This window comes from Prunus persica, chromosome G3 (genome assembly GCF_000346465.2).
Source record: "Prunus persica cultivar Lovell chromosome G3, Prunus_persica_NCBIv2, whole genome shotgun sequence".
Taxonomy (NCBI): Eukaryota; Viridiplantae; Streptophyta; class Magnoliopsida; order Rosales; family Rosaceae; genus Prunus; species Prunus persica.
Window position 1 is genome coordinate 18,668,384 of NC_034011.1, and position 65,377 is coordinate 18,733,760.

Below are 65,377 nucleotides of genomic sequence, written 5' to 3' on the forward strand. Positions count from 1 at the left end.
GGGCCAAGCCCACCCATTGCTTCAGGCTAAATAAACCCATAATTGAAAAAATAAAGTCAGGTTAAGGCCAGCCCATCGGGATTAATCCACACAAAAATATGCTTTGCCTTAATGCTTGTAGTTTTCCAACAAAAGTTTGTAAAGCAACCTAGAAATTAGGATTTTGATTGCCTCTTTTTGTGAGTGATGATGGGGTTCAATTTGTTAAGATAGATGTCAGATGATGGACCAAATAAACAATTTAATATAGATGGCCGCTAATGAGTTCCATTATAATAATTATTAATTTAAATAAAACTTAACTAATTAAAATCGGGCCATTATAATCATAATTAATTTAAATAAAATGTAACTAATTATAATCGGGCTAGGTCGGGCTTTTATAGGGCTTAAATGTATAGTCCAAGTTATAGGGCTTAAATGTATAGTCCAAGCCCTATCTATTAAACCTTGGGTCGGGCCAAGCCCACCCATTGCTTCAGGCCAAATAAACCCATAATTGAAAAAATAAAGTCAGGTTAAGGCCAGCCCATCGGGATTAATCCACACAAAAATATGCTTTGCCTTAATGCTTGTAGTTTTCCAACAAAAGTTCGTAAAGCAACCTAGAAATTAGGATTGTGATTGCCTCTTTTTTATGAGTGATGATGGGGTTCAGTTTGTTAAGATAGATGTCAGATGATGGACCAAAGAAACAAATTAATGTAGATGGCCGACAATGAGTTCCATTATAATCATTATTAATTTAAATAAGACTTAATTAATTATAATCGGGTCGGGCTTTTATAGGGCTTAAAAGTATAGCCCAAGCCCTACCCATTAGACCTCGAAGTGGGCCAAGCTAGCCCATTGTTATTGGCTGAGTAAGCCCATAATTACAAAAATCAGGCTGAGTTAGGGCCAACCCATCAGCTTTGGGCTTTATTTACAGGCCTAGCTGCTATGTCCATGTATGAAAGGGTAGGATTTTTTGCAAACTGTGGAAAAACCCCAATAAGGTTATTCTGGTACAGGCTCAACCTTGAAAGAGAAGAGCAAGTTCCAACATCAGAACTTATGGTGCATTGAAATCGATTGGATCCCAAAATCAACTTCCTTAACTACTTTCCTTGGCAAAGATTTGGACGGATTTTACATGTGAAAATATTATTGGTAAAATCTAACAGCGACAAGCTGATGTTAATCCCTAAACTTTGAGGTATAACTCCAAAAAATAGGTTGTTGAACAATCTTATAAATTTTAGCTGCTTCAGCTTAATCACCACTACAGGCAACTCCCCAATGATGCTATATATTATTGAACACAAGGATATGCTGAAGACTTTGAAGCTTCCATATGCTGACTGGATTTCACCAGTTAAATGATTTTGAGGAAAGTGCATAGCTCTGAGGTACTTCAGTTGGCCAAAGGAAGATGGAATACTCCATTCTAAATTGCTACCTTCAGCAAGAAAATGTGTTAAATTACTATAGTCCAATCCTTGATGGAAGACCTCCACTAAACTTATTGCTGGACAAATCCATTGAGTTTAACTTCTTGGAATTACCTGAACCCAAAGGAATGCTACCCTCAAGACTATTTATAGCTATATCTAGATCTACTAGGTTCTCAAGGTTGTTTATACTCTTAAGAAGCTCTTCTGTCAACTCGTTGTGACCCAAAACCAACTCCTCCAATTTACTACAGTTTCCAATGGATGAAGGAATCACTCCTGAAAACTGATTCTTATATAAAGACAGTTGCACAAGCTCGCTCAAATTCCCAATATTTCCAGGGATGGAACCATTCAGCCTGTTAATACCCAAAGTTTGAGGTATAACTCCAAAAAACAGGTTGTTGTGCAATGATATATATTTTAGCTACTTCATCTCGGTCATCTCTCAAGACAGCTCCCTAGTGAGGCTATTATTGAACACAAGGATCTGCTTAAGACTTCGAAGCTTCCATATGCTAATTGATATTTCACCAGTTAAATAATTTCGTTGTAGCTGCAGAGTTGTAAGGTACTTCAGATGGCCAAAGGAAGATGGAATACTCCCTTCTAAATTGCTACTCACAGCAGAAAATCGTGTTAACGTACTACAATTTCCAAGCCCTAATAGAAGAACTCCACTAAACTTATTGTATGACAAATCCAAGTAGTTGAACTATTCACATGTAGAAAGACCAGGTTCTCAAAGTTGTTCAAACTCTTAAGAAGCTCTGCTATCAACTAGTTCTAAGACAAATACAACTCCTGCAACTTACTACAGTTTCCAATAGTTGAAGGAATCTCTCTTGAAAACTGATTCTTATATAACGACAGATGCATAAGCTTACTCAAATTTCCAACATTTCTAGGGATGTAACCATTCAAACTGTTAATACCCAAATTTACATAGGTCTTGGAGTGTTTGCACACAACACCTTCCTTATTTATGGGTGGAAAGTGTCATCCTCTCACGTTGGTAGTGCATTTACCCTAAACCCTAAATCATTTCTCATGTCATTTCTCAAGGGATGAAAAATGGAGATTCATTTCCCATGTTTGGTAATATGAGGAAAATAACCAAGAAATACCACTTTATTTCCTTTTACATGTTTGGTTTTTGTAAGAATGCAAAACAAAGTTTGTTTAATTTTTCAATTATACCTATATGAAATCAAATAAAAAAAGAATGCATTTAATGCAATATTGTAATTCTAAATTGTTAATGGGGATAATATGGTCATGAAAAATGTGCATTTAATATTAACTCATTTTCCCAAACTTTTCCATGATGAGGAAAACAAAACCCAAGAGGGGAGGAGGGCTTCACTTTCCCCATACTTTCCCATGTGCAAGGTAATGATTTTTCATGCCCGGACTTACCAAACATAGGAAAACAATTAATTTTCCGTTCCCAAGCCTCCTTTCCCATGAACCAAACGGGGCCTAAATGATGACACATGTCCCATAGTTAGCCTTAATGAACTTTTATGTGAGAATAAATAAGGTTAATTATGGGACACGTGTCACCTTTTAAGGGTAGTGATGAGCATACACCTTTTGTTAATGTGGTGAGCCAAAATGCTCCCTCTCATAAGATGCATTTAGGGAATCACATGACAAGGACCCACCCAATCAACCACCTCATCAGCCTCCAGTCAAGCCCAACCAAGTTACAATCTTTTTCGGCCCTAGGGTTTGTCGGACCAGGCCAACCCTATCTTAAATATGATAAGCCTTAGGCCCAAACCAAGGGCCTAAAATTTTAGGGCTCATGGGCACGCCATGGGCCATGCCTATATGGCCCTATTCAATGAGTCACTTATAAAAATATTAAATGCAATCATAATTAATGAAATACAAAATCTTATGCATGAGATTATAATGTCAAGATTGTGCTTTGAAACACCAAAAAAAAACAATAAACCAACTTTTCTATCTCACCTACTATAATATCGGGTTGAGCCAGCCCATAACCAGGGGCGGCTCTGGGGTGGTGCAAGTGATGCCACCACACAGGGCCCCCGATTCTTAAGGGTCCCCAAAAAAAAATTCTTTATATTATATATATATATTAATATTATATGAATCGTAAGTGATAAAAGAAAGAAGAACTCATCTTCTTTCTTTTTTGATTACCTTCCTCGCGTATGTATAAGACCGAATCCATTCGATTTCCTGAAGAGGAGTTCCCTGTGTCAGTGTTGTTCAAAGTTTCCCTTTCTTTCCCTCGGGAAATCGACTAAGAGATACAGTCTTGGCTCAGTCAATCAATCACTACTATAAAAAAAAAATCTATATAGTATAGCGTCTGGATATTTGCACAACAGCGTGTTCAGGGGAGTTGGTTGAAGCGCAAATCTATTTCGCAAAAGGGTCAGAGTGGAAGCTTAACACCAAAATAAAAAAGGTTTTCTCCTCCAAGAAAAGAATTTTCTTCATTCAAAACAAAACGAAAAAAACTTCATGGCTTCTTCTTTATCTTAAACTCTGATTTTCTAGTAAGTAATCATCATTGTTCATCAATTTCTCTTTGGTTCTTTTTTTCAATCCTTTGACAATTTCTGTTATTATTTCAATTTCAGGAATTTGAACACCAAAAATAGAAAACCCTAATTCTTGAATTCATAAAGACCACTCAAAATCAAATAGTCAGAGTCAAATCTAAATTCAAATTCAGGTATGTATCTAAATTTCAATCTATTCTATATATTACATGACTTATTTTATTAAATTATTATCATGTTGATGATTGGTAATATGAGAATATAGTTTGTAGAAATATTTATCTATTTCTTGCTGGGGTTTTCTCCCAAGTTATAGGGTTTTGGAATTTTTCTTTGTAATCTAAACATGCCACATACTAGAAAATATGTTTCTGGATATACAAAACGGCTTAGAAAAAGAAAAATCGAGGAAATGACTCAATCTCAAAGAGGAGCTCTTGATAGATTCATTGTTAGAGAATCACATGCTACAATTGATGAAAATATTTTCAATGAACAAGAACAAGATGATGTTGAGGAATTGCAAGATATTGAAAACAATATGGATGAATGTGTGGGTAATGCTGAGCAGAATGAGAATGATGACAATGAAAATGTTGATATTGATGATCACAATGAAGATGTTGAAGATGTAGACATAGAAAATCATAACAATGAGAACGTCACTGATTTATTCAATGAAGAACCAAGCCAGTCCATTCCTTTGGATATTTATGATCCAAGAAATTGGGATAATATTGATCCCAATTCCGTGACCTATTAGTGGAAAAAGGTCATGTAAGAGATCTATTAATAGGAAAAGGTCCTAAAGATCATTTGCATAGTCGTTTCTCTTCAACATTTTACACTCGTTATTTGCCAAATGGAGAGCAAATTAAGTTATGACATATTTATTACATTAAGTTATAAAAAAATGATGAATTTTAGTTATAAAAAAAATTGTTTATAACATTAAGTTATGACAAATTTTTATAGTATTTTTGTATTAGATTATGTGAGTCCCTAATTTTAGTTTCGCATAGGACCCTCAAAATCTCAAGGACGGCCCTGCTCCTAACCCAAAAAATAGGGTCAGGCTCGGCCTAGCCCATTGTGCTAGAGCCTTTTTACAGGCCTAATAAAGGCCTTAGTAAAGTGGAAATAGCATTTACAATCTTCGGGTCTTCATTATTCGTTGTTTTGTGCTTTATGGACTGGTTTATATGTTCGTATTGCGCTAAAAGACCAAGAAGGAAGTAATGGAGTAATGGAAGCTACATAAAATCTTAGTGGTAAATATATCATTGGGAAAGCCCATGGAACTGTCTATAAGGCCTCTTTGGCTCCAAACAAAGATGCTTGTATTTGCAGGGCATGAAGGAAGGGGTTCGAGCATGGTTAAAGAAATTCAAGCCCATGCCCTATCTAGTTATGGGGCTTTTTCGCCCTAAGGTTTGAATGGGCCGAGCCGGGCCAACTTAATCTTAAATATGGTAAGCTCATGCCTACTCAACGGTCTAAGGCCCCATTAGGTTCATGGGAAATGAGGATTAGAATGGGAAATCAATTGTTGTCCCATGTTTGCTAAGTCCATGCATGGGAAATTGTTGCTTTGCACATAAGAAATTAAGGGGAAAATGAAACCTTTCCTCCCCCCTCTTCCTGGGTTTTGTTTTCCTCCCCATGGAAAAGTTTAAGAAAAGTAGCCAACATTAAATACGCATTTTTCATGACCATATTGTCCTTACTAACAATTTAGAATTACAATATAATATTAGACGCATTTTTTTATTTATTTGATTTTATATGGGTATAAATGAAAATTTAAACAAAATTTGTTTTACATTCCTACATAAACCAAACATGTGAAAGGAAATAAAGTGGTATTTCTTGATTACTTTCCTAGAATTACCAAACATGAGAAATGAATCTCCATTTCCCATCCTTTGGGAAATGACATGGAAAGTGATTTCCCCTCAAATCCGTTCCGTTAACCAAATGGGGCTTAAAAGTTTCGAACTCTTGGGCAGGCCAATGGGCCCATCCTATATGGCCCTATTAAATGAGTCACTTATAAAAAAAAAATTAAATGCAATCACAATGAATTAAATGTAATCATAATTAATACTAGTTTTCTTTTATAATAATACTAATTGATTATTAATATTCATATTGGATGAGTCATTAATTTCTTTTAAATCTTTTAGTTCAATGAAAGGGTAATTAACATTAATTATATATATATACAGTCCCGATCTCTTGGACCACAGGAGTCCAAGAGATTGTGGTCACCCGCCGTTGGATATTAATCTAATGGTTCAAGAAAGTTTTTTAAAATGAGTGCAAGAGTGAGTGAACCATTGAATTTACATCCAACGGTGAGTGACCACAAATCTCTTGAACCCCTGTAGTCTAATAGATCAGGACTATATATATATATATATATATATATTATCTATTAACTTAATTATCGGGTTTGGCCGGGCTGCCCATGGGCTTAAAACTTAAGGCCCATGCCCTACCCACTACACAACTGGTTGGATAACATCGGGCCAAGCTAGCCCATAGCCATAATAATTGGGCGGGGCTTGGGCTCGCCCATCGGACTTGGATCGTTTTTACAAGCCTAGTAAAGGGGAAATCGCATTTACACCCTTGGGGTCTTCAGGAACTCGAGGTCTTTGCTCAAGACGAGCTGTCTTCCTTACTGAATGAAATAATAAAGGCTACAAAAAATCTTAATGATCAATATATCATTGGGAAAGAAGCCCATGGAACTATCTATGAAGCCTCTTTGGCTCAAGACAAAGATTATACTATCAAAAAGCTTGTATTTGCAGGGCAATAAGAAGACTTATTGTTAAGAAATGACCACGATTTAATCTTGTATAGGTACATATAAAATGGGAGCCTTCAAGGTGTTGTACATGAAATTAAACTCCCACAATATGCTGAGTGGACTGTCAGCTACTACATGATAACACATAAAGGTGGTGGTCAGCATACTCTTTTGATTAATGTGGTGAGCAAAAATGCTCCCCTTACAGGATTACCTAAAATAAAGCTCGATTTAGATAAAAAGAGACATCACAAAAGATTTTCTTATCTATAAAATGACGAAACAAAACGTGTTTCATAAGGTTTTGTTTCTTCTTTAAAGATGGAAAGGAACTTTAGCACCAGTTGCGAACAAAGTTAACTTTAATTTTGAATTTTTTGTTTAAAAATAAAATATCGCATGTGACTAATTTTTTTAATTTATATTTTGTACCTTTGGTAGTTGAGAATTAGACTTCAAGTGAAAAATAAAAGAATAATGCTAAACGAATCCTAAAATTAACTGAGTATACTCTATTACAATACTATTTATTGAATTGCTAATTTATCCTAAGTGACAAAAAAAGACATATTGAATTGTAAAACAAATGTAACTTTAATAAGTGCCCTACATACCATGTTCAATCCTAATCAAACGAAAGCGAAAAGTCATACTTCCAAAAACCTTAGAATTAACTCCAACAATTTATTTCATCGTTATTTAGTAAATACAATGTGTATCTGATATGCAGACGAAAGCGCTAACCATGCAAATTTGTTACAGAATCAATTATATGTTCCATGTACTACTACCCAATTTTCATGCCAAGATATGAACACATGCTTATAAATTATAGTCTTTAGACACCCAAAGGAAAAATCTGTCCAAGTTTCATAGCACCCCATAAATACAAATCCTTACAGCAATGCAATTATATGATGAAAAGCACCTAGTGTATAATCATTCTTCATTAATTATCTGGTACATATCATTGTACGGATCAACATGAGTTATGAGTGACATGTGTCATGCAGGCTTATACTACTTCTGATCGCAGGTTTACCTATGTGAAGTAACTATGCAAAAACTAAATAAGTAAAATTACCAATGTTATTGTTGGAAGTCATATTTCCGTTTCCAGTGTATGCTTCTTAGCATCAACTACACAAAAATTGATCCACGGTTTGCAGGAATTTTCCTTACGAATCAGATAATTCACTGCAAATCACCAACCATCCGCAGAGCACCAATTGGTCACACTCAACGGAATTATTTGGAAAGAAAAGTAGTAAATTAAAGCTGAAATTTCATGCCAACATCAACATTCAAAATTTATGAGGCAAACAATCCAAAATTCAACAACAACAACAAAACAAAATTCAGAAAGGAAAATGAATTCATAAGCAGGGAAACGATGTATGGGTTTGTTATTGTGTGTGATAGAGTGTATTATGGTGTCCCAATGATATTTTTGGTAGTTAAATAGGGTCTAAACCCCGTTTTATTTTGAAAGAGGGATCAAAATTTAACACAAGGGATTGGCTTTTTGTGTGGGTGAGAAATCTTACATTCATGACTCTTTTGGCTTTGCTTTTGTGCTTTTGAGCATTTGCCCAAATAAAATGCGGAAGGGTTATTGAGATTTATTTTTATTTTTTTTTTTTGGGTACAATGGAGGACCAAAGCCCAAAAATCACTTTTTAATTTTGGTCCTTAAATCGGACAATAAAATTATCATTTGGGTCTCGGTTGTTTGCGAGAACTTATTATGAAGAAAGCATGCAAGCACTTGCAATTTCACATAAGTTTTGGCTTTGAAACATCCCGGAGCCCATCTTGTGAAACATGCCATGTTTACATATCACCAACGAAGTTTTGAACTTCCATCATTTTTAGATCGACCATTTTGGAAAGAATCTTGATGTAAGATGGAAGAGGGATAGGATAATTGGCTTGCACCACAACTCAACAACATCACCATCACAATCAATCTCATAATGTTTTCCTCCACACCTCTGTTCTCTTTGAATTTTTTTGTTATTTGGAAGTTGAAAATGAAGATGTAAGATCCGTTTCTTTAACTAAATATGATACTGTGTGCGTGTATCTCATAAATTCTCGACAAGCAAATGGTCCTCAGCAAGCTCGAAACATTTTGAGAAGGGCTTATCATCAAACAGCATTATAGATATGGTAACAGTTGAGATGATCTTCAGAGGCTTAAACTTGTAAATGTGTGTGAACAATTTAGGTTGATCAAACATTTAGTAGACAATACAAACCAGTAATCAGTAGGATCCTACCCAATTTAAAAATGTCTGCACTTCAGGAAAGCTTGAAAAGATCCTCATCATTCATGTCTTAATGTCTCTAAACATTTTAACATTTAACAAGTGATCGCCCTAACCTCATAGACCTCAAGAAGTTATCTTTCTGACTCAAATCACTAATATGGTTATTATAATAAACTAAGAAAGCTATACTGCTGGCAAGCGAGCTAACTAGTGTAGCAAAAACTGCACAGGCAGGGGATCTTATCAGGGGTCAATAACAGGCCAGTATACGGTATACCAATACATTAGTTGTATAAATATAGATGCGCCAGAAATAAAATGCATCAGCAAAGTGGAATGTGCATAAGAGACATGAACTATCATATAATGGTCATTCATGAATGACGTACAGATGTTACGTATAGAAGCAACAAGCAACAGGCTACAGAATGGGAATTTCCTATCTCAGCTCCCGAGCTGGGCAACTGACTTCAATGTTCCAGCAACTGTGTGTGTGAGAGATAGATAGGATGTTTTGAAGTCATTTCCCTCATAATTACATACGGATGCAACACTATCAAGTAGGACTAAACCTAGTGTACAGTAGAAAAAGCATACCAGTTAGAACAACCCATTCGGAAGATTCAAGAGCTAGCCTTTTATGCTTCTCACTTGGGGATTTGCATCTAATAATTGCTTCACAACATCTCTCATCGTCGGCCTCTTTCTAGGATCTTTATCAGTACATCTGAATGCCACCATAAGCACATCGACAACTTGGTCCATAATACATGAATCCAGAAATTCCTCCTTAAGGCTTGAATCAACAATTTGATGAATTTCTTCTGTGTTGCTCCACACTGACCTAACCCATCCTACAATGTCAGTTTGCTCCACAAATGATGGATCCAATGCCTTCTTTCTAGTTATCAGCTCAAGTAGAACAACCCCATAACTGTACACATCAGATTCCACGCTCTTTGCTGGTCTAAATGCATTTTCTGTCACAAAATATGCCAAATACTTTAGTTCATTGTACACCTGAATATAGAAACATTGTTGATGAAAATGAAACTAGAAGACTTACCTGGTGCAATATATCCAGTTGTTCCCACAACTGCAATGGACGTCGTTGATGCAGAAGACTGATCCAGAAGTTTAGCAATACCAAAATCAGCAATATGAGGCTCCATATCAGCGTCTAAGAGGATGTTCATTGGTTTGACATCTCGATGAACTATAGGGGGGTCACAATCATAATGGAGATACTCCAACCCGTATGCAGTTCCAAGTGCTATCCTATAGCGGACACTCCACTCAAGAGTTGGTGGGGGTTTAATTTCATGCAAAACATCATTAAGGCTCCCATTTTGCATGTACCTATACAAGATTAAACCGTGGTCCTTTCTTAACCAGAAGTCTTCCAATTTAACCAGATTCCGATGCCTAATAGTCCCGAGGGTTTGAATTTCTCTAACCATGCTCAAACGCGTTCCTTCATGCCCCGCAAACAGAAGCTTCTTGACAGCATAATCTTTGTCTGGAGCCAAAGAGGCCTTATAGACAGTTCCATGGGCTCCTTTCCCAATGATATACTGACCATTAAGGTTCGCTGTAGCCTCCAATACTTTGTTGAGTAAGCCAGATGGCCCCTCTTGAGCAGAGATCTCAAGTTCCTGCTTTGTCTTTTTGCGCAAGAGAAACATATAAACCAGTACATGAAGCACAAAAACAACAAATAATGAAGAACCTAGGGATATAAATGCAATTGCCACTTTACTAAGGCCTCTATGCTTGCTTGATTGACTGTTGCATGGCTTAAAACTGTTGTTTCTTCTTGCACAAGTTGAGCCACATGATGGAAGGTAATCGACACATAGGTAGGGATTGCCCAAAAATGATAATGGAGATGAGTTCAAAAGGTTCATCAATGTCTCTGGTACTGCACCTGTGAAGTTATTGTCTGAAACATCAACCTCAATCAATGAATTGATATAATCAAGAGCTTTTAAAGTCCCTGTCAAATTGTTATGAGATAGATCTAGTCGTTGTAGTCTTGCCAACTTCCCCAGCTCTGAAGGAATCGGACCTGTCAATGCATTATTGCTAAGATTCAATGCATAAAACATACTAACCAATGCTCCAATTGATGAGGGAATGGCACCTCCCAAAAAATTTCCACCAAGTTGTAGCTCTGAAAGCTTTTCAAACTCCGACAAGAAAGGTGGAACACCGCCAGTAAAACTGTTGTCACTTAAAATCAGCGTTGATAAACCTGTCCAACTTCTCAAACTCGATGGAATGGAGCCATTCAACAAATTTGATCCCACATCAAACTTATACATTTTGGTACAATTTGATAGGTGAGGAGGCAGAGGACCAACCAAATTGTTTTTGAAAAGAATCAAAGAACCAAGTTCTGCAAGACTCCCTAGTTCCTGGGGTATAACTCCTGTTAAATTGTTCATGGACAAATTGATGGCTGTGAGATTGCTACAGTTTCCCAAGCTTGATGGAATTTCTCCACTAATCTCATTGTTGCTGATGTCCATATATGAAAGGCTTGAATTTTTTGCAAACTGTGGAAGAGCCCCAATGAGTCTGTTCTGTTCCAGTTTCAACCTCCAAAGAGTAGAGCAATTTCCAACATCAGAAGGTATGGTGCCTTGAAATCGATTGAAACCCAGATTCAACACCCTTAACTGCTTTCCATGGCAAAGATTTGGAGGGATTTTACCAGTGAACTTGTTATTGATAAAATCTAACTGCCACAAACTGCTGTTAATCCCCAAACTTTGAGGTATAACTCCAAAAAATAGGTTGTTGTACAATGATATATTTTTTAGTTGCTTCAGCTCAGTCATCACTTCAGGCAGCTCCCCAGTGAGGCTATTATTGTACACAAGGATATGCTGAAGACTTTGAATCTTCCATATGCTAACTGGAATTTCACCAGTTAACCGGTTCTCAAATAATTCAAGGTCCTCTAATTGAGTCAGCATTCCCAATTCACTAGGAATTTCTCCCACTAGTTGGTTCTTATACAAGCGTAGTATCTTCAAGGATTCACACTTGCCAAGTTCAGGAGGTATTTTACCAGACAAATGATTTAGAGGAAGGTACAGGGTTGAAAGGTACTTGAGTTGGCCAAAGGAAGATGGAATAGTCCCCTCTAAATTACTACCCACAGCAGAAAATTGTGTTAAATTACTACAATTTCCAAGTCCTGGTGGAATACCTCCACTAAACTTATTGTATGACAAATCCAAGTAAATTAAATTCTTGCAAGTGCCTGAACCCAAAGGAATGCTACCCTCAAGACTATTTATAGCTACATCTAGATATACCAGGTTCTGAAGGTTGTTCAGGCTCATAGGAAGCTCTCCTGTCAACTGGTTCCGACCCAAAAACAACTCCTGCAATTTACTACAGTTTCCAATGGATGAAGGAATCACTCCTGAAAACTGATTCTCATACAAATACAGATGCACAAGCTCACTCAGATTCCCAACATTTCCAGGGATGGAACCATTCAAATTGTTAGTATACAGATGTACATAAGCTAAGGCAGGAATTGCAAACAAGGATTCAGGTATTGCACCAGAAAAGCCATTTTTATACAAGTCCAAGTTTTCAAGAAGACTACAATTGGCCAATTCTTTTGGGATTTTGCCAGAAAAATTGTTGACACTCAAATCAAGAGTCTGCAAGTGCCTAAAGCTGCCAACTTCAGGTCCCAATTGACCAGAAATTCCATAACCAGTGAGGTTCAAGGTAACCACATTGTGGGCATTGTCACATTCTATTCCAACCCATTGGCATGGAGTGGCATCAGAAGCACTCCAGCTTGAGGATATGGAAGCAGGGACAGACGTCCAATGCTTGGAGAGTGACAATAAAGCCAACCCATCAGAGCTCAAACTAGATACAGTAGATATGGACACAGAGAAGCACAGCAACAGCAACAACAAGAAGAAATTGAACAGATAAAGCTGCATGCTTTCTAGTTAGTTGAAGAAAATTACTTGGTAGAGGTATATGAGCTTTACTGTCAACAGTGCATAGCTAGCTGCTTTGAGCTCACAGGAAAACCCAGCCTGCAGATTGAACTTGCGTCTGTCTGAAATGAGTTGGAAACAGAGTTGAAAATGTTGGGAGGGAGAGAGAGAGAGAGAGAATGGATATGTTGGGTTGGCATGTCGGTTTAAGCTTAAATAAAAGATTTTCCGCAGCTAACGCATAGAAGCAGAAAAAGAATAAAATTAAATTAACACTACGCGGTCTGTGGTCCCTGAATGTCTGCCACGTTTTGGAGGACTTTCTCTATCCTAGAGGTGAGAGAGCGACTTGAGTCATATTTACACTGACAAAGCCAAGAACAGAAAAAGACTCTTTCTTGTTATGCTGTGTGAACAGAAGATTTCTTTCTTTCTTTCTTTTTTAAAATAAGTTCACAAAAGATAATAACTTAAACTGAAATTATATATTATATGGAAGATTGCAATTGTATCGTTTTTTATTGGATTATAATTGATATGTCCCCCAGCTGCAGCTACTTGGTCTAAATCAGTGGGCCGTTTCACACACAACATGCTGTATACAGAGCATGCTTTCCACAGCCTTTTGACCACAATATATTTATTGACACTCTTTCCACAGCCTTTTGACCACAATATATTTATTGACATTCCCTTCCCTTTGGTTTTGTTCCAAGGCAAGGCAGGAGGTTTGCATTGCATGCTTTGCCATGAACATCGCTATAAAAATAATCTCTTGGAATTGTTGTATAAATTATAGAAGCCTGTAATTCAATGTGAAAAGCGGGTATGGACTTCGTCCTGTCTACGCGTGGAGTGCCAAATTCCAAGTGACCATATATTATATGCTATACCAACAATGACTTTCCTTTGAAAAAAAAAAAACTTAGTGCGGTGGTCAAGAAGGTTATGTGCTCATTAAAAAAACCAAAAAAAAAACTATGTGCATGTAAGTTGATTTTTTCCGTTGATGTATTATGAATCATATATGTACAAACGGTGAAAATAAATTTACAGATAATAATTTCATTACTAAATTCATCTGGGCGTGAACAACTGATCATACTATTCTTCTTCCTACTTATAACAAGGCCCTACTTCAATTCTCTATTCTGACTTTACGGGGGAGTAAAAAAATTGGATCGGAGTAGTTAGGTGTGTATACATACAGCAGCTGGAGATTCAACCTTTTTTATCAAAGAAATACTGCGTGATGGAGCCTACGGACCATGACTACTCAATAACATAGATGGTGATACGGTGGGGTTTTTATAGCTAGAATTAATTTAGTGTGTGGTCCATACGGGTACACAGAGAAATATAGGAGGTCAACTATTTGTGTTATAAATTAAATAAGACGAAAGGGCTTACCTATAATTTTGATACTACGGAATATTTCAATTATAAGAAAAATTAATTATGAGACTGATCTTATATTATTGTATGTTGATAGCTGATGTTATCCTATTAAAGTATCTAGTAAAAGAATCATGTCTTAAATAATATTTTGTTACCCTCTTGTATCCTTCCAAGCAAAAGCTATGAAGTTTATGTTGTAAACTTGTACTATTGGAAACACCATGTATAATGGAAGTGTTTATGTTTAGTTCCTGGTAGTTCGAATTGAGTAAGTTAATGAGTATGACTTAATTGTTCTTTTAGTGAATTTGGTCTGATTTTGGGGTGTGATAATTTTATTCCGTGAACACATATAATGAGATTATTTAAAACAAAGCTAAAATTTAGATAGAAAGAGCTTATATGACATCATACGAAATTTCTTTATCTTTTACAATGATGAAACTGAATGGTTAAGGTTTTGTTTCCTTCTTTGAAGATGGAAAAGAACTTTCCCACTACTTGGGAACAAAATTATAACTTGAACTTTAAATTTTTTGTTTAAAAATAGCATGAGGTAGTTGGGTTCGTTTTGGTGAAAAGACAAAATGATAGTGGGTGAGATGGAAAAGTTTGCTTAAAAAATCTGTGCAGTGGAAGATCCTAAATTTGAGACTTCTACATCAAAAATATTCTCTTTAACGAAGGTATTTGTGCTTGGTGGCTCAAGATCAACCTCATGAAAGTCCATTGGTAGCTAGGGCTAAGAAGTGAGAAGACAAAATGATAGTAGGTAAGATGGAAAAGTTTGTTTTAAAATGGCAAAGTTGGTTTCTCGGATTCTCACCCGCAAGCAATTTTCTTTTTCTTTTTTTCTTGACTTCATACGTCTCATGCATAAAAATAAGATTGTATTTTTTTTTCCAACTTTTTATGGAATCTTAATTACTCAAACAAATTCCCATTATCTTTCCTTGAGTAAATATTACGTCTATTACAGTTTGGCACACAAGTCATCAAATAAGACCCGTTCAATCTTTTTTGTGCACATCTTAACAAACACATACAAAAGTGTAAAGGCAAATATCCAAATCAATGACTAGTGACAAGACCAAGAGCACCATATGAGGTCAACTAGGGCGTGCAGAAAGTGAACCAAGAATTGAAAAGTAGCACCATACGAAACGTTAAACTCACTTCTTTCTTTTTCTTTTCACTTTTCCATGTTAGTCTTCACAACCTATATTTCATTTACAATTAATCAGTGTCACCCCAAAGGACCAATGATATGTTGGGTTGGCTTGTCTGTCGGTTTGGGCTTAAATAAGCAAAAAATCTTACTTATAACCAACCGACCAATAATACAATGACACGCGAAAAAGTTATCTTACATGTCATTGCGTTATTGATCAGAGATAGCAAAAAGTGTTATTCCCGTTACATGAAAGTGTTTTAACATAGCTTAATAGCTTAATATTGTATTGATGAGGATAATATGGTTATTTGAAGCTTTCCACTACACGTGCGGACGGGACAAATTACAGGGCTTCTACTATACAAATTTTCTATATTTCTAAGAGATTATTTCTGCTTTATTTTATGGCGATGACCGCACAAGACCGTATCTCTCTTTTTTTTTCCCTCTTTTTTTTTTTTGGTAAGTAAAAAGAAGGAGATACAACATGAAGACTTTTCAGGAAGTCGCCTATCTTAATATTATTTTTGTCCAAACTAGCTTAACCTCTATTTTAATTTAGTCTTAGGTTTTGTTTCCTTCTTTGAAGATGGAAAACAACTTTCCCACTACTTGGGAACAAAGTTAGAACTTTAGATTTTTTGTTTAAAAATAGCATGTGGCTACCTTTTTATTTGGGTTTTTGTTTTGGTCAAGTCCATTGGTAGTTGGGTTCGTTTTGGTCAAGTCTATTGGTAGTTTGGGTTGAGAAGTGAAAAGACGAAATGATAGTAGGTGAGATGGAAAAGTTTGCTTAGGAATTTGCAGTGGAAGATCCTGAATTTTAAACTTTTTACACCAAAAATATTATCTTAAACGAAGGTATTCGTGCTTGACGGCTCAAGATCAGCCTCATAAAAACCTTATATTCCCTGAGGAGGTTCTTCCAATGGAACTTTAAATGGTAGTTGGGTTCCTTTTTTGGGTCAAGTCCATTGGTAGTTAGGGCTTAGAAGTGAGAAGACAAAATGATAGTACGTGAGATGGAAAAGTTTGTTTTAAAATGGCAAAGTTGGTTTCTCGAATTCTCACCTGCAAGCAATTTTCTTTTTCTTTTTTTCTTGACTTCATATGTCTCATGCATAAAAATAAGATTGTATTTTTTTTCCAACTTTTTATGGAATCTTAATTACGCAAAAAAAATTCCCATTATTTTTTCTTGAGAACATATTACGTCTATTATAGTTTGGCACACAAGTCATCAAATAAGACCCGTTCAATCTTTTTTGTGCACATCTTAACAAACACATACAAAAGTGTAAAGGCAAATATCCAAATCAATGACTAGTGACAAGATCAAGAGTACCATATGAGGTCAACTAGGGCATGCAGAAAGTGAACCAACAATTGAAAAGTAGCACCGTACCTAGCTAAGATGGGTCATCATAAGGATTTGGGTTATTATGAGCTCTCTTCTCCTCCTGATCACTTGCAGCCTATTTTAGATGATGATAAGAATGGTCTCTTGAGGCCTAGATTTGTTCCTGTGTAGTCTTTTTGGTTTGGGCTTTGCCCCCTATTTTACCAACCAAAAAAAAAAAAAAAAAGTAGCATCATACGGAATGTTAAATTCACTTCTTTGTTTTTCTTTCACTTTTCCATGTTAGTCTTCACAACCTATATTTCATTTACAATTAATCAATGTCACCCCCAAGGACCAATGATATGTTGGGTTGGCTTGTCTGTCGATTTGGGCTTAAATAAGCAAAAAAACCTTACCTATAACCAGCCGACCAATAATACAATAACACACAGAGAAGTTATCATACATGTCATTGCGTTATTGATCAGAGATAGCAAAAAATGTTATTCCCGTTACATGAAAGTGTTTTAACATAGCTTAATATTGTGTTGCTAAGGATAATATGGTTACTTGAAGCTTGCCACTACACGTGCGGACAGGACAAATTATAGGGCTTCTATTATACAAATTTTCTATATTTCTAAGAGATTATTTATGCTTTATTTTATGGCAATGACTACACATAGTAGTACCTCTTTCTTTTTCTTTTTCTTTTTTGTAAAGTAAAAAGAATGACATGCAACACGAGGACTTTTTAGAAAGTTACCTTAATATTAATTTTGTCCAAACTCGCTTAACCTCTTTTTTAATTTAGTATGAGGTTATATCAACATTATAAATACAAGAAATCCTTTAGTACTACAAGAAATCCTTTCGCCCTTCATAAATGTTCCATCAAGTCAACTTGACGTCGTTCATGAATATACGACGATTGCATCTCCGTGTATCAATCAATCATACGGGGCATGAAACTACTATCCCTAACCAACGGTTCATGCTGCACTGGTTCTCCATTTGGCCCTATGGGTTTTTCATAAATTTGTGTCAAGGTCGTGTTCATGGGATCCGGCTCGTACACGTTTGCAGCATCGTAATCATACTCATCCTCCACAATCATGTTATGGAGGATGATGTATGTCATCATTATGCTCCTCAGCACCTCCTCATCTAACAGACGCGTCGCGCCCCTAATAATAGCCCACCGGACTTGGAGGATACCAAAGCACATCTCCACATCTTTTCTGTAACCCTCTTGATAGGCAGCAAATAATTTTTGCTTCTGGGATCGGGTATGTGGAATTGATTTCACAAATGTGGTCCACCTCGGGTAGATGTCGTCAGCTAGATAATACGCATTCTGGTAGACCGTATTGTTGATTTCATAGGTGATATTCGGGGCTTCACCTCTCAAAACATCATTGAACACCAGGGATTGACCCAGGACGTTCAAGTCATTTTGAGATCTGGCAAATCCGAAGAAGGTGTGCCAAACCCATGTATCGAATCCAGCAAAGGCTTCAAGGATGATGCTTTTCTGCCCTTTCCTATTTCCATAATACCTTTGCCAAGTAGTTGGGCAATTCTTCCATTGCCAGTGCATGCAGTCAATGCAACCAATCATTTCAGGAAATCCTCGAGACTCAGCTTTTTGTAAAAGCCATTGCAGGTCCCTGAGCCTAGGTTTGCGTAGGTAGTCCCTGGTGTACAGAGTTCCCACTGCATCACAAAATCGCACCAAGCTCTCCAAAATAATGGACTTCCTCATCCGGCCAATCTCGTCCACCTAATCAGCAGATGACCCATACATCAACATTTGTATCACAGCTGTGAACTTTTGCTCGGGAAGAAGTCCCAAATTTCCAGCAGCATTTTTCTTTTGCACAAAGTATTCATCATAATTGCAAATATCATGCATGACTTTATTGAACAAATGAAGTTGCATTCTATATCTCGCTCGAAAATGAACATCAGAGTACAGAGAATGTGGGATAAAATAATCTTCCAGAAGATTCTTACTCCGAGAATGTCTATGTCTGTCCACATTCGGGCCACGGCCTTCTCGTGAACAACGACGGCTCTAGTTTTCTACATCAAGCAAAGCCACTGCTATGCCAAGTTGCTCATCTAGTTCTCTCTGAGCCCTTTTTGCTTGCAGCTCGTGTACGCATTCTTTCTCTAATTTCTCGCTTTTGTCTCTCCAAAACCTCTTGCATGTCTACCATTTGAGAATGGAGAATGAAATCTAAAATCTGAGAAATGAAAATGTAGAGAATATCTGGTGTGGGAGGTATATGAAAGTGAAAAAAATATTGAGTAGAAAGTGAATAATAGTAGAAGGAGAAGAAAATGTATGAGGATTTGACGTTAAAAGTAAAGAATATTGGTTAGTATTTATAGAAAAAGAAATAAAAAAATAAAGTTTCTTTTTAAAAAAAATTTCCCTTTTTTTTCTTTTTTTTTTAATTACACAAAAATTGGCTGCAGTTGGATTGCTGGAAAAAATTTGATTTTTTTTTAATGTTGGAGCATGGCTTACATCGTTGTGACGTCAGCACCAAAACTTGGGCTAGCGCTCGGGCCAGCCCAGGTTGCTGGGTCCCACCATCTGCTTGAGCCTTGTTTTGTTGCTGAAAATCGGGATTTTGGGCCAACCCCCCCACCCCCCCCCCCCCCCCCCCCCAAGCCCTCCCCTTGGTCCCCTTGCTGGAAATACTCTTAAGATCCGGCCCTACTTTATTGCCTTACTTGAATGCATGAGTTCTGACTTTGCGGGGAGTAAATAAATGAATCATAGTAGTTGGGTGTGTATACAGGCTACATCAACGCGAGATTCAGCCTTTTGTCAAAGAAATACTGAGTGGAGCCTCCCGACCATGACTACTCAATAACAAATTTGAGGGGTTTGTTTTTGTATCTAGAATTAAATTCTCTTGTGGTCCACTTGGGTCCATATTCCGTGTTATAAAAATTAAATAAGATGAAAGGGCTTACCAATAATTTGATATATTCTTCCTTTTTATGATAATTAGCCTTTTTGCATACGCTTCTACTCCTGCGAGAGGCTTTTTTTTTTTTTTAATTTTTAAATTTATTTTTGCATTAAAAAAGATCATGAATAGTTGTGTTCTATAAAGACAGGATCTATTATCTAATTTTTCTTTTAATTTTAATTTTTTTAATATGAAAAAATGTGAATTTACCATATTATCCTCATTTAATTAATAATTTCAATTCTAATGTTTGCATTAACTAAGGGCATTTTTTGGTATTTTGAATGTTTCACCATTCTCTGCCTTTTGCTTTATATATATAGATGAAGTAGATAAGCCCAGTAGGTGTGAGGTTTTATCACAAAAGGCCTAGGTATTATTAGTAGTAGAACCATTCATTATATTTTATATTTTATTTAGTCAAATTTCCGATGTGGGACTTATATTCTTCAACATGCCCCCTCACGTGGAACCACCACATAGTGGGTCACACGTTGAGCCAAATCCACATCGAAGTCAATCATTCAAGCCCAACACGTGAGCATCAGGTAAAGGGTATGGGTAAACATTCAAGCTCAACATGTGAACACCACATATTGGATAAGGGTAGAGGCCCAATCAATCAACCCGCTCTGATACCATGTTAAATTCAGAGAGATGGGCCAGCGGCCCACTACTAGCAACATTGATATTGTCCCCAACTTAACCATCTACAAAACCCAGTAGGTGTGAGATTTTATCATAAAAGGCCTCGGTATTATTAATAGTAGAACCATTCATTATATTTTGTATTTTATTTAGTCAAGTTTCCGATGTGGGACTTATATTCTTCAACAATTTTTATACTCAAGGTTTATGTTTGATTTTTTCTCCCTTAATATCGTTTGTATAAAAATATAGAAAATAAAAAGATAATGAAGTAGATGATATAGTAATTGCGGATCAATTACATGTGATTGAGTATTTTCTCCCAGGAAAGTACTATGTGGATTTGGGCCCGTTGATTTCAAGGAGACAGAGAGATTAGGAAGTGGGTGAGGGTGAGGGTTGCTAGGAGGTGTTTATGAATTTTTTAAAGGGTGGGCTAGCTAAAGTTATTAGCTTAAAATCTATTTTTTTACTTATAGTTTATATACTCTTTCTAGAAATAGAATATACATTGAATCATATGAATCATGTTAGTCATAACTTTATTGACTAATTTTCAATAACCTTCCTAATTCTACATTACATTGGAATGGTTGGGATATGACTAGATTTTAAGCAGTTGTTTGGTGCAGTACAAAACCAAAGTTGAGATTAGTATGGATTGCCGTTGTTTATTTTTTATTTTTTTCATTATTATATTCTCATTTCCAAACTAATTGCAACAAAATCGATTTTCAATCCAACCAAAAAAAAAAAAAAAGAATAAGTTGTCATCTTCAGACTTCTTCCACCATATGTCTGCCTATGGAATCAACAATAAAAAAAGAAACATAAACTTAATTGAAGAAATTTTTAATATCATAAATATTAAATAGCACAAGTATTCTATATAAGTGTATGTTGACAACTGATGTTATCTTAGACTATCTACAAAAGAGATTTTTTTTTTTCCCTAAACGCATCTCATGAGGCTTACGGGTATCTGAGCAATTCTTCATGTTGCTTTTTACAGAACTCCCCTCTTATATCATCAAACCGTCACCCATTAATACACACACCAATATTATTTGATTTCAAATTCAGAGCAATACCTATCGTACCTTCTTCAAATTCTACTAATTCACCTACCATTACTTCATCCAGACCATAAATACGAGCAATACCATTGCCTACTTGAAGTACAGTACCGGTATTTAAAATCTTTACTTCTCTATTATATTGCTCAATACGTTCGCGAATAATATTATGAATTTCATCATATAAAATCAATATGGGATTCATTTTTTAAAAAAAAGCTTATATGACATCATATATATACAAAGTTTCTTTTATATTTAAAATGATGAAACCGAGTAAACAAAACTTTTGTTTTCTTCTTTGAAGATAGAGAAGAAACTTCGCACAAGTTAGGAACAAATCAAAGCTACTTATAAAAATAAATAAATAAAACCTTTTGGGGTTGGGTTGAGGCTAGTGAAATAACAAAATGATAGTAGGTGAGATGGAAAAGTTTGCATTGAAAATGGCAAAGTTGGTTTGTTGGATTCTGACCCTAGGAGCAATTTCTTGTGTTTGAAAACACAATTTTGACTTCATACATCTCATGCATTCATAATTATGTGAAACAAAAGAGCAGCTGCAAACAGTGGCGGAGTCAGAATTTTATGTGTGGAAGGGCTAATATATTAGGATTTAAAGTTGATTTCTTTCCCAGTGTTAAGCTTGTAAATAAATAAATAACATATTATCTTTAATTTCCTATTTTCTTAAATATACTTGTGAAAGAAAGATTTGATTGACTGTTTCTTTTAATTTTTATTAATTATGTTAGTAGAATCTAGGAGTAAGTTTGCCATATTGCTAAGAAAAGAGTCCTTTAGTTGGAGGGGGAAATGTAAATCCCTCTTTTTCTTTATTGTGAGGGGCCACAAGCATTAATTATATATACATATATATATATATATAGTCCTAAGTTGTACAATACAAAGACAATATATATACTATTTCAGAATTTTGGGAGAGCCAAGGCCCTTGCAGGCCTAAGCACACCTCCGCCCCTGGCTGGCTGCAAAAACCTGATCCCTCCTCAAATAAATAGCTTTGTCATTTTGTATTGGAAAATCCTCAAATGAATAGATTTTCACGATTTTCAGGCTGACCATTTCGAAAAGATTCACGATGTAAGAGGGAGGAGGGATAAGATGATTACCTTGCACCACAAGCAACCTCATTATATTTTTCTCCACGGCTCTGTTCTATTTGAATGTTCTTGTTATTTGGAAGTTGAATATGAATTAAAGATTTGTAAGGTAAATGCCCCTTTATCCAAGAGAAAAAAAGAACCAAAGTATTGGATAATTTAGCATATGGGTAAAATGATTTGTAAGTTTAACATTTGAAGGACCAAAGGAAGATATTCTCAAAAAGATCTCGAGTATCTTTCAGTTTTCTCACGTTCATATCTCTTGGCATTGCTTTTAAGCTTTTTTTACTAAAACTTGACTCTATGTTTTTATAGTGATACAACGGAAGATCTGTTCCTTTGCTACATACACTAGGACTAAACTAGAGCAGAAAACAGATACCAATTAGGACAAACCATTACGAGGATTCAATATCCTTCTTTTTCTCACTTGGGGATTTGCATCTAATAATTGCTGGATAACATCTCTCATCGTCGGTCTCTTTCTAGGATTTTTATCAGTACATCTGAAAGCCACCATAAGCACATCCACAACTTGGTCGATTATATTTGAATGCGGGAGTTCCTCCTTAAGGCTTGAATCAACGATCTGATCAATGTCTTCTGTGTTGCTCCACGCTGACCTAGCCCATCCTACAATGTCAGTTTGCTCCCCAAATGCTGGATCCAATGCCTTCTTCCTAGTTATCAGCTCAAGTAAAACAACCCCATAACTGTACACATCAGATTCCACACTCGTTGATGGTCTAGATGCATTTTCTGTCACAAAACATGGCAGATACTTTAGTTCATTGTATACATGAATATAGAAACATTGCTGCTGAAAATGAAACTAGAACCAATACCTGGTGCAATATATCCAGTTGTACCCACAACTGCAGCGGACGCCGTTGATGCAGAAGACTGATCCAAAAGTTTAGCAATACCAAAATCAGCGACATGAGGCTCCATATCAGAGTCTAAGAGAATGTTCATTGGTTTTACATCTCGATGAACTATACGGGGGTCACAATCAAAATGGAGATACTCCAAACCGTATGCAGTTCCAAGTGCTATCCTGTAGCGGACAATCCACTCAAGAGTTGGTGGGGGTTTAATTTCATGTAGAGCATCATGAAGGCTCCCATTTTCCATGTACCTGTACAAGATTAAACCATGGTCCTTTCTCAACCAGAAGTCTTCCAATTTAACTAGATTTCGATGCCTTATCGTCCCCAGGGTTTGAATTTCTCTAACCATGCTTGAACGCGTTCCTTCATGCCCTGCAAATACAAGCTTCTTGACGGCATAATCTTTGTCTGGAGCCAAAAAGGCCTTATAGACAGTTCCATGGGCTCCTTTCCCAATGATATATTGATCATTAAGATTTTCTGTGGCCTCCATTACTTCCTTGAGTAGGGAAGACAGCCTGTCTTGAGCAGAGACCTCAAGTTCCTGCTTGGTCTTTTTGCGTAAGAGGAACATATAAACCAGTCCATAAAGCACAAAAACAACGAATAATGAAGACCCCAGGGCTGTAAATGCAATTTCTACTTTACTAAGGCCTTTATGATTGCTTAATTGACGGTTGCACAGCTTAAAACTGTTGTTTCTTCCACAAGTTGAGCCACATAATGGAAGGTAACTGACACATAGGTAGGGATTGCCCAAAAATGATAATGATGATGAGTTCAACAGCTTCATAAACGTCTCTGGTACTGAACCTGTGAAGTTATTGTCTGAAACATCCACCTCAGTCAATGAAATCATATGATCAAGAGCTTTTAAAGTCCCTGTCAAATTGTTATGAGATAGATCGAGTTGTTGTAGGCTTGTCAACTTCCCAAGCTCTGAAGGAATCCGACCTGTCAATGCATTATTGCTAAGATTCAATGCATATGATAGACTAACCAATGCTCCGATTGATGAGGGAATCGCACCTGCAAACAAATTTCCACCAAGTCGTAGCTCTATAAGTTTTTCAAACTCTGTGAAGAAACGTGGAATTTCTCCAGTAAAACTATTGTCACTTAAAATCAGTGTTGATAAATCTGTCCAACTTCTCAAACTCGATGGAATGGAACCATTCAACAAATTTGATCCCACGTCAAACTTATCCATTTTGGTACACTTTGAAAGCTGAGGAGGTAGAGGACCAACCAAATTGTTCTTGAAAAGAATCAAAGAACGAAGCTCTTCAAGATTCCCTAGCTCCTGGGGTATACCTCCTGTTAACTTGTTTATGGACAAATTGATGGTTGTGAGATTGCTACAATTTCCCAAGATAGATGGGATTTCTCCACTAATCTCATTGTTGCTGATGTCCATATATAAAAGTCTTGAATTTTTTGCAAACTGTGGTAGAACCCCAGTGAGGTTATTGTGTCCCAGTTTCAACCTGCTTAGACTAGAGCAATTTCCAACATCAGAAGGAATGGTACCTTGAATTCGATTGAAACCCATATTCAACTTCCATAACTGCTTTCCACGGCAAAGACTTGGAGGGATTTTACCAGTGAACTTATTATTGGTAAAATCTAACAGCCACAAACTGCTGTTAATCCCCAAAGTTTGAGGTATAACTCCAAAAAACAGGTTGTTGAACAATGATATATTTTTTAGCTGCTTCAACTCAGTCATCACTACAGGCAGTTCCCCGGTGAGGCTATTATTGTACACAAGGATATGCTGAAGACTTTGAATCTTCCATATGCTAACTGGAATTTCACCAGTTAACCGATTCTCAAATAATTTAAGGTCCTGTAATTGAGTCAGCATCCCCAATTCACCAGGAATTTCTCCCACTAGTTGGTTTGTATACAAGTGTAGTTCCTTCAAGGATTCACACTTGCCAAGTTCAGGAGGTATTTTACCAGACAAATGATTTAGAGGAAGGTACAGGATGGAAAGGTACTTGAGTTGGCCAAAGGAAGATGGAATAGTCCCCTCTAAATTGCTACCCACAGCAGAAAATTGTGTTAAATTACTACAATTTCCAAGTCCTGGTGGAATACCTCCACTAAACTTATTGTATGAAAAATCCAAGTAAATTAAATTCTTGCAAGTACCTGAACCCAAGGGAATGCTACCCTCAAGACTATTGTTAGCCACATCTAGATATACCAGGTTCTCAAGCTTGTTCAGACTCTTAGGAAGTTCTCCTATCAACTGGTTCTCAGCCAAATACAAGTCCTCCAATTTACTACAGTTTCCAACGGATGAAGGAATGACTCCTGAAAACTGATTCTCATATAAATCCAGATGCACAAGCTCACTCAGATTCCCAACATTTCCAGGGATGGAACCATTCAAACGGTTACTATACAGATGCACATAAGCTAAGGCAGGAATTGCAAAGAAGGATTCAGGAATTTCACCAGAAAAGCCATTTTCATACAAGTCCAAGTTTTCAAGAAGACTACAATTGGCCAATTCTGTTGGAATTTTGCCAGAAAATTTGTTAACACTCAAATCAAGAATCTTCAAGTACCTAAATCTGCTAATTTCAGGTCCCAATTGACCAGAAATTCCATAACCAGTGAGCTTCAGGGAAACCACATTGTGGTCATTGTCACATTCTATCCCAACCCATTGGCATGGAGTGGAATCAGAAGCATTCCAGCTTGAGGATATGGAAGCAGGGACAGAGGTCCAATGCTTGGAGAGTGACAACAAAGCCACCCCATCAGAGTTCAAACTAGATACAGTGGATATGGACACAGACAAGCACAACAACAACAAAAAATTGAACAGATAAAGCTGCATGCTTTCTAATGAGTTGAAGAAAATTACTCGGTAAAAATATGAGCTTTACTGTCAGCAATGCAAAGCCAGCTGCTGTAAGCTCTCAAGAAGACCCAGCATGCAGATTGAACTTGCCTTTGCAAAGCCTGAAATGAGTTGGAAGCAGAGTGGAAAATGTAGTGAGAGAGAGAGAATGGGTATGTTGGGTTGGCTTTTCAGTTTGTGCTTCAATAAGATATTGGAGCAGACTTTATTGTGTTGCTGAGGTTGAGAGCAGACTTTTATTGTGTTGCTGAGGTTGGGAGCAGACTTTATGTGTTGCTGAGGTTGGGAGCAGACTTTATGTGTTGCTGAGGTTGAGGGCGGACTTTTGTTGTGTTGCTGAGGTTGACCCCATGTAACTAAAATATTTCTATTGGATTATATGCCCCCAGCATCTACTTGGTGTGGGCCCTTATTTGTGGAGGGAAGCAAGCAACTCTCAAGAAAGGAGAAAACCAGGGTTATTTTTATTTTTATTTTTATTTTGGTGAATGGGTTGGGTAATCCAAAAAAAGGGTGGTTTAAAAGAAACATAAATTTCATTGAAGCAATTTTACATTTCATAGATAGCACAAGTATTCCATTTTAATAGAGTGCTGCTAAACAAATTCTAAAATTACCTGAGTAAACAAAAAATGGAATACTTTGTGTTGGAAGAAGCCAAATGAGCAAAAAGCCATCATAATTATTATATTTATGTTACAAAAAATGGAATACTTGTGCTATCTATGAAATTTGAAGCACTCTATTAATTTTAGGGTACTTAGTTAATGATTTTCGTTAATTTTAGAGTTCGTTTAGCAGCATTCTTTTAATATTGTATGTCGACAGCTAATGTTATCCTATTAAAGTATCTAGTAGAAGAATCATTTTTAAATTATATTTGGAAAATAAATAGAGCTTATTAAATCTAGGTCCAAAACGATTAGTTGTCATTGAGTTTAGTTCACGTGTTTTTTGTAAATGTAAGTCCTTTGACATTTATTACTTTTTTTGTTGTGTAGATTTTCTCCTTTGAGGTAAATAAGGAAAATGCATTGAAAATCTAAATTTAATGCATTATTTCCTTGCAATTGAATTCTCAATTTGTGCCTTTTTTTTTTCTTTTCTTTTTTGTTTTCTTTTTTTGTCATTCTCTAGGGAGGGGAGGGAGAGTATTATATTGGGTTGCCTCAAGATTGTCTCCTAGGTGAATCGAACCCGGGTACACTTGGATAGGAGAGGGAGAGTTTAACCCACTTTTCCACTAATGCTATGAAATAAATATTATATTCCCTAAACACATCTCATGAGATGAGATTATTTAAAATAAAGTTCCATTTAGATAAGAAGAGCTTATATGACATCAGAAAAGTTTTATTTTATCTGTAAAATGACAAAACAGCGAGCGTCTTTTGTTTATTCTTTGAAGATGGAAAGGAACTTCCGTACCAATTGTTTACTCTTTGAAGATGGAAAGTCGAGATTGACTTCAATTTTAAAATTTTTTGTTTAAAAATAAAATAGCAAGTGACTAATTTATTTTTATTTTTATTTTTTATACCATTGGTTGTTGAGATTAAGACTTCCAAGTGGAAAAACAAAAGTATAGTAGGTGAGATAGAGAAGTTTGTTTTCAATGGCAAAGGTGGTTTATTGGATTAAGCTTTTTTATTTTTTATTTTTTTGAAAACACAATCTTGACTTCGTGCATCTCATGCATAAGATAGGATTGTAATTTTGCAACTTTTTATGGAAACTTATGAACGTAAAAGAGTATCCTTATTTTTCCTTGACCAATGTTTCGTGTATTGCCGATTGAGCAACAATCCCACTGTTTTTTCAAGAAAAATAACACCCCTTCACTCTTTCGTGCACATCTAACAAGCACATACAGAAGTGCAAAAGCAAAGAGACAAATCAACGGCTATGGCCAAGATAAAGGGAACCATAGAGCATGCAGAAAGTGAACCAAGAAATGCAAAACTATTTCAAAATGTTTCCTCCTTTTTATTTTCACTCTCCAAATTAATTCTTATTCACAACCTACATTTCATTTCACTTACAAAGCAATTAATGTCATCTCAAGGAAGGACCCATGAATAGTTCAATCATATTTGCTTCAAACTTCTAATACCAAAGTATTGTCATGATCCGTTCCCAAATTCCTCTCGTTGATAAATGTCAAAAAGTCTTATTAATCTTTAGGCGGCTTGATGATCGTGAATCAAACCTCCATACATAAGGTGTGTCTGACAGTAACCTTGCCTAGTGAAGTAATATTACCTGAAAAAAAAGAGCCGCTGCAGACACCTGATCTCCTCATATGAATAGAGCTTTGTCATTTTGTATTGGAAAATCCTGTATATAAACCACACAGCATATAATACCCAACATCTTCTCAAGATTTATGCGTCCAACATCTTGAATGTTAAAAACAGCATTACTAGCACCTCGCTTAAACGATGACCTATGACTAATCTAAGATTATAGTATGTCGTGGTGATGGAAATGACAATGGTTATGGAAAGGAAAGCATGATAATGGTGTGATTTCCTAAGTTTCCACATCCTAAAAAAGTTATGTCATGATAGAGAACCGGGAACCACCTTCAGATGAACTGTTGATATAAGTCATCACTCAAACCTATGTAGAAAGAAAAAAAATGTAAGATAGAAAGATGCCTCTATAGATGGCCATTCCTAATTTTGATGTGCAGCAATTTAATATGAAGCAAAACAAACACAAATCCAACAGATCTGCAGACCCATGCACCACTCATCCTACAGATGATAACAATATTTATGCCCCTAATATCCAGGCATTAACACATACTTCTGAAAAATGCATGTCACAAAAACGTTATAACATGGACAAATGTTATGTTCATGATGCCACTATGTGCATTCATTCACATGAGGAGAGATGCTAATGCTGATGACGTGAGGATGAAATGGATGCATGCAACAGCTGCAAGATGCATCCTATCATGTGGTTGTATTTGTCGGTAGCATAAAAAACAGAGTACATCCCCTTCAAGCTACTGGTATGTCATAGCCGGTGGAGCTCCATTGGCAGCAGGGACAGCACCAGGGTGGTTCCCATCCTTCCTTTTCCCAAATGGGTTCTTCGAATATGTATTTATAGGTCAAGGAAAAACACATAAATTACGAATCATAAAAAGGAACATGGACAAGTCACAAGCAACATATATACATCATCCAGTGAACACATTCATATCTTAGCAAATTAGATATCTCTATGGTATACCAGAGAAAAAAGAAATATCACTGTGCTCTACATGCAAACCCTTTACATAAATATCTCTCTAAGGTTAACATTAAGAAATCGCACACACAACAAACAGCAAATGCAATTCACGAGACTATAAAGTAAGTGAGCACACATGATAACTTTTGCACGCCACTAAACCAGAAATACCATACATCTGGGAACCAAGATGAAAAATTAAAGCTACTTCTGTTCCAACAAATACCACATAAATGAAAAGCAAGAACCTGATGCATTGGACTCACCAACATTAGATTTAATAACCTACGATGGCAACTTTCTCGGTTTTGATGGGTTGAAAGGTAGGGTATTTGAGAATGTGATGGGAGTTATCTTTGTCTGTTATTTTGTAAGATTGGAAAGCATCTTGTACTTCTACTTTCCGAGGATTGAATTCTTCCTGTAGGTTGCATGTTTAGTTTTCTTCCAGTAGTGCACTCCTTATTCATTAATTTTGCACCACTTCACTTTTATTTCTAATGAATGGTTCTGTTTCTTACCCAAAAAAAAAAATTCATCCTAGATAACAATGTTCTGAAATGGTTGAAGGTCACTTGAGTGATTAGCATTTAGCAACTAGTCAGGGCGGTGCCTTCAAGAGAGTCTAGTACCCAGGTAGCACACATTGTAACTATGCTAACCAGTGCTTGCAGAGTGCAATTAATATATAAAAGTTCAAAAAGAAAAAACAAAAGATCAGCCAAAACAAAACTTTAAAAGGATATTGTATTCTCATGCCTACAGAGCCCGAACTGGGGATAACAGCACCCTGCAAACTGTGGTGTACATTGGAGGCACTGTTTACATCCTGCACGTATTATGCGGAAAATCCTTTTAGAAAATATAGAAAAAGGGCATGTACTCAAAATACATATCTCAACATGAAAGGTTAATGACCAATGCATAACTGCTGAATAACCATTACTCACTTCAAACTCAATGAAGCAAACAGTATGCCTTTCTTGTCTCAAGACCTTCATTTGCTTAAATCCAGGTTGTCTGCAAGACCAAAAATCATGAAATTAACAAAAGATTATCCAATTTAGTGGACATCTTTACTGTGAAACAAAGAGATGAAACACATTGCAAGATAAGCAGAGATGAGATGTTCATACGAGTTGAAAAGGCCCCTCAGTTCTTCCTCATTAATGCTCTCTCCAAGATTTCCAATAAATAAGGTATTGCACGGTGGGTTATCTTTTGTATTCTGCAGGAATCACAAGAAGCATCACAAAAAAAGAACAAATTATGGACATCACTCATCATGAAAAGCCAACATTCAGAAAAAATAAATAAATATAAATAAAAAAATTTGACAGATCTGAAACAACAAAATTACAGCAAACACGAAGAAAGAAATTGGGAAACACAAACAAAATAAGCTACATAACACTAACACTAACTAAGAAAAATTCTTTAAATTTTTAGTACAATAATATGAATAAACATATGGCACAGTGGATTACCAGAACAGGTACATAACTACTAGGTGCTGGTACAGGAGCAGAAGGGGGCATTGGTACTGGAGGAACAGGATAACCACCATATGGATCATATGGAGGAGGTGGTGGAGCCATATACCTGGGCCACATAAGCAACATTCACATGAGAAAATGAGATGTATCTGGAAAGGGAAATATATGATCCGTTGAGCAGCAGAAACGACTGATTTTTATTTTTTTTCAGAGTATATATTTTCCCTTCTAATATACACCGCTTTTTAAAAGAATAACAACAAATCAGGCAGGAAAATAGATGAGCAAATGTTCAATTACCCATGTGGCCCCCAAACAGGTGGTGGAGGAGGATGAAAAGGAGATGGACTGCTATAACCAGCCTGCGTGTAGTCACCACCAGTTCGCAATCGTTTACTTTGATCATAAGCATTTGCATCCGCTACGATTCCTACAGTTTCCAACTCATATTAGCGCATCATAACACACTACATTCAAACTCGCAACAGCTAACTGGAAACTATTGACATTATGATCTGAACGACCATAGTGTGGTAATGATAAACAGGAGTCACAGAACCCAATATTTACACATTACTGAAAACAAGACTTCTCTCCTTTTCCAAAATCAAAATCGAGTTTGAAACAAAAGCCATTGATCACTCCACATGCCCTATGAATGTAGATCATATTTTCTGGACTAGCTTCCTCACAACATATTGAAAACAAATAACGTCTCCGATTCAACTCAAAACAGTAACAAATTGCACCTCATCCTCACCTCTTTTAACAAAAAGATTCTTCTTTGCCATCTCCGTGTGCAGCACCGCCTTTGACTCCGAATCGAAAATCATTCCCTAAACCGCAAAATCCAACAAAAACTCAAAACTTGAACATTTAAAATTAAAAAAGATAAAACATAAGAAAACCATAGATAATTATACAAAGCTAACCTGAAGGGCGTCTTTGGCAGCAATGGCTTGCTGAGCAGTGGAAAAGAGAGCAAAACTCATAGGCTTCTCGCCTTTGTGGTTGACCTGGGAAGCCTCGTAACCCGGCAACCACCTCAATAGGTTCTGTATCTCTCTCTCCTTTACATCCTCGGGTAGACCCGTAATGAAAATGGTCCGGACCTCGTCGGTGGCGGGCCGGTTAGGGTTGTCGACGAGGTAGTGAGGAGGAGGAGGAGCGACAGCGGGGACTACCGGAGGAGGCGGCGGAGGACCGGCTGCCGGAGGCCATTGCTGGTGGTATGGGTGGATCCCAGCGCCGGCCATGTCGATTTGTTCCCAAAACCCTAGAGAGAGACAGAGAGAGAGTTGAGATTTTTCGAAGGTACAAGTCGAGATTTTGGAATGGGTTTTGCCGCGAGCGCGATTGGGAATCGCCGAATTGGGATTGGGGAGAACTGAAACTGTTGGAAGTAGAACCTCTACTTCTCCTACCTCATCTTTAACCGTGTGATGACACGTGGCTAAGATAAGATCGTGTGGTTCATAATATTTTACGTTTTTGTATAATTTTTTTTGTTCCGGCCTTGATCAATTGAAATTTTTCAGTGTCGCTAGAAGATAGTAGGAGTGGGCACGGTCTAGATTGGGTCGGTTTCATCTCAAAATTACGGCCGAATCAATTATAATATGACGGTTTGGTTTGGTTCGATTTAGATAAAAGTTATAAAGAAAACTGAACCAAACTAAACCAATTTAAGACGGATTGGTTTGGTTTGATTTCGGCCGGTTTGGGCATAAGCCCAATTCTCTTTCGTTTTGCATTTTTTCAACATTATTAACCCAATTACAACCAAAAAATTCACAACTTAGTACATTTTTTAAATCATTTTCTATAGTACGAAACCATCATAAAGCTCAAAATATCATAAAAACTTCCTATTTCACTAACTAATATAGCTCAATTCAAATATTCATATATAGTTATTGATTAATTAGAGTATTACACATGTATAATAAAATATAAATAAATAAATATACACATAAACGGTCCGGTTTGGTTTAAGCCAGTTTACAAAAGCTCAAAACCAAACCAAACTATGTACGGTCCGGTTTGATTTTTAAACTGTTTGACTTTTTCTTAATCAAAATCAAACCAAACTGGTAATTATGGTTTGATTCAACCGATTTTATTTGTTCGGCCGGATTGATGCCCACCCCTGAAAGATAGTATTAATAATTTATGTTATGATATATGAACTTGGTAATACTGTATTTTGATTTTAGTGATTACATTTTTCCCAATTTCTTCATCACAATTCGCGCCATCAGCAAATCAAGTCCAATTGGTCAAATTCCGTTAACACGCACTTGCTGGGTGTGTGCAAGGGCATTATTGCCTTTTCACCACAGCCTAGCTCTCTCCCTCCTTCATCATTAAGAAATAAAACCCCGGAGCAAGAGTAGATCCAATTATACACAAGGGGGCTCAAGTGCTAACCGATTAGTGAGTTTTTAGAATATGCACTTGAAACTTTGAAAGAGCAACTTCAGTAGAATTACTAGGAGGGAAGGAAACTTAAGAAAGCTCATACAACAGCTGAATACAAATAAGTTCACAAACCCAGCAGAAGAATTACTTCTACTAACTACTACACAAGCATAGGCAATAATGGAACAACAACAATGGCAGCGGCCATAACAATCACTGAAAGCAGGTAAAGAATTGCAAAAACTAACTAAATAGCAATTCCAAGACCCTCACTTCTGCCATATATCAGGTTGGCAGAATTTTTCACCATCTGATATTAAATTCACAGCTGCAGCCAAGGGTATTATTCTATACCAGAAACTATAGATTGAGGAACACAAACTCTTCAATATCAGGCACCTTCCCTATTTTTTCCAAAGTCCTTTTGTTTGGTTCCTCATCCACACCAATTGCCATTAAGGCCTTCTTCTGCACTGTTCTTCCCACACTCATAAAGCTCACATTCACATTATCATTCCCAAGTATGTTCCCCACCCGGCCTATCATGCCGGGTTGATCCACTTGCCGGCACAGAATGAGGTTTCCTTCCAGGCTCACATCCACACCAAAGGATCCCAAGCATGTCAGATGTGGCTCCCCATACTTTACTTTCCCCTCAATGCTTATGCTTCCACTCTCCGAAACAGAACTTGCAAATTTAGACTCCACATTGTATATTTGCACCTGGATTGAATCAACAGGAAACCCAGGAGATGAATCTACAGCTACCCTTTCCTCGCTTATGCGCAGGCCTTTCTGCTTCGCGACGAAATCTGCATTGACTAGATTGATGAAGGAGGCGGATATCGGTTCAATGATGCCCTTAGTGATCATGGCCCTGAGAAGTCTGGTGTCCAAGTCATCGGGGTCCCGAGCTGATTTGTAAACCACCCTCACTGATGTGATTCCACTCCCTCCCGCTACTAGTTGGACAGCCAACTTACCAAGCTTCTCAGCTAGCACAACGTAAGGAGACAACTCAGACAGAACCTGAGAACATGAAGGATGTTTTGTGCTCAATTAATCTTCTGCTATGAATAAGTATAATTTATTGGAGATGGGAAGGATGCACATTGTGCATCATGTACCTCAGGAGGGACCATGGGAGCGTTGACGGCAGTTGCAGAAAGTTCCCCTTTCAAAGCTCCAACTACAGCCTCTGCTATTTCAATGGCTACACCTTCCTGAAATATCAGGTTTCATACCCAAAATTCGATTACTTAAAGAATTAATCAGATATCTTTCAACAAAAATTTGTATAGGAGAAATTAAAGATACCTGTGCTTCCTTTGTGCTAGCTCCAAGATGAGGTGTGAGAGTGACATTCTCATGTTGCACCAACTTGCTATCTTTCGGTGGAGGCTCCTCTGTGAACACATCAAGTGCAGCCTGTTCCAAAACGTTATAAAAGACATAACAGAAATTCAGCATAGATCAAAAGAATGCTGAAAACATCTGCAGACAAATCAGGAAATGTGGATCATGAACACAACATATAGACAGTATTTTTCCCTCCCTGCGAATCGAAGTGATTTTGAACAAACATGCTATGCTTCCATGTTTGTTTAACTTGGTCAACCTTGACGTAAATTTAAATTAGAGAAATATATTACCTGGGCAACAACTCCACTTTCAAGGGCTCTCACTAATGCATCTTCGTCAATGACGCCGCCCCTGGCAACGTTAATGATACGAACTCCCTTCTTCATCTTTGCAAATGTTTCATCATTGAACACCTTTGATGTGGCAGGGGTGAGAGGCATATGCAGTGAGATGAAATCTGCAGTGGCAATGGCCTGCTCAAAAGAGACCAAATCCACACCGACGGCACGGGCTCTGTCAGCTGGGGCATATGGATCATGTGAAATAACATTCATTCCCAAGCCTTTTGCACGTCTAGCAACTTCTGATCCAACTTTTCCGAATCCCATTACTGCTAATGTCTTCCCAACCAGAGAGACACCAACGTACTTGTTTCGTAGCCATTTTCCTGCAGAAGACCATCATTTAAGTTAGCCTTATCTGCACGTTAGCAGTCTATCTAGAGCATCAAAGGAAAGCCAATAGTCACCAGTCACCAGTCACCATGTTTGGTCCACAACAATCAAATTTTAATCTTAGCATTCATTCTGAATTAACACAACATGAGACAAGCACAAATTAAACACTGCCTCATTTGCTAAGATCCCATATCAGAAACCCAACACTTGAAAAGCAACCCTGTGCGTTTTCAGAAGTTATAACTAGCTAGATGAATATCTGACACAATTTGATTCTGATTTTACTTGGAAAAATAAAAAATAAAAATAAAAATGGCTATGCTCACATGTGAATCATGTGCACCCACCACCTCCGGTTTTTGTCAGTTCAATAGCATCCCACAGTCAAATATATTTGAACATTTTTGTTCACTTGCTCAGGCAGGACAATCACGTTTCTACCCAGAAAGCGACAGATCGCATAGATTCAATGCCCAACCACCACTACAGTTCTTTTTCTTTTTTTGCCAACAACCACCACTACAATTCAATGAATTGAAAACAGTACAAAAGCGGAAATTCGACCCCGGCATGATTTGTGTCATCAAACTCAGCAAACTCAGATAGTTATAGCAAAGAACAATTACTTTTACCATCCAGATCAATTATTTTGCTCAAGAGAGCGTACTTTGCATCTAGTGAGAAAATTGACCCATCGAGTATATCTTAAAGCTTAGATCCTCAATCCCAAGGGCAAATTTCTTATTTATCAACAACAAAGCATATGCCACTAATTTATATTATGCCAATTTGAAGCTAAAAGAAACAAAATTTGGACTTTTTTCTTGCTTAAAATTTTTGTAATGAACCCAAATATAGTTTCGCTTAGCAAATATAAGGGCGAGTATGAAACGTTGTAAACTAAATTTGAAATTTCGCTGGCAAAAAAATATCCAATTTACCTAAGGTCTTGTTCCCATAAACGAGGAAGTGGGTTGGAAAATTTTAAAAATTATAATTAATTTTTAAAAAAAATGTTGTTTATAGTTTATACCAGCTTTGATGGAAGCATCAGCCTGTGCAACATTCCGTGACATGGCAGTGAGCAGAGCAATCCCGTGCTCTGCAGCGGCCACGGTGTTTGCCGTGGGTGCATTTACGACCAGGCATCCGAACTCCGTAGCCGCTTGCAGATCCACATTGTCAATACCAACACCAGCTCTTCCCACCACCTTCAACCTCCCTTTGGCGGCCTCAAAAACCTGCCTGGTTACCTTGGTGCCGCTGCGAACAATCAAAGCGTCGCATGTCGAGATCTTGGCGCAGAGCTCCTCAGGAGAGAGGTTATAAGCGCACTCCAAGTTGCCAAAGCCACGTAGGACTTGAAGACCGGCTTCTCCAAGCTTCTCGGAGACCAAAATGGTCGGGGTTGAATCTGAAGACGTTGGCTTGAGGTTTTGGGAATTGGAAACGGAGGTCTCGAATGAGTCAGCTGTTTTCAAAACGTTGGTTATGAGAAAAGAATGGGAATGAGAATTATGGGCATGGGAATGGGAATGGGAGAGTTTTAAGGAGATGGGGTTTGAGGAGGAGGTGTGGAGGAAGGAAAGGAGGGAGGGTTTTGAGGAAGATGGGGGCTGAGAAGAAGGTGAGGAGGAGGCTGTGAAGGGGGAGGTGGTGGAGATGGCTTTGATGGAAGAGGAAGCCATGGAAGCTGGAGGAAGTGTTTTGAGTTTTGTTTTTCTTTGTTTCTGTGTTTTTTGGGTATCTGTGTGCGATTGATTGGGTGTGGGTGTAAGGGGAGAGTTGTCTAAAAGAAGAGTTTCGTAAACCCAAATTTGGGTATTTTTTTTATTTATTTAATTTAGATATGGATAAATGAATGAGAGAGGGTGTAACTAAGAATAGGTAAGTTTTGGAGACTAAAAGTTTTACTTTAAATTACAGCCTCTGCAGATTTGCCATCTAAATCATGGGTTGCAGTTGCACTATAGGATGCAGAGAGCAAACATAAAGTGTTTTTTTTTTTTTCCTTTTTTGTTTGAGTAAAGCAATATCAAATTCTCGTGTATGATATTTGAAATATCCTCTAACAAAGTAAAAACAAAGATCTCTAAATTAAATTACGGAATAATTAATATTGAATTGTAGGGTTTATTTCTTGGACTGCAAACTTGCTTGGGGTTTAGGAGTTGTAAGTAATATTTGCTTGCAAGCTCAATTCTATTTATAGGGAGATGAATTTCGTGTTTGATGAAATTACTAGCTTTAGGATATTATTGTTGGGGTTGCTTGATTTCATGCCATTTTTGTTTTTAGTTAGTTTGGAAACAAATGCCTCTAGACTAAAATATAGTCATGGATGACGACAACATAAAGTCGTATTCTACCATCAGTATAAACTTACAAATGCCTTGCATCTAAGGGATTCAAATTTAAGATTGGTCTCATGTTATGCTTGTTCATTAGTAGAAATTAATTTGCATGCAGGTGTTTGTCATTCTTTCTATTTCTCTCCTCAGATAAAATTGATAAATTAATTGTGCATATAAACCTTATATTTTGTCGTTGAAAAATACTTTCTTGTCTCGGTTTCGATTTCCTCTCTTCATATCTCGTTCGTTCATGTAACTAATCCATCACATAAGAAGATAAGATAGGAAGATATAATGATGAAAATGAAAGCATATAGAAGGTTCACTCTTCGTGATGCTATCAGTCATAAAATTTAAGAGCCATAAACACAAGGTACGTAATTGATATGGTCACTTAAACTGTGATGACATGATTGTGGTTTTAAAGTCATCATCAACTTTTGTACAAAATGTATTTGATGCAAAGACTGGTCATTCAGTACATGTCCCCACATCTTCCCCACTTCCATTTTCTTTTTTTTCTTTTTTCTCTTTCTAACTCTCTCCCTCCCAATCCTTTGTGAAGTTTAGCCTATGGGATCTTGGTTTGTCGTAGAGGTTTTGAGTTCTAATTTTAGGCTTCTTCTCTCTCGAAGAGAAAGAGGCCAAGTCAATTACAATTATTACAGGCCCCATGCCTGAATTTGTGATTGCCCAGCTAAAATGGACAAGTACCTACTTTTGGCCTTTCATTCAAGTCACTGCTCTTCAAGTCTCTAAATAGTTAAGAGCTATCATGTTGAGATAGATACATATTCAAACAAAATCCATAAATTCATCTAACATTTAAGAATTTTTCTATATTACACATATTGTTACGAGAATACAAATTATTATTTTCAAGTCTCAAGTAGTTAAGAGCTTATTTTGTTGAGATAGATACATATTCAAATAAAATCCATAAATTTATCAACATTTAGAAATTTTTCTATATTATACATATTGTTTGAGGACACGTTTGTAACTGTTACATCGATGAATATGATATAAATTGGATAATCACATATTTAAATTTGATTCTTTAGCCTTATAATATAAGACATCAGACTAGTGCATGATTGCATTTCTATCCCAGTACATAAATCTCTCTCTCTCTCTCTCTCTCTCTCTCTCTCTCTCTCTCTCTCCAATAATGATGAATAAGAACACATCAAGTAAGAGAGAGACTTTCTAATTAGCATTGGATCATGATCAGACCATTGATGTGGATGTGGGTCTTGGACCCTCTCTTCTTTTTCATTGTGCACCCAACAACTCAACTTTGTCTACTCATGGGCCCTTCCTATATTTTCCAAAGTTTAAGTTTGCTTCAAATTGTACGTAATTGCCTCAATTTAAGAATAACATGATCTTGACTTAAATTAACAAACATTTAGTAGTGCTACCTTTTTTGTTTATTCGAATAACTTTTTGACTTCATTCTCCCACTACACTAGCTAGTATACTCCCACTTTAACTGATAATTATCTCTTTAAAAAAATAAAAACAAAACTGATAAATCTCTCTCCTATTTTTTTCTCTTTCTGTTTCACCACGCAATACGCATGTTCATGTGTTTTGGGAAAGGGTTTTTTCAGAATCCAACTTTCTCACATCAATAATGGGTTTCAATTTTCAACTCTTATATACGTCTTACCCAGTGGTGGATTCAAGATTGGAAAGTCAATTGGGCGGAATTTACATACTAAACTCGACTGTATAAATGAATTTCTTTAATAATCAGAAAAAGATACACCTAATCAGAGAAGACGTAATAAGCCTTACTCTCAAATACATCTATACATAAATAAAAGTTTAATAACAAAAACAAAAACCACAAGTAAATGTAATACAAAATATCACTAATTAAATCTAAAATTTTACCCTACGAGACTTAGAAGTCTTAAATTCCTCAATTATCGATGCATTATTGATAATGGGAGATTCGGGAAGATTTTGCTTGTCACATATCGGAATAGATAAAGAAGAGCTAGAAGGCAATGTACTAGATGATGACCCATCATTCTTTTTCTTAAAAACAGAGAACAAATTTTTTGTTCTCTTGGGATTCCGATTGTGATCCGATATAGTGAAAGATAACTTATGAATAACATGTAAAATGAATAATTTAAATCAAACATACCTACAAAAAATCAAACAAATTCTCATAATAATAGCATCTCAACAATATTAACAAACAACAAATCAAACATTGAAACATCTCAACAAAATTCCTAAAATAAAAGCCCTAATTAATTTCAACAAAATCACAAAATTATAATTCAATCTCTAAGTAAACTCTAAAATATTGAATTTTAAATTAAAACTATAATTAAAGATATAGAAAAAATGAGAGAATTATAAAATACTTGTTGTTGTAGAAAGGAGAGGAGAAGATTTTGCCAAGTTACCACTGCCTAGCCAATATAATAGGAAGATGCAGCAAATAGAGGGGGTTGGGTCTGTAGAATAGAAGAGAGAAAAGCTGGTGTGCCAAAAGAGAATAGACAAAAGATATGGGACCACTTCCTCTTGGAAGTTGGATGGGCGTATATTGGGTTAGCTTTTAAGTTTTTAAATTTGGGCTGCCCTTATAACTTATATATATATAGGTTTTTAAAAATAAAAAAAAATTTGGATGGGCAGGCACCCACTCTGCCCTTTACACAGATCCGCCATTGGTCTCACCTCATGTAAGAAAGTTTGAAGTAAATAATACTTAGAACCAAAAAAAAAAAGGTTTGGAAATCTATACATTTATGATGTTTTACGGTTTGGGAAGAAATGCGTGGAGTGAAATGGACAATACTTACACATCTTTGTCCACCCAATTGTGATTTACTAATTTTAACTATGAGTAAAGTGAAATGGACAATACTTACACATGTTTATCTACTAAGTTGTGATTAACTAATTCTCATTGTACACATAATCATTGGAATCATTCAATTTCTAAAATCGTTTATGCAATCAATCAAGTAAGAGACCGTTTAGTCATATGTTCATTATGAGAATCGTAATTGTTATCAGAATCGTTGATTTGTTCGATAAATATGAATTACTAAGTATTATTTAGAAATAAAATGAATCTGATTATATACCTCGATAGTTCGTTAATCATATCTTGATGGAGAAGAAGGTAAGTGCACCTTGAGGAGAAATATATCTGGACTAATGTCCATTTATCTAGATTCCTCAATGACACAGTTGTAACTTTTCCAATTATTTTGTGTATTCAAAGAATTTGGATATTTCTTTGAAGATTGCAAGGGTTGGTGATGGATGAAAAATCGGTTGGGAAGCACGATCTGATGGAACCTCACTACTTGCATTTATATAAAAATAAATAAACATTACATGCATCTATATATATAAAGCAAAAGGCAGAGAATGGTGAAATATTCAAAATACCAGAAAATGCCCTTGGTTAATGCAAACATTAAGAATTCAAATTATTAATTAAATGAGGATAATATGGTAAATTCACACTTTTCATATTAAAAAAATAAAAATAAAAAGAATAATTAGATAATGAATCCTATTTTTATGGACTACAACTACCCATTATCTTTTTTAATTCTAAAATAAATTTAAAGTTAAAAAAAAAAAAGCTTCTCGCAGGTGCGGAAGCGCGTGCAGAGAAGCTAGTATACATTAAGGAAAAAAGTAGACTTAGATCCAAATCAACTTTTACTAAGACTAAAAAAAACATGTGGGGAAGGGTTGGCGTCAATTATTTTATGGGAAGCTCTAGGGAACTCAGGATTTGGAAAAAGATTCCTTGGCCTTTTTCTAACGTGCAGAAAAAATAATAATAATTATGTCCACTTTCTGCCATTATAATCTTCAATTAATTATTAATATTCTTCTAATTATTCTAAAGGGTTTTATTATTCCTCAATTTAATTAGTGTTTCTCCTCCTTGATTCTGAAGCTAGATACCTAGTCTTACAACAAAATTATGAGTAGCTGGGCTAGAAATTTTAGCTGAATCTGCCCGTGAACTTGGGCAAGTGCATATATATATTAATATTGGTCCAAAGTTGCATCATTTATCAAGGAGTTAGTTTTTCCACCTCTTAAATAATATTAGTACCACTGCAAGAAATGGCCAAAGTTTTTTTCTGGTAAATAGAAAAAGTTTTACGAGGTTGTAGCTCAAATTTATTTCTGCACTTAAAGTTCTGTGTGCGATTCTTCGCTAATGATACCAAATCATCAATGAAAAATGTAAACGGGGGCAAGTCAAGTCATGATCTTATGGCCAAGAGATGCTTTGCATCCTTTGAAACGTTTTAACCCTCACAAACTAAAAGGGCCAAGAGATGCTGTCTGGCCCAAAGTCTCGAGCCTGACAGACTTCAGGTCTGCAAGAACAGAATCTATCTTGGAGCAAGTTTTATACAGGAAAAAAGAGCTGAGCTTCCCTTTGGGGCCAGGGAGATGCTACATTAAAATGAGGGGTTGTAAGAGGGGTTCAATCCAACCATCCAATCATTAAAATGAAACCAAGGACATGTGACATTGATCATTGTCAAGTAAATGCTAGGAAGACAGAAAAAGGTCAAACACTGCACAGAAATTACATGCCAAGTAAACTTTTTTGAAAACCAGAAACTGCACAATTTGCTCTTTCAGTTTTGAAAGAATGAACCAACATACTAATTTTCCTGAGAGCACCAATCTACTCTTTATATACAAGAAAATACACAAGAGCTGCTCAACAAAGTAAAACCAATGCAGAAACAAGAGACGATCAGTCGATCATTTTATAATCCTTTCTGTCTTTCATCATCTTCAGCCCAACGTATCTGCCAAAATTGATCAAACAAAAGAGTCAGCACTTTTCAACAACATTTGCTTTTTCAAAAACTACAAATACAATGAATGTGTGCAAACACGATTTCAGGAAACTTACCTCCCAAGCATCATAAGAGTGGCCTGAGGATTTGTCCCTGGTGATATACCGAACGTTGATCCATCCACAACTCTGAGTGCATCAATGCCAATCACCTGGAAATCAGCATCAACCACCTTCCCCATAATGCAGCCCCCATGGTAGTGCCATATGGTGCTGACGGTGCGGCGACAGAAATCTGCCATTTCCTCATAGTTAGATTGGTCAACAGGCAATGCAGGTCCTACAAACCTAAAATCTTTGCTCCCAAACCAGCCCTGGAACTTGAAATCCTCCATAGACCGGGTCCTGAGTATATCGCCAATCATGCGCGTCCCATTCACACACCTTTGCACATCCACCGGGTTGCTGAAGTAGTTGAATCGAACAATAGGATTCACCTTGATATCTGTTGAAGCCAGCCTCAGAGAACCAGCAGAGGCTGGCCCAACAGTCTTCTCCATGAGGGTGGCCACAGTGAGATAGAGAGGCGCAGATGGTGTCCGAATGAACACAGATCTTGCAGGAGATGCAAAAGGGATGACATTGGAGGCTGCTTCAATGTAAGCTCCTGATTCAGTAATGCCAACCACTTGAATCAGTGAGTGCTCCAGTGGAATTGGTGGCACAATTGAGATGCCATTTCTTGGATTATCATAAAGATACTGCCCAACATAAGGAAGATGATGAGCCACTGGGATCCCCCAAGAGGAAAGATAAGGCCTTGGGCCAATACCACTCAACAGAAGTAGCTGTGGGCTTCCAATGGCACCAGCTGAGAGAATCACCTCGCCATGTTCACGTAACAAGGCATGGTGATACATCCCGATTCGATCACGAAAAACAACCCCCATTGCAGACTGCCTTGACACTGCTGATGGCATAGATGAACCCACCAGAATCCTTTCCACATTGGCATGTGTCACAACTTTGACATTCACTGGTTTTGCATACTTGAAAAGATCAGCAGCACTATGTCTCCTTCCCAAAGTGTCAAATGTTGAACCACCAATCTTGGTCCCCACTACATGATCAAAACTAAACCCATTATAGGGATCAACACCAGCTTGCAATAACCCATCTCGAACTGCGGATTGCCAAGTCCTCAGCTCCGGCCTAAACACAATTGCCCTTTCAACCCACTCATAGGACTCATTCACCATTCGAAAATTCCAATTGACACTGGTTTTCCTGTAAAAGTCTTCATCTGCACGGCTATAGAAACCAGCATTTATGGCACTGCTGCCTCCAAGAATGCGGCCTCGGACATTCGGGACACCATCTTCAGATGTGAAGGCTTGTGTAGGCGAGTCAAAGGAGTTGACATCCATGAGTGTGGCCAAGAAACCTTCTTTGGTCATCAAGTTTCGATTTCCATAAGCAATACCGCCACGTTCGACCACGAGTACACGAAATCTAGATGATAGTGTCGCAGCCAAGGGGCACCCAGCAGTGCCACCTCCAATGATAATGTAGTCATAGTAATCTTCAGATGGGAAATCTGTGGCGTTGACAACAAATTTCAGGTAACTTGGCTCTGCAAGAAAACAGAGAATAATTAGCCTCTGTTTGGTTATAAAGAGGCATTAAAGCAAACATAAACGGAGCAGAAACGGAAGTATGTTCTGTTGAAAACAAAATTGCAGTAACTCCGAGAGGAGGTAGCCTCTGTTTGGTTACCGCGAAAACTATAAAAAAAAACCAAATGTCCAAAAAAATAAAGTTTGCTACGTGGAAATCAAAGTTGAGCTAACTTAGTTGTCTACAATAGCAGAAAGGAATTAACCCCTTATTGGTTACCCAGAAAACTTGAAACAAAAATAACAAACTAGTCGGTTGGTTTTGCTAATGATTATTAAAAAACTAGTTGCACTGGGCTCACTCGAGCAGAGGGTTACATTTTCTTTGCACTTTCTTAGTTACCAAACAGAGAAACCAGTTGACAATGGGTTTCAAGAACATCAAAAAAGAAAATCCCTTAACATCATAGGGAAAGAAAAGAAAATTCATATGTGGGTCTTATTTTATAACCTCTATAAAGCTACATAGTTGCGCTGGATTCACTAGAGCACAACAGAGAAGTGTAACCCACAGTTTAGTTTCCAAGAAAAAAAGCAGAGAAAATTGGAAACTTTCAGACATAAAAAAATGAAAACTTGTCAGCATTTCAAGCACGATTGTCTTCTCTATTCACAATTTCTCACATATATACAGAAATTCAAGCCAAAAAAACGAACGAATTAAATGAGAAGGAGAAAAAGAGCTACCTTGATGAGGCCGGTGTGAGCCGTGAGGCCTGCTGGCATAAGCGACAATGACATTTAGAAACATGAAGTACGCAAAGTGCTGTAGATAAAACCAAATGGGTCTCGCCATGGCTGAGATTCTCCCAGTGTTTCTCAGAGGTGAGAGAATTTTCTTGGTGTTTCTTAGAGGAGAGAGAATTTTCTTGGTGTTTCTTGGAGAGAGAGGGAGAGAGGGAGAGGAAGAGAGGCTGTTCCTCTTTACAAGTAGCAGAGAGGAAGATAGTGTCTTTTGGGTTAAAGATTCAGTTGAAAATCGTTATTTAGCGGCAAAGAGCAACAATCCTCTGTGGCCACAAACAGAGTTCTCCATCTGCTTAAGCCAATCATCTACCGTTAAATTTGCAGAGACCCCACTTGCCATGGAACGTAGGGGTAAGAATATAAGTTCATATCAGGGGTGGGGCCGGTGGACTAACTGCCTAACAGCATATAATAATGCCCTTCATAAATCTTAATTAAAATTAAAGTAAAACATGTTGATTGTTAAAACGACATCGTTCGGGACCAGTACGAAAGCGAGAAGTCATCATCTCTCTCCTTCAAATTCAAGCTCCTCTTGGCTGATTGGCTCCCAGAAGGCCTGTCAGCGCCAGCTGAGCACCGAGCAGAAGAACTCGAGGTAATTTTGAAATTGGACTGGAAATTAAAATACCCAAAATTTAATATTTGGTAATTTTGAACTTCAAAGTTTTGCTGATTAATGGGTTTTGTTAGGGTTTTGTGAGCTTTTAACCTAGGAAGATTAGATTTTTTTTGCCAGGAGGGTTGTTGAAATTTTATCAAGCAAGCTTAAGTTTGTTAATTTGGGTTTTTGTTTGTTTTTTCTATTTCATTTCTGAAAGATTGTCTATGATTTTTAAATGGAATTGTAATGAGAAGATTGAATAGTTGATTTTGTTACTGTACAGAGGGCAGCACTTGTTAGTTTGAGTAGACATGGATCTTAACGATCTTAACAAGGTTTGGGAAATCAAACCACTCAAGAAAATTGGGGAAGAGGATGCAAGAGAAATACTTGAGAAGGTGGCAAAACAAGTGCAGCCCATAATGCGAAAACATAATTGGAAAGTCAGAATCCTTTCTGAATTCTGGTAAACTTTTTACTTCTTTCTTGAAACCTTTTGTGCTTTATTGTATGTTTCCCGCTGTCATTTGCAAGTTTAAAATGCAGCCCTGCCAATCCAGCTCTTCAGGGGCTCAATGTAGGAGGAGGTGCCGAAGTTAAGCTCAGACTACGGAGGCCAAACAATGAGTGGGATTTCTACCCGTATGAACAGATCCTTGATACAATGCTGCACGAGCTCTGCCACAACGAGTATGGTCCTCATAATGCTGACTTTTACAAACTTTTGGATGAGATCAGAAGGGTAATTATCTTATTTGTTTTCATGCCTATAAAGTACTTATTTTCCTGGTGCTTTTCACGACCCTAGTAAGTTGTAAGAGTATCTTTCATGGAAAACCCTCCTTCTTGAAAACTAATGGCCATCTATTTGTAACCCCTACTTCTATATTGTTAGATTGTTTGTGGACTGCCTGGAATACGGTTTGTATATAAATGCAAAGCTTATATTTTGAAAGTAATTTCTTATTTTATCTGAAGCATTCCTAACTGATGGCAATTCTCTGACTCTGATTAGTGATGGGAAGTTATAAAAGGCTCAAGTGAAGCCTTTCAACATTTTGATTGATGATGTTTTCTATGCTCTTGTCTAATTTATTGTTCCTGTTGAATTGAAACTCTTAGTGAGGTGTTGTTCTTAACTTTGTGAATATCTTCTTAAATAATTAAATTAAGTGTTCTCAGTATCCAATTGCATGCATTAGCTACTATTTTATGTTGTAGTTCTATGCTTTCTGTAAATGCATGCTTTAGGGATGATTGTCTGTCACTAATTTGGTTCCGATGGGTTTTTGCAGGAATGTGAGGAACTGATGGCTAAAGGGATTACAGGGACTGCGCAAGGATTTGATCTTCCTGGGAAACGTTTGGGTGGTTTCTCTCGTCAACCCCCTCTGTCATCTATTCGTCAGACTGCCTTGGCTGCTGCTGAAAACAGAGCACGGCGTGGAGCTTTACTACCATCAGGACCTAGGCGTTTAGGTGGTGATAGCAACATTAAGGCAGCTTTGAGCCCAATACAAGCTGCTGCTATGGCTGCAGAAAGGAGACTACATGATGATTTATGGTGTGGATCCAAGTCTTTGGAGGGTGGCATTGAAATCCAGGGGAATGTTGGGACTTCTCGAAGGACAGAAGCTTTCACAGTTACTAATGGCATATCTACCCAGACGTCTATTGAGTCGGAGTCAGGTCAGGGAAAAATAGATGATCAAGCAAAGTGGAAATGCAATATGTGCACTTTATTAAATGAGGTAAAGTTATTCTCTATATAATTTTGTCGAACTGTCAGTACAAAATTGATTTATTGTTGTTGTTATTGATTATGGAGCTCGATTAGTTCTTTGCGCGCGCGCGCGCACACACACACACTCATATCTCCCTTGTATTTTGTCAATCATGTCACCCTTTTTTTGTTTTTTTGTTTAACATGGCACTGTATTCTATATATTACTTCTTTCTTGAAAATTTATGCCTTTACACGTGAAGGTTTTTAGTTCAAAACTTGTAGTTGTTTCTCAAGCTGACTGTAGATAAACTGTTGAGACTTTTATTTTTGTTGTTGGTGGTGGTGTTTTTTTTCATTTCAATACCCTGTTCTGTACTGCGTTTGTTTTTTGCCAGAGGATGTAAGAGTCCCTAATCCTGCAAACCTTGTCCTATCCTCGGATTTGATTTGATATTTGTGATAAATTTGTGATATTTGGTTGGATTTTCAAATTTGAATCTCGACTTTTGACCCAAAAGAAGTATTGTAAAGAGTGTGATACTACTCAGACCCTGAAAATTATAGCAAGAGAGAACCCTCTAGGAATGGGAGTCATACATTCGTCTTAGTTGGGGTGAGGTCTTTTACTTGCCCTTAGGTTTTTATTTTTATTTTAATCATTTTTGTATCTCTTCAGTTTATTGGAATTGTGGATGTTCTAGAGTGTATCTGATGACAGGTGCATTTTAATGCTTTGAGGTTATTGCAGCTGTTGGCGTTGAGATGTTCAGCCTGCGGGACCTTAAAAGAGGATGTGAAGTTTAAGGTTTGGTCTTGCAAATTTTGTACCCTAGACAACAGAGTTGAGCTAGATAGATGCTCAGCTTGCGGAGAATGGAGATACTCGTCCGGCCCTCCTGTCTCTAACCGTGGACCATATGTCGGCACCTGAGAAAGTGTCAACTGTGAAATCTGCTCCAGACTTGTAGAGTTACACAGAATGATCTTATATACATACTACCACAATCAATCACACATGCCATAAACTGAAAACCTGTAATGAATGTGATTTATAGCATCCATTTTGATTGTACATACATATGGCATGAACTGAAGCCCTTAGGAGTGTTTTGTTAATGTGATGATTTTTATTTAGAGCTTCAAGAATGGCTTTTGTGCTTTGTATACCATGCTGCCGACTGTGCATATTAAATTTAAGGGTACGAACGAACAGGAAGATTGCATTCAAAATTTTAAACCACGTAAATACAAGTGGGAATCTTTTTGGCCGAACGAGTGGGAAATGATTACGTTATTTTGGTTTTCTGGGAATGCAATGATCTAAAACTAAATGAAAATAATAATAACATTTGACTAATTCCTAGTATTAAATCCAAAATTTTGTTTGACTAAATGAAATTTTCCCTTGTTTTTATGCATAGGTTGCAAACTGGGAAACACGCAATTAGAGCATTATTGCTGTCCTCAGATACAGCTTATTATTGTGTGCCGAAATATTTGCACACAAGTAATGGGATTTCAGAAGAACTATAACAGTGCGTTTGGATGAGGAAATTTAAAAGTGCAAAGGATTTCATAAATGACGGAAATTAATGTTCTAGAATTTGTAAAGTTTCTTGTTTGAGTGACTGATTTAAAACACGGAATTTAACCTTTATTTGTAAAGTTATCTGTTTTTTAAACTCAATTTCTCTTGGGATTTTAGAAATAACGACTTTTAGATTGAATTAAACTTGGAATTTATGATCTCCAAATTCAATGTTTTTTTCCACGCGGAATTTCTAAATTTCTATGTTTTTTTATCCAAACACCGGAATGGGTTCATGTCAATTTAGAAATTCTGAGTTTTGTCAAAATCCCAAGTTTATTTCTCTCATCCAACGCACATGTGATCAAACTTTATAAGTCCAGGTCAAACAATTACAAATGTCAAGTCAATTTGCGTTCCATCGCATTCCCACTTTTTTTTTTTGTTGGTAGTTAATGTTTTCATATTGTATATGTCTAGCATCTTTATATAAATTTGTCTCGAGGAAAACTCGATGTTTGATTAGTACAAAAATGTCAAAATATCAAGCTTCCACAAATAGACTAGCCCAATAAAAATTTCTAGGGTTGCAACTTGCAATTCATGTACACACAGGGGCAAATGTATGAAGCCAAAAGCCACTATATATATTCCTTTTGTTGACTATTTATAAACCAATGCAACTTAACCTACTTTATTTCCTTTATGTGACATAAACACGAGTAATCAGTTATTGAAATTGAACTCTTTATTTTAATTCTCATTACGAATTAGTAAACATCTTATTATTATAGAGAGTAATTCATTTAGTCAAACACATGCATATCTCCTCTGTCCTTTGACAGCAACTAGATTTTAGGATTGCTATATTAGGATTCGGATTAGCCTTGAATTTTTTTTTAAAAAAGATTAGGATAATAGCCACCAACCATGTGAATGAAACTTCAATTATGGCAGTTGGGTCGGAGAGCTTGTGTTGATTTTCTTGCTTGGCTTGCTTGACGGGTTCTTTTTGTCCAAGCAAGAGGATGCAAGGAAATGAAAAATATATGAGCTGCAATCTGCAAAGAAGCAACCAGCAAATTACCAAGAAACAACCCAAAATAATAGTTGGCAGGGCACAAAAGGTAGGGTTTCAAAGTTGGAGAAAGAAAGAAAAATCTGGAAAAGTCCACTGCTTTTGTCTACATACAGACACGTTGCATATAAGTGTCAAATGCCTGTGAGACTCCTCATATTCAAGGCTGTCTTTGTCCCTATTTTTACAAACAATGCACACATCCCTTTTTTTTTCTTTCTTTTTCTTTTTCTTTTTGGTTTTGTTTTTATGAGGCGTGGGGTCCAGCTTCAGACCAGATAGAGATTGATTGAAAATAAGTTCATGTAGACTTTTAATGCAAAGGGTAAAATTAATGCATATGATATTTGCTTGTGTGAGGTTTTATTTTCAATTTCAGCTTTCAAATATTGATGTGTCATATCGACCAACGCACACGTTTCACTTTCGTGGGACACATCTGACTTTTGAGTTTTCAGTGAGAGAATATGTGTATGGATGGATGAATGAGCCTGCAAATTGCAAGCAAAGATTGACTCCTGCTCAAGAAAGTCATAAGGGTCGAGTTTAATTAGTGGGTGGAGAAAAAGAATATCATATGGGTCGAGTTTTATGTACAACAATATAGACCAAGAGCTTCAATTCCGGGATCCCGCAATTGCGACAATATTTCATATGTCAATTTGAAGATCCAGCAATTTCAATTTTTATGTTAATAAATAATGTCCATATTGTAAGAAAAGTACACACATTCTTTATAGAATTACTCAATAGTATATTTCAACGATGAGAAAAATATGAATAAGCAGTTTCACAACTGATTTGTTGCATAGATTATTATCCTTGAATAATAACTTAGAAGTTGAGCATTTTCAATCATTGATTTTTAATCCAGTAATAAGTTATTAGCGGTCATTGAAGTATGTATGCTACATTATGAAACCATCTGCATCTACGAATAGATATCACCGTATGGGTGGCTCGCGGCAATAACTCTCTATATATGAAAAAAAAAGAAAAAAAGAGGTAGGATTGAATGATGCCTAGCTTGTAAATTGGGTTGGGCTTACACAAACTTTTTGCCAAAGATACAAGCCCAATGATGACAAAGTTAGTGTATGGAGAACAAAAAATTATTGAATAATGATTATAGATAATCCATGATTATTACCATAAAAAAGATTGTGATTGCGTACATAGTGATTAATCTCTGCCGACTAGGCATTACTTTGTTTTGTTTTGTTTTTTTTAGTCCAATCATGTTGCAGCAGTGGTAGGCTGGGCCCCACGTAATCGCATGAAAGCCCAGGTATTGGTGTAGGGCCCAGGCCCACCCAACAACTCCTAACCCCAAACCAAATCAACCTCATTTGACCGCCGGCGGGTAAGCCTATGACAATTAACCTTTTCAATTCTTTTATTTTCTTTAATCAGCTCTTTTTCTTTTCCACTTACAAGACGTGTGCTGCTGCTGCAACTTCTACGCATGCAATGACACACAGGGTAAACGAGGTAGAAAGGTACACAGGATAAAAAAATAAAAATAAAAAAAAAAATAATGCGTGACAAAACGCACCGTAAAAGGGTTGCCTAATTCGGTGGGGTCCATACTGGATTTAATTGTCTTAAATTTTCCACGAGATACCCGATGCCGGGAAAATTCACGCGCGGAGCTAAAGGAAAAATTACATTTATATACCCTCCCTCCCAAAAATGCCAGCGGGGCCCACCACCAGACACTGATTGGTCCTTCTCGCCCACTCTCTGCCGCTAGCGCGTGAGGCTCTCCCGCCTTTAAAATCTCGATTCCCTCTTTTGATTGCTACCTCTCTCTCTCTGGGCCTAAAAAATATATATATATATATAATAAATAAATAAAGAATTGATTTTTAATTTTATTTTCCACCAAAAAAAAAAAACCAGAGAGAAAGAAAGAAGGCTCCGTTTTCTTGTTTCTTTTCATTTTCACGTTGTTTCCTCCTCTTTTCCTTAGAGAAGTCTCCGATTCTCAGAACCAAAGAAAGGAATTTTTATTTTCTTTATTTATTAAAATAAAAAACGACATCAATCAATCAATCACTCGACCAATCAAACCATCAAACGATGACTCGTGATCCTCACGATCTCCATCATCGTCGTCTTCGCCATCCTCATTAACCCAAACACCCCCCCCCCCCTCCTCCCCTTCCAATTCCTCTGAAAGACGCGGTTTCTTAAAAACCCGGCGACGACGTCATTTCATCATCAGCAGCCGCAGAAAAAGAAGAAGAAGTTGTGGTTTTCATCATGAATCGGATTCAACCACCGCTGGGAGCGAACCCGCCGCCCGCCAGGCGTGGGGACAACCCGAGACGACGTCGTCACGACCTAACCCTACCTCTCCCGCAGCGGGACGCGTCCCTCGCCGTGCCCTTGCCCCTTCCTCCGCCCGGACCCAGCTCGGCCCAATCGTCCTCGGCCCACAGCGCCGCCCAGCAGCTCATCAACTTCAACGAGCTCGAGCGCTCGAACCGCATCGGGAGCGGAACCGGAGGCACCGTCTACAAGGTCATCCACCGCCCGACGGGTCGTCTGTACGCGCTGAAAGTCATATACGGCAACCACGAGGAAGCCGTCCGCCGCCAGATCTGCCGCGAGATCGAAATCCTCCGCGGCGTCGACAACCCCAACGTTGTCAAGTGCCACGACATGTTCGACCACAACGGCGAGATCGAGGTGCTGCTCGAGTTAATGGACGGCGGGTCGCTGGAGGGCCAGCTCATCCAGAACGAGAAGACCCTCTCCGATTTGGCCAAGCAAATCTTGAGCGGCCTCGCCTACCTCCATAGACGTAAGATCGTGCATCGCGATATCAAGCCCTCGAATCTCTTGATCAACGCCAGGAACCAGGTCAAGATCGCCGATTTTGGGGTCAGTCGGATTTTGGAACAGACCATGGACCCTTGCAATTCTTCTGTGGGCACCATAGCTTATATGAGCCCTGAGAGGATCAATACTGATCTCAATCATGGCCAGTATGATGGGTATGCCGGTGATATATGGAGCCTTGGGGTCAGCATATTGGAATTCTACATGGGTCGGTTTCCGTTCTCTGTGGGAAGGTCAGGGGATTGGGCTAGCTTAATGTGGGCTATCTGTATGTCTCAGCCTCCTGAAGCTCCGCCCACTGCTTCGAGAGAGTTCAGGCATTTTATCTCTTGCTGTTTGCAGAGAGATCCTTCGAGGAGATTGTCGGCGGTGCAGTTGTTGCAGCATCCTTTTATCTCCGGCAATGGCGGCGGTCAGGCCCAGCAAGCACATCAGAATCTTCACCATCTTCTGCCACCACCCAGGCCTCTTCCTTCTTAACTAATAGTGTACTTTCTTCTTTCTTTCCCAATTACTCTGCTGTTGCTTTCTTTCTTTCTTTCTTTCTTTCTTTCTTTCTTTTTGATGATAATCATAATGATCATATGATGATTTTGTGTTTTTCTTCCGAGTGATGATGATGATGGGGTGAATGGGTTGGATTTGATCTCAGGAAGAATTGGGGAAACGGGTTGCCTTTGTTTTTTAGTTTTTACTTCTTCTAGTTTTGTTAATCAATCTATCACTCAACTCAATCAAATCTGTCATTCTGTCCTTTGATGATAATGTGAATGGTTTACCAGAAATGGCAAATTTAGCTTCCTGAAACTCACTCTGGTCTTACAATTTTGAGCAATTAGAATCATTTTAGCTATTTTATGATTTATTGGTATGTGATTATGGTCTCATTGGGGATTGGGTTTGAAGTTAAAATCTTTTATTGGGTATTTCTGGGAAGAATCAATTCTGAATCTTTGAGCTGCTGAGCATATTAGATTTGCACGCGATCGATTCTCTCTTTACCATCATAGAGGAGAGATTACAAGGAAATGGAAAGCTGCAGATATTCTTTTCTTTTTATATCTCCCCCTTTCCCTTTCTGTCTGGAACTGAGCTGAGTTACATTTTCATAGAGCTGAGCTGAGCTGTATTTTGATGGGGATGGGGGGTGCGTGTGTAAAGAGTGGGTTGCATTTTCATCATAAACTTTTCATATGATTGAACTGATGAATTAGCACCCTGGAATGGATAATGAGCCTTTTCTGGATTCTAAAGCCCTAGCATCAAAACAAACTTTACAAGCCACCGTAGAACGAAGATTAGCAAACCAAATCTCTGTAGTTTCTAATTAGAGCATAATTTAAACCCCAAAAAAAGTTTTTGACCATCATTTAAGCTCTAAAGGACCGAGCAAAGCATGATGCATGGCTGTCTCTGTCATATACTTGGATTCATTTCTGCCAGTTGGGTTCAAGAAATTTTTAGACAAGCTTTTGCATCACGCCATCGGAAAGCATGAAAAAAAAAAGGAAATAGTGTGTAGGGGAATAGATTTCGTGAGCCTAATTTGCTCACAAGTGCTCATTTTCCTCATTTGGGTTACAATTCTGATTTCTTTTCCTTTGGATGATTGGGATACTGAGGGAGGGTTGCCATTTAACGTGTGAATTTGGTGCATGAATATGATGAATCTTCCTCTTTTAGCCAAAGCTAAAGTTGCATATGTTTGTGCCATTATCGTTTTTCCGTACATTTTGCTTGTCTAGGCTGCTAGGCTTTGCCTTTTGCGTGTGTGAAAGAGAGGAAAATTAAAAGAGGGGCCAATTCACGTCACGACTTTGATGATCCACACCTATCCTTGGCATGCCCCCTACCCTTTAAATCAGCAATAAAGATTTGGCAAAGAGGGAAATTTTTTTGGACAAACTATAAGGTAAAATTGGAACCCACATTAATATCATTAGTGACGTTTGTACTAGGATGTTTTCGGTTGATTTGGTTTAGTTTTTGGCTTTGCTAAACTTATGTTTGCAATCATAAGGAATTTGTAGTTCAAGTGGTTATGACCAGGATCGAGAACATTTCCCTCATTACCAAATCAAAATTGCCAAACACAGCCATTCCAAAGAGAAATGTCTATATATAACAAAACTCACCCAATCATATCATCTTTAATATGTAGACAATAAAGCTATATCCCAAACATTGGATAAACTGTAACCATATGTAGTAGGCTAGTAGCCATCCCAAAACTCTTCCCACTTTGTTGCCTTTTTATTTGTTTCCAATTGTCATTCCCCTACCGCCACTAGCTTTTGGAATCAGCCATAACTGATAGCCCCACCCAGCCTATCCCATCCAATCCAAGTATAAAACCCTGTCTCTCCCACTTTTAGACTTTAGCACTTGTCCCAGTCCCAGTACTGTGTTGTTTGTCCCACAAGCCTACAAAAGGCTGAATGCTTGGCTGAGGGCATCTCCAAATACAGACCCAATTGGATTTTTTGAGTCCAAAATGTGAAGATTTTTTAAATTTTAAATTTTTATTTTTTTTAAAGAGCTTCTCTAATGGGCCGCAGTGAAAGGACTCTCGGAGTACCCCGAGGACCTATTGGAGCGAAAGATTTGGGTTTGGGTCCTCCCATTGGAGTTGTCTAGTTAAGCAATGCACTTGGATTTGTAGGGTGGAGGAGCATAGAGTGGATGGATTGATTAGTTTGTTAAACTAGTTCAATCGCTCATAATGTGTGGGCATCGTATGCTATGCTAAAGTCTGAAGATATCACACTTTCTGTCTTTAGGCTAACGTGTTATAGAATAGCCAACACTAAAGCGATATGTAATTTATTCTAGATCCATCACGTATGCGATGCATGTGTAGTGTGATGGATGGAAAATGAATGGTTATAAAGTGAAGTGTAAATACTGTATTAAAAATGTATAGTTTATCTTGTAAATCATAGTGACTGCACATAATAGAATATTTGTCTTTTGGTCTTCCAAGAGAGTTGTCAAAATATCAAGTATGTACAAGTACTCTTCTCCTCAATACGATCCCTCATACACTGATTCTAAGTGGGGTGAATCCTTTAGTGTAGGTTGGGTTTGATCGTTTGAGCATGGGCACTTGTATTTATATGCATCTACCTAAGAGTCTATCCCATCAAGAAACTCTTAATCAGTCCTTATTAGATTAGAAGAATAATACCCCTAATCCACATTAAATAAGGAACACTTTTAGTCTTGGTATTACACTAATAACACACTTAGACAAATACTAAAAAACTAGGCTACATCTAAGCTCCTAATCGACATAAAGTTCCAATCCTTATATGATTAGAAGATTGCATTAAGTGGTTCAAGACAATATAACGTCTTACATTCTCCCACTTGGTCAAATAATCATAGAGTACTCTTATCGATTATTGTAAGGCCCTTTGAAGCTTAACTTATGCCATGTTCCTTAACCAAGCCACTGTCTGTTATGAGCAACAATAAGGAATCATCAAGATTGTTCAAAACCAATGTTTTGGAGCCTTTATAACTACACTTGTCATTCCTCAAAACCACATAAGGCTTTTGTCAAGATTAAGATGTAGAATGATCATGACCAAACTTAATTTGTGTTTATAAGGTCACTTTCATTCATAAGCCCTTCTTTAGATATTACCAATAAGATCTCTCCTTAATGACTATGACATGAGTTGTGAATTTTAGACATCCTGAAAAATGGAGATTATTAAGATTAGTCTAAACGCAAATTATACTCACAAGTGCATAAGGTCAATCATAATTTAGTATGGAAAATACGAGGTCATTCTCACGAGGATTGAGTTCAACTTCCAATTAGTCTAACCTAATTTACTTCACAAAATACTTTAACTACTTTAATTATATAAACAAGAAATTAAACACGTAGTATATTCACGTAAATACAAAAAGGGTTTTTGAAAGAGTGATTTAATTAACAACGAAATTAAAAGACAAAACAAGTAGAAAGTCACGAAACACAAAGATGAGAAATTCAAATTGATACAAGCGCTAGGACAATGAATTCACCACTAGTAATCCGATCTAGCCTCTTATTCATCTACCTATTAACTAACCATTTGATGTCGTCACTTAATTTTCCCTTTTCATGAATTACCTATGGTATTTAGGCTAAATCATATAATCCTACATGCAATTTGCCTATGGTATTTAGGTCAAATATCAACACATAGAAACTCATTAAGATCAGTGAAAACCTCCAACAAGCATGTATAGGAGTATGGTATTTACCCTACATGAATTACAAATCTTAATCACAAGAAGCAAGCCTAAAATTAAGTATGATATTTACTCTAATTTGCATCAGATTAACTCAATTAAAAGTCTAGATGGTGATCAAGCATCAAGATAATCAACCAAGTTATTAAGCACAGTGATTAAGAATCCAACATCAAACGGTAATCAATAGATAGGTAAAATAAGAATACTAGATTATCATACTAGGGCAACATCATGCCCTAACAAAAGAAAATTAGTTACACATAATCATATAATTCAACATAAGCAAAAACATAAGGGGGGAAAAAAATAAAACTTAGCAAATTGTGGTACTCTTCCAGCATCTCCAATTTCTCCAAGTCTTTGCATAACCCCCAAATGAGTTATTTCTCATGCTTAAAGAAAACACCACACGACTATTCCAACCCTAGCTGGGCTTTTACAGCAGCCCAAAAATAAAGAAAAACCTAATTAAAACATAAATTCAAAATGGGTAGGTAATTGACTCCTCTTCCTACTTTGACTAGGATAACACGTCAATTACTTTGTACCCACGTTATTTAGTTTTTAAAATAATATAGTCATGCACCCATACTGGGGTTTATTTGTAAAGCTATACTCATGTTTTTATTTTATTTTTTTATTTAGCTTTTAAAATATTATAGCCGCACTCAAGAGAACGTCTTAAACACTCGGTAAACTAATATATATTAAAATATTATATAGTGGGCAAACTTTTCAGTTGTAATTTGCCAAAATTTTGAAGAATAAAATACGTACATATTTTATTCATATTTTTCATGTTCCTTGTTTTACTAACTATGAAAGAATTTTGTAGCACTCGAGAAAACGAGGTAGATCAAAGACAAACATTTCAACTGAAAAAAGAAGAAGAAAAAATTGAAATCTAAGATTTATTTACTGTGAAATTTGACTATCTTCAATATATGCTTTAGATATGTTGAAACTAGCAAATTAATATCTATAAACTAATGCAACAAGGAAGGTCCCTTTTTTCTATAAAAAAAAAAATTCTTTTAATAAAAAGTATAGCCGCACGGCTATACCTTTTAAAATAATATATTTAAAGAGTATAGCCGGGACGGTATTTTTTCTAGAGATCGTTCGTATCTTGAGTATTTTATTCATTACAATGTGCCACTTTTGATTCAAACTAAAGTTAGTGAACCTTAATCAGAAGTGCAATTTGATCCATGCAACTCATTCAATTAAGAAACAACAACAATACATCATCCTTATTTCTTAAAACAAGATCTAAACTTCATGACATTTTCCTCATATTAGAAACAAACTTTATCCAAATAGTTTGCCATTCACAAGCTCAAGTTTTCTTTAGGTTACCATTTAAAATTATCCTTTCTTGGACAATGAGATCATCTTTGTTTTATTATATTTTTTATATTAATAAGCATGAATACTCTAGTATGACATATAATTAGATGTCGAATCAACATTGAGAATTGAAAACTGTAATGCAAACCTTATAGCAATAAAATTGTGATATTCCTTGAGTGCAAGTGACATATATGCAAATAAATATTTGTAAAACTGAAGTACGTAAGCATATATTCACAAAATCACACACATTTATCTTTATGCTTGATACTCAAAACTGAAAGCATCAAATGTAACACCAATCATGATTCCAAACACTTGCATGTACACCAAAATGTTTAAAAGAAGCCAATTTTATTTTGTTTTAACCTAATACGATGCACACAACCTTATGGATCAATCCAACTTTACATGATTTAATCCAAAAAATTCCAGCCATTACCCTATTTTCTATACTTTCTTTATCAACCCAAGAATTCCAGCCATTATCGATAACGTATGATCATATCAATATTAATAAAATAATATAATGATAATTAACAACACTTAAACACCAAATATCAATAATAATCAAATAATAATATCATGCATAATATAGTGCTCACGAAATTTAATTATATCAATCTTTGTAAAAAGTCACCAAGAAATCCCTACCTTGATACCAAAGCTTTTGCTAGAAATGTAAGGTGTTTCCCAATTTTCCACCGTATTCACAAACTTGGTCTCCCACTATTTTTCTTAACAATTCTACTTTTCTCTACCTTTCTATTTTATTTTCTCGTTCTATTGCCTCTACTTAGAGGGAAATGAGAATTGAAGAAACAATGGTTGTATTTATAGGACTCAAGGACGGTAGCTATGAGATAACTTCAATGCTTGAGGATCATCTCCTTATTTCTTAAAGCTCAAGTAGTTTTTCCTTCACTCTAAGGTAATAGAAGGATAAAAAGAAATACAATGAAGACACAATTGATGACTCAACCATCTAATTCATTGACATCTAATTAGTTTGCAAGTACATAAAACAAGTAAACCATCTAATGCATATTTGATTGACACATGCCAACTACATGGAGTATATTAACTCAATTACACAACCATGGATGAAATTCTAGATGGCTAAGTACAAAATCCTACTACCATTAACTAATATTAATATTAAAAGCAAATTTTAAGAAAATCATCAAAACCATTTAATTAATTAAAAGAATGAATTTGCACTAGGTGTAGCAATTAAATAAAACATAGACTTCCAAAAAAAAGATTATAATACTATAATTTATTATAAAAGTATAACAATTTTAATTATATTTTAATATTTACCAAAGAAATAAAATATTAATATTTTTAAGAATAAGGATTCTCACATAAAACTTGCCTATATCCCATGTATTATAACACACATTTTCCTTATGTGATCAACCAAAATTTTATCTTTCATTGAGTCATGAAAACAACTTTAATGAATGTTTCAAGATCACCAATATCAATTTAATATCAACAACTCAAACATGTGAGATTTCTCGAGAACAAGAAGTAAGACATGCATCATGTTACAAACCATAAACAAAGCTTATATGCCAATGAGTTAAGGAACATTGTGACATACATAACTGAAACCTTTCCACCATAATTATATGTGGATAAACCGTCCCCATAATTATTCTTGAATTAAACATTATCAACTTGCGCCTATGGGTTACAAGTCAACCATGTTCCATAGCTTAAAACAACGAATCTGCATGAGTTTCTTGAAATAAAGAATGTCTCCACATTTGTGTATAGAAGAGTGTTTCTTTGTTCACTCTCACAACTCATTCTTTTATGTTATTCCATTGCGTACACAACCCCTTCTTGCACCATTCACATCCGTGGACAGAGAATTGTACAGAGAGATTATGTATAATGCAATTTTGATCAAGAACTTTGAATGGAGAATTTCATTTACCAATTGAGTTGATGTGGCTCACTCAATTAATCCAAGATGCTCCTTAGACATTGATCATGAAAATTCAAACATGATAAAGTTAAGACTTTATACTTTTATCAAGTTTAATAACTTAATCTTAGAATCAAGGGTTCTTTAATCAACTGGGCTGCTATGGCTCACTTCTTTGAAACAAGAAGTCTTGAAGCTTTAACTCAACACTTTCAAGCATGAATGATAAAGAACTTTATATCATGACACGCTTAATAGAATATGTTAGTGCAATAATATATAAGAAAACAACATGTACTTTATAGCTTTTAGTTTCAGGTTTTATCTTTCTGGTTTAGTGCTTAACTTTCATGCATATATGTATTGTTATGCTTACTTGAAAACCTGGAACTCAGCTTTTAAAGGTTTTGAATGCGGTGTTAAGCTTCTGTTCACCCGTTTTCGTGTTTACTCCTGAGATGGAAGGGCGAAGTTCCCCACTGGCTTGGAGACCATTTGTTGGTCGACAAGTCAGCTTTCTTTGGTGTGTGAGCGTGCCACTGCTAGCAATGTAAATCCTAGCAGACTTCTTTTTAGAGTGGATAACTTGCGCCCCAAGTTACTGACTTCTAAAACAAATGATTGTGAATTTGGGTGAGGAATATCTCCCAAGTAAGTTCTTTTCTTGTCTCAGACTGGTGATGACTTTCATAATTTATCTCAGTATCAAATGGCTATTCTGGCCAGAAATATTCGATAGAAGTTGGGCTGTTTTAGGCAGAACTGCCTTTTACAAAACAATAAATATGCATATCGACGCTAGGAAGGTTAAAAGATGGCCGGAACTCCGTTTCTGCTTGGATGGAAGGCTCTGGTTTGGGTTGGACTGGACGCGCCTGGGCCGGTCCGTACTGCTTCGTGACTTCAGATGCTAGGCTGAGCTATAAATCGATACTAAAGTTCGATTTTGGCAGAGCTTTATGTTTACTTCACGCTTCGTGAGGCCTTTGAGTGGGCAGAACTGCAGCTTCTTCAGTTTGAAGGGGCAGAAGTGGCTGTTCTCGAGGGTTTGGTGGGCTAGGGATTGCACTACAAGCGTTGTTCTACTTGAGCAGGACTCTTCATAAGTTCGCTGAGGTCTCCACGTTTATGAAAACTCAAACTCTGCTTACCTTGGCTTTTGCTGAACCAAATTTGTAACGAGAGAAATCTCGTTTTAGAAGACTTATTTTCTAAGTCTGAACTTTGGAATTCTGATCTAAAGCTGGTTTCTCTTGGAATCCAAGTGAGCTTTTGGTTGTTTTCTTGTTGTTGTTTTTTTGATTGATTGATGAATTGAGTGTCCTTTCCTTCCTTGCCTATTTCTGCTTTTATAAGAGACCCTCTTGGGGAGGTGTTTTTTTTTTATTTTTAATAATGGGCGGTAAAAAGATCTCCTATAATGTAAAGTAAAAGGAATTTTTATCAATCATTGCAGATAGGCTCTCAGTATTTACCTCCTAAAGCAGTCCCTTCCCTGGTTTCCTGGGTGGCAGCTTTCTATTTCAACCAACGCCACCGTCTGTGTGGGCTAAATTTTATGGCGGTTGGTTTTCTTTTGTATTTTCTGAACAACTCCCTGTTTCCCGTTCTAACTTAGAAAGCGTGACCCGTGAATTCCTTGGAAGATGGTGTATTGCTTTGGAGCAAAAGCTCCGAACACAGATGGGTTTTGATCTTCTGTTGGCAGTGCTTCAGAGATGTCCCTCTCATATTTTTAACTTAGTTGGAATTGCTGACTTTTCAAAGCTGAGGTAGTCACGTGGGTGTGTTTTTAATCCCTTGGGTTTGAACCCAACAAAAATTATGGGCTGATCCTTGAAGCCCAAATGACAGTTTCCACGTTGGTCTTTCTTGGGCTGGGGGCTTTATTTTCGACATCCTGGCGTGAAGCCCAACCTGTCTGGATCCTAATTTTGTTATCCTCAAGTTTTTGGGCTGGGCAGGTAATTTTACCATGGGCCTGTCTTTTGAACTTTGGCGTGCTAAATTTAGGCCCAAACAGCTTCATGCTAATGTTGCCTACTATTTAGAACTTGAATTTCTAGATCAAACTCAATACCTCAGATGATATCCAATAGCTGAATCACTGTTTTCGACTCCATATCCTCCCAACGTGATTTTCTCTTTCTTGGGCCGCTACCTGACTCACAGCCACCACTCTGGCTGAGGGTCTCATCAGTTGTGGCGACGACACCTGCTTTGTTGATGTGTAAATTAGTTTACTGATTTACTGTTACTGTTTTACTATTTACAACTGGAATGTCTAAGTAACAGCTTATATTCATTTGCTGATAAGAGAATTTTGTGTGGCTCAAATGCCTATAGGAAATTGCCAAGTGTCATACACACATTGGTGGTTCAATTTTGTACCTTTCCTGATGTAAATCGTTTGATAAAAAGAAGAGAAATAGCTGAGCACAACGTAGTTGCTCATATGGTTTTTGCAGAAATATTTCTACCAGTTCCTTCTTTCATCTCCTTCCATTTTCTCCATAAAATCCAAATCAGTACCTAATATTCCAACATGGTATCATCGAGCCTGGTTCTTTCTTGAATCTGGGCATTGTTTTCCACAGTTAATATTTGAAGATTTCAATGCAAAATATTTATATCTTAAATCGATTCAGTCTCACATGGCTGGTTCGGTTGGAAGGGAGTCACGAAATCCAATTTTCAATGGAGAAACTACGAGCTCTGGAGGATTCGTATGAAGACGATTCTCAGATCATACAGAGGGAATTGGTTGAAGAAGGTGTACCAATTCCATATCTAAAAGGCAAAACGAAGGAGACGGAGACATCGGACAAATCTGCATTGTTTGAGCTCTTGAAGCAAAATGCAAAGGCACTGGATCTCATCTAAGGCTCTATCTCAGATGAGCTATTTCCTAGAATCTCCAACGAAGTGACTGCGAAATGAGCTTGGGATATGCTACAACAGGAATGCAGTGGAGATGAACGTGTAAGGTCAGTCAAATTGCAAGGTTTGAGATGAGATTTTGAATATACTCGTATGTGTGAAGATGAATCTCTATCTGCTTATCTGACTAGACTGTTTGAATTGATAAATGAAATGAAGAGCATGGGTGCATTGTCATTGAGAGTTATCTAAGAGTAGAATTGTGCATAAATTGTTGATAAGCCTTACTAAGGCTTATGACCCTGTTTGCACTGTCATTGAATAGGATCTGGATACAATAGAAGTGCATGAGGTTATGGCCACCCTAAAGGTGTTCAAGCATAGGCTTAAGAGACACTCTAAAAATATTATTGAGAAGGCGTTTGCTAGTATGAGTATGAAAGGAGCCAGCTCCTCATCATCCACAAGCAGTAGTCAATCGAAGAAGAATTGGAAGAATAAAGGAAAGAAGTGGGAAGATAAACCCAATTCGGGTGGGAAGAATGAAAACTGGAGGAGTGATCAATCAAACAAGAATGATCAGAATAAAGAAACTTGCAAACACTATAACAAGTTGCATTATGGTGAATGTTGGTTCAAAAATAAAGTCAAGCGTCATCGATGTAGCAAATTCGGTCACGTTGCTAGGAATTTCTCTGGCAATATACAGAACAAGGCTGGACTAGTTGCACATTTTGCAGAGAATCAAACATCGGGGACAACTAACATGTTCTATGCCTCTTACTCGCTATCAAAGCCAACTGATCTGGTGCTTGGTATATTGATAGTGGGTGCAGTAACCATATGACATCTCACGAGTCATTGCTCTCCAATATTGATAAGAGCTTGAAGTGCAAGGTGGAGATGGGAACATGGGAATTGGTTCAAGCTTCTGGAAAAGAGACCCTTGTAATCGAGCTGAAGGATGGTCCCCAATACATACAAGAAGTGATGATTGTATCAGGCTTAGATGAAAATCTTCTAAGTGTTGGACAAATGATTGAGCATGGTTATTGGCTAGTATTTGGTGATTCCATGGTGAATATATATGCTAATAAAGAAATGAAAAAGCTGGTGGCTAATGTTCCAATGAAAAGGAATATATGCTTTCCTATGAAGTTTGAATTCATGAACCCCGTGGTGGAAAAAAAAGCAGAAGTTGAGGATCACTCATGGAAATGGCATAGAAGATTTGGTCACCTAAACTATGTTAGCCTGAAAATGCTTCAAGATAAAGAAATGGTGGTTGGACTTCCTAAGTTGGAAAGTTTTGGATACGTGTGTGAGGGTTGTGCTACGGGCAAGGCTTACAGAGAAGCATTTGACAAAACTAAAGTGTGGAGAGCTTCACAACCATTGCAGTTAGTACACTCAAATGTGTGTGGCCCGATGCAGGTCACTACAATCGAAGGAAACATATATTTCTTCACTGATTATACAAGGATGTGTTGGGTGTTCTTCTTGCAGCACAAATCAAGTGTTTTCTCTGTGCTCAAAAGATTTAAAGCCATGGTAGAGTTGCAAAGTGGATTTCAAATCAAGAAGCTAAGATCAGACAGAGGTGGTGAATACACTTCAACAAAATTTAGCAAGTTTTGTGAAGACTTGGGGCTTGAAAGGCAATTAACAGTGGCCTATTCTCCTCAACAAAATGGAGTTGCAAAAAGGAAGAATAGAACCATTGTAGAGATGGCTAGAACAATGATTCATGAAAAGAGAATACCTACCAAGTTTTGGGAAGAAGCAGTTAATACTACAGTCTACATT

The 65,377-nt window shown here is 37.0% G+C and overlaps 8 protein-coding genes across 11 annotated transcripts; 3 read left to right on the plus strand and 5 right to left on the minus strand.

The window, feature by feature from the left end:
• Positions 4,389-4,739, plus strand: LOC109948110 (ciliogenesis-associated TTC17-interacting protein-like). Its single transcript, XM_020560040.1, has one exon. It carries the CDS (start codon positions 4,389-4,391, stop codon positions 4,737-4,739), a length of 351 nt encoding a protein of 116 aa, XP_020415629.1.
• Positions 9,384-13,218, minus strand: LOC18783328 (receptor-like protein kinase). The gene is made up of 2 exons (XM_007217224.2): positions 10,134-13,218; positions 9,384-10,047 (listed from the first exon to the last, which is right to left on the minus strand). The coding sequence occupies exons 1-2, from the start codon at positions 13,042-13,044 to the stop codon at positions 9,698-9,700; spliced, it is 3,261 nt and encodes a 1,086-aa protein (XP_007217286.1). The 5' UTR covers positions 13,045-13,218; the 3' UTR covers positions 9,384-9,697.
• On the minus strand, positions 22,955-28,434 carry LOC18783919 (receptor-like protein kinase). 2 transcript variants are annotated; one of them, XM_020559695.1, is made up of 3 exons: positions 24,719-28,434; positions 23,645-24,643; positions 22,955-23,558 (listed from the first exon to the last, which is right to left on the minus strand). In XM_020559695.1, the coding sequence occupies exons 1-3, from the start codon at positions 26,541-26,543 to the stop codon at positions 23,185-23,187; spliced, it is 3,198 nt and encodes a 1,065-aa protein (XP_020415284.1). In that variant the 5' UTR covers positions 26,544-28,434; the 3' UTR covers positions 22,955-23,184. The 2 variants fall into 2 exon arrangements, with proteins under 2 accessions (XP_020415284.1, XP_007217616.1); XM_007217554.2 differs by having other exon boundaries at positions 23,645-28,434.
• Positions 29,210-32,704, minus strand: LOC18784249 (U1 small nuclear ribonucleoprotein A). The gene is made up of 8 exons (XM_020559696.1): positions 32,242-32,704; positions 32,070-32,145; positions 31,610-31,739; positions 31,301-31,415; positions 30,950-31,041; positions 30,764-30,833; positions 30,560-30,642; positions 29,210-29,680 (listed from the first exon to the last, which is right to left on the minus strand). The coding sequence occupies exons 1-8, from the start codon at positions 32,563-32,565 to the stop codon at positions 29,584-29,586; spliced, it is 987 nt and encodes a 328-aa protein (XP_020415285.1). The 5' UTR covers positions 32,566-32,704; the 3' UTR covers positions 29,210-29,583.
• LOC18782923 (D-3-phosphoglycerate dehydrogenase 2, chloroplastic) lies at positions 33,774-37,920 on the minus strand. The gene is made up of 5 exons (XM_007217567.2): positions 36,803-37,920; positions 35,383-35,759; positions 35,048-35,158; positions 34,858-34,953; positions 33,774-34,759 (listed from the first exon to the last, which is right to left on the minus strand). The coding sequence occupies exons 1-5, from the start codon at positions 37,455-37,457 to the stop codon at positions 34,091-34,093; spliced, it is 1,908 nt and encodes a 635-aa protein (XP_007217629.1). The 5' UTR covers positions 37,458-37,920; the 3' UTR covers positions 33,774-34,090.
• LOC109948219 ((R)-mandelonitrile lyase-like) lies at positions 42,666-45,610 on the minus strand. The gene is made up of 3 exons (XM_020560538.1): positions 45,306-45,610; positions 43,060-44,575; positions 42,666-42,952 (listed from the first exon to the last, which is right to left on the minus strand). The coding sequence occupies exons 1-3, from the start codon at positions 45,412-45,414 to the stop codon at positions 42,898-42,900; spliced, it is 1,680 nt and encodes a 559-aa protein (XP_020416127.1). The 5' UTR covers positions 45,415-45,610; the 3' UTR covers positions 42,666-42,897.
• Positions 45,837-48,861, plus strand: LOC18784262 (DNA-dependent metalloprotease WSS1). Of its 3 annotated transcripts, none has more exons than XM_020560896.1 (5): positions 45,837-45,963; positions 46,253-46,435; positions 46,516-46,711; positions 47,265-47,720; positions 48,414-48,861. In XM_020560896.1, the coding sequence occupies exons 2-5, from the start codon at positions 46,281-46,283 to the stop codon at positions 48,624-48,626; spliced, it is 1,020 nt and encodes a 339-aa protein (XP_020416485.1). In that variant the 5' UTR covers positions 45,837-45,963; positions 46,253-46,280; the 3' UTR covers positions 48,627-48,861. The 3 variants fall into 3 exon arrangements, with proteins under 3 accessions (XP_020416485.1, XP_020416486.1, XP_020416487.1); XM_020560897.1 differs by having other exon boundaries at positions 48,444-48,861; XM_020560898.1 differs by having other exon boundaries at positions 48,434-48,614.
• Positions 52,214-53,955, plus strand: LOC18781583 (mitogen-activated protein kinase kinase 5). The gene has a single exon (XM_007217677.2). It carries the CDS (start codon positions 52,567-52,569, stop codon positions 53,626-53,628), a length of 1,062 nt encoding a protein of 353 aa, XP_007217739.1. The 5' UTR covers positions 52,214-52,566; the 3' UTR covers positions 53,629-53,955.

Bases quoted from the DNA above. Each gene is read 5' to 3' on its own strand.
- LOC18784262 (XM_020560896.1), top strand. From the start codon at position 46,281: ATGGATCTTAACGATCTTAACAAGGTTTGGGAAATCAAACCACTCAAG. The intron at 46,436-46,515 runs GTAAACTTTTTA...TTTAAAATGCAG, and splicing joins AGAATCCTTTCTGAATTCTG to CCCTGCCAATCCAGCTCTTC. The intron at 47,721-48,413 runs GTAAAGTTATTC...ATCTGATGACAG, and splicing joins TGTGCACTTTATTAAATGAG to GTGCATTTTAATGCTTTGAG.
- LOC109948219 (XM_020560538.1), bottom strand. From the start codon at position 45,414: ATGGCGAGACCCATTTGGTTTTATCTACAGCACTTTGCGTACTTCATG. The intron at 44,576-45,305 runs GTAGCTCTTTTT...GTTTTCTTGCAG, and splicing joins CTCACACCGGCCTCATCAAG to AGCCAAGTTACCTGAAATTT. The intron at 42,953-43,059 runs GTAAGTTTCCTG...CAATTTTGGCAG, and splicing joins ACTCTTATGATGCTTGGGAG to ATACGTTGGGCTGAAGATGA.
- LOC18783919 (XM_007217554.2), bottom strand. From the start codon at position 26,543: ATGCAGCTTTATCTGTTCAATTTTTTGTTGTTGTTGTGCTTGTCTGTG. The intron at 23,559-23,644 runs GTATTGGTTCTA...GTTTTGTGACAG, and splicing joins AACTGGATATATTGCACCAG to AAAATGCATCTAGACCATCA.
- LOC18782923 (XM_007217567.2), bottom strand. From the start codon at position 37,457: ATGGCTTCCTCTTCCATCAAAGCCATCTCCACCACCTCCCCCTTCACA. The intron at 35,760-36,802 runs GTATAAACTATA...GGTCTTCTGCAG, and splicing joins TGATGCTTCCATCAAAGCTG to GAAAATGGCTACGAAACAAG. The intron at 34,954-35,047 runs GTATCTTTAATT...CTGATATTTCAG, and splicing joins CTAGCACAAAGGAAGCACAG to GAAGGTGTAGCCATTGAAAT.
- LOC18783328 (XM_007217224.2), bottom strand. From the start codon at position 13,044: ATGCAGCTTTATCTGTTCAATTTCTTCTTGTTGTTGCTGTTGCTGTGC. The intron at 10,048-10,133 runs GTAAGTCTTCTA...ATTTTGTGACAG, and splicing joins AACTGGATATATTGCACCAG to AAAATGCATTTAGACCAGCA.
- LOC109948110 (XM_020560040.1), top strand. From the start codon at position 4,389: ATGACTCAATCTCAAAGAGGAGCTCTTGATAGATTCATTGTTAGAGAA.
- LOC18784249 (XM_020559696.1), bottom strand. From the start codon at position 32,565: ATGGCCGGCGCTGGGATCCACCCATACCACCAGCAATGGCCTCCGGCA. The intron at 31,740-32,069 runs GTGAGGATGAGG...TGGAAACTGTAG, and splicing joins GAATCTTTTTGTTAAAAGAG to GAATCGTAGCGGATGCAAAT. The intron at 30,834-30,949 runs GTATGAACATCT...TTGGTCTTGCAG, and splicing joins CTGAGGGGCCTTTTCAACTC to ACAACCTGGATTTAAGCAAA.
- LOC18781583 (XM_007217677.2), top strand. From the start codon at position 52,567: ATGAATCGGATTCAACCACCGCTGGGAGCGAACCCGCCGCCCGCCAGG.